The sequence below is a fragment of the Haliotis cracherodii genome, unplaced genomic scaffold (genome assembly GCF_022045235.1).
Source record: "Haliotis cracherodii isolate W230 unplaced genomic scaffold, xgHalCrac1.p SCAF_11, whole genome shotgun sequence".
Lineage (NCBI taxonomy): Eukaryota > Metazoa > Mollusca > Gastropoda > Lepetellida > Haliotidae > Haliotis > Haliotis cracherodii.
In genome coordinates, this window is record NW_027266266.1 from 19,444,560 (window position 1) to 19,516,648 (window position 72,089).

Sequence of the window (72,089 nt, forward strand, 5' to 3'; positions counted from 1 at the left end):
CTACAGGGATAATTGCTATCATTATCAAAAGAACAGTCTCATATACTGAAAATCAGTGTCTAACTGTGGCGTAGCTAAGGCATTTTATAAGTTTTGACTACTTTGGCGATATAAATTTCGAAACAATTTTGCGAGGGCACGAGGCCTCGCCAAGCTGGATCAGTAGCCATATCTGTTCTTGTAGACCTCTGCGGCTTGAAACCTTCTCCACAAATTAAAATAGTTGAATTTGGCCGAAATATGTTTGAATTATTACCTTGTTTCGTTTTGTCGCTGTGTGTACATCTGACTACACTTCTTAACGTTATGACAGAACAGACCGACTGTCAACAACATCTGACCGTGGCCGTGACGTCTCATAGACGAGGGTTAGAGTAGCTTCCCTTTGACAAAGGGCAGTTACCCTAGCGGACAGACCAATGGATTGCCGCGAAAGGCAATTAAAAACAATTGTTGTTTTGCGTATATGTTGCTTCGACACTGTATAAAAAACAGATTGCACTTGGAACTATATTGGCTACTGTCACTGTCCGACTGACACATCACTTACCCTGTGACGTAATAAATATTAATGCGCGCATTCCAGGAAAACTCGCAATGTTTCGGTAATGTTTGTGAGAGAGGGAAAGCGATTTTGAAGCACAGAATGAAAGAATGACATTATATGATAAAGAGGTTATCACGCTTGTGTGTTTGGCGATGGTATATCTTGTATTAGGAATAAATACGATGTATTTAGCTCGCCAAAGCTCGCTAAATACAATATGTTTATTCCAATGCAGGATATTTACCATCCCCCAACCAAACACACTCGCGTGATAACCTCTATAATTTAAATCATTCTTATTTCTGCATCGGGTTATGGATAATCACACTCTAAACGGATAATAAAATGTGACAAAGTTAACCATAAAGTACCCATTTTAGTGTGTGTGTGTGTTTAAAACTTACTTTGTCGCCTAACGTAAGGATACAGGCAATTAGGTGGAACAGCCCATAAGTAAGCCCTGTTCGAGAATTTCAATGAATTTGTTTTTAAATTTTAATAAATTACAGCTCAGGGCCCCGTTCCTCAAAGCGATCTTTGCGCTACGATGATCGTAAGCCTATGTTAAAGTATGGGAGTTACGATCACATTAGTACTAAGATCGCTTTGAGGAACCGCGCCCAGTATAGCTTTCCACTGAACTAGTGTAACGTCAACATGGTCAAAGCACTCGAACACAAGGTCCTCGTGCGTTACCTCCCATAGTTCAAGGCACAAGTATACTTTATTACACTATACATGGATGGTAGAAACAACTTTATTTCTTAATTCAAAGTGGGGCGTTATATGTTTATTTCTTGGGTAACAGATCAGGCCCCAAAATCAGGAACGTTGAAAAAAACCCTGTGTAAATGATTTTTGTCTCTTTTTTTTTAATATCATGAGCATCGATCCACGCGATTGGGATTCGATGACATGCATCAACCATGCAAGTCATGCTGATGGACTGAAAATATTCTGCAAGGTGCGATTTCTGTGTCTTTTTCTCCAATGCACCTCGTGCAGGTGTCAGAGAGTGGGATTTCCCCCTTAGCCTAAATTCCCGCCGGAAAAAGGGCTATATAGCCTAATTTCCCCCGGGGAAAAATGACTACATAGCCATATTTCCGCTTTAGAATCAGATTTCCCTCCTTAACACAAGGGGGAAGTATGGCTATATAGCAGAATTTCCCCTATATCCCTCAGATTTTTCAATGCAGTATTAAAAAACATAACCTACTGCACCATTTAACAAACATTGATCAAACAGCAATGGCAAAAGTGAACTTCTTGCATGCCATATTTGACAGAGAAATTGGAGTTAAACGTGTCTCAATTGAAAACAAGCTTTTACGAATCCTGTATAACAAGTTTAGTGTTGAAAAGATAGACGATTCCGACTTGCCACTTGTTATTCATGCCAGAGAACTTATTTATGAACTGTTGCTGGATACTAGTAAATACTTCACGTCAGTGATTTTCTACAATGCAGTGATTAAGGGTGTGTTGGAATCAACAAACAGCAAAACAGCGGAAGATAGTTATATTTTAGAATTTCTGGACAAAGTTTTGTCCTGTGTTTCTGTCGCAATAGACCAGCTTGGACTCCAACTCCATTAGTATTCAGTAAAATGAATAAAATTCTTTTTACATTGTTATTCTGTTCACCAATGTTATGTTTTAATGGTGCTGAAAATTTCACTGTCGCCTTTATTATGCTGAAGAGCAATAGGTCCCAGGTTCGAACCCCGTTAGTGTTATTTAGAATAAAGCTTTATTACACCGAGCGGAATTGGGGTTATATTTGAAGTGAAAAGAGTATACATACACTCATTACGAACAATACAATTTCAGACCAACACATATATCTGCACTCATACATAGCACTCCATGCAAACTTACATAACTCTCCATGCAAACTTACATAACACTCCATGCATACAAACATACACACAGAACATACATGCATAACATAAAGCAACAAAATATGCACTATTAAAGAAGATAAAATATGAATTAACACTAGCACATAAGAATTAAACAATGATTAAGAGACAGGTTGACTTGGTTCATCATTTAAAAATAAAATACTAACGGGAACAAATGAAGATTTGGCTCTATTTGATTTAAAACAAGGTACACGATATCTTCTTCCAGATGTTAAAACATCATAACAAGGGTATAAAAAGTGATTGGGTTGGTCTAAAATTCTATTTGCAAGCTGTAAAACACGTTGATTGTAAAGAGAGTCCAGACTGTTGAATTTGCATCCTGAGATTTTGCTAGCCACTGTAGTTATTTTAGTTATTTAACCTAAGGGCTGACATTAGTACAGGTCCTAAAAGTGTTGTCGCAAGCATAGCCTGCAGTTCACAACCCTGTGCACGAAACAGAATCCGCTCATCAGTTGGTAAATGAACAGATGACGGAAACAGTACTCACGTATATATATATCTTCCACTGAAACACGAGTTGAAAAACTTGCGGCGTCACCTTTGGCAAGTGATCTTGTTCATGCATGCCTCTGTCCACAAACAGTAAATGGGTACCAAGGAGTTAATGTGGTAATGGTAATGTGAATGGGTAATCTTATAGCGCCTGACAGGCAGCTTTGGTTGCATATTTCACATGTAGTTGGGAAGTACTGGAATGCAAAATATACGGACCTCTGATCGGGTCAAGAACGCAATGAGCACGCACAGATATATGCGCTATATACGTTGTAAATATACTTTATAATATACTTGGCAGTGAGCGACTGAGGATTCTCGATGACAGAGAGGTGATATGTCACTGCAACCATGATAAGGAGAACGACTGCCGTTCGTTTTACAGTGCAGACCTGATAGAAATCAACTAGCAAAGTGTGTTTCAACTAGCAATGTGACGTATTGTTACTGAAGACAGTTTTAAGATTTTAGATTCGTTGATTTACCTCAAATACACAACAACAAAAAACAACAACACATACCCTACTAAATAAATATATAATAAATAAACATATCATTTCGTCAGTGACAAAAGGCTGATCTGATCTGTCAAGTGACAGATCCGCCATATCTCACTGTCGAAATGAACTATCCTCTAATTATTAAAATTAAGAATGTATGGCACAAAAAAACACTAGATTTTATTCATGGTTTCTCTTGTAAATTACTCCATCAGCTAACTGTACATCTAGGTACTTTTGATAATAGACATATATTTTATCATGGGGGAAATCTGACTCCAAAGCGGAAAATTGGCTATATAGTGTATTTTCCGGGTGGGAAATATGGCCATATAGTGTGCTTTCCGTGGGAAGTATGGCTATATAGCCAGCTTTCCGGGGGGGAATTAGGCTAGGGGGGAAATTCCACTCTCTGACACAGGCTGCAGGTAACAACTGACTGCACAACAAATAAACAAACTGCACCACATACTTTACTGGGAAATTAATATAAGAAGGCATGATGACAGACAACGTTTGTTTACTCACCAGACAACTTATCTTTCTATATGACACTGAGCAATGACAGTATCCTGTGACAAGTGCATTTTACACTTCACCATTACTGTGAAACGCGATCATAATCATCTCATAATAATAATGATTATCATGTTAAATTATGACATATTTTTGGCATAACGTAAAGTTCACCTGATATGGTCTCTGAGTACACCAACAGAATTCCTCCTTTATAAGTTCCTTACAATCACGCCCCTCACTCCACCCGCATCGAAAAGTGTACTTTTTCTACGTATACTTAGGGGCGGTCGGGTAGCCTAGTGGTTAAGCGTTCGCTCGTCACGCCGAAGACCCGGGTTCGATTCCCGACAAGGGTACAATGTCTGAAGCCCATTTCTGGTGTCCCCGCCGTGATATTGCTGGAATATTGCTAAAAGCGGCGTAAAACCATACTCACTCATTCACTATGTAGACTTAAAATCCAAAGATGTCTCTAACAGTGAGCCACTTCACACCGGCTTTTCTGGGTTATATCAAGGTTGCACATCTAAATGGTCTGTTTGTATATATGATTTTGTCACGTTTTCACATTTGTCAACTTAAGTCACCATGGAAACTGTGTCGAATTCACGTCTTTGTCAATGGAAAAAGAAGAGAGTTTCGACTGTAAAATTTCCGACGTCTTTATAATGCTCCATAAAATTTGTGTAACCTCCTCTCTGTATTTAAGGTCAAAAGTGTCAAGAAATCGCCAAGAGCATACAAACTGTCACCACATGCAGACCGCCATACTGTTCTGTAGTCATTGGAAACCAGACCATCTTCGGCTTTCTTTCTTCAGCCTCGAGAGTACACCAAGTGATTTGATTGGTTGCAATTTTCCGTTTTTCTTATGGGAATTCATGTTTATGTAAATTAGTGATGAAGATGGAACTGACCATCTTTCCGAGGCAAGGTAGTTGGCTATAAAAGTCGAGTTTTATAGTCAGATAATTTCCTTGCCTCGGGATCGGCCGAGGCTATTTAAGCGAAAACTGACGAACTCTAGTTTACATAAACAGGATAGAAAGTAATTTTATTTCGATTTGTTTAGATCTTGTGTAAATTAAATAATTTTGAAGCAAGTGATATTTATTAGTCTGTTAGTCTAAAATATACACATGCACAAAAGTTCAGCGCCACCCACCATATTTGTGAGCTGTTACTTTTGGCACTTAATGATGACTATTATTTAAGAATTTACCTTCATTTTGTGTGAGTTCATTGGAGTATAAACCTGCATAGAGTGAGGGCCAAACTGTATGAACATCGGAGCTTGTACAAGTATGATTTTGACTCCTGGGAAGATTTACCTTTCCCATAAATTCTGTTGATTTTCTCCAGTTGTTTCATAAAACTAAACACCATAATGATGACAAGAATCCAGATGCCTTTATCTACTTATAGTATCATTACTGTACAATGTATCAGCTTTTCCTGGGGGAACGGGTGTCCCAATCAACTAAGGCACCGTGATTCGCTGTGCAGAGTTGCGTCCCTTGGGCACGCCAGAAACCTATGATTGTGGGTTTGAATCCCAGTTCGCCCCGATTATGTTTCTAGGTTTGTCAGCACCATACCCGTGCTCGTGGGTTTCACTGAAGTGGTAAACGTCCGAGACCTGCATCACTTCAGGCTTTCCTCCCACATTAAGCTGACACGCCGTGACATAACTGGAATACTGTTAAAAGCTGCGTTAAACACAACTCACTCACTCACTCAGCTTTTCCTTGTGGAAAGTGGGGGGAGGGTGGTTTGGTAGCCCAGTGGTTGAAGTGTTTGCTCGTCATGCCAATGACCCGAGTTTGATTCCCCACATAGGTACCAATGTGTGAAGCCCATTTCTGGTGTCCCCCCTGCCATGATATAGCTGGAATATTGCTAAAAGCAGTGTAAAACAATACTCTCACTCCTTGTGGAAGGAAAGCCCAAAGTTTGAGAAAGCAGGTCTGACAAATTTACCACAAACCAAGAATATTAAACAGGGCGGATCTGGAATTTGAATTCAGAATCATTGGATTCTGACTCAATTAAGGGACACAAGTCTGCACAGGAAATGCCAGTGCTTAATATGATGGAAGAAGCATGTCTGACAAATTTCAGCTCCACTGATCCATCACTTTTTAAGAATGTTTATAGGTCCCAGGATACATCATTAGGGAATGGTCAAAGCGGACAGGTAATTGGCCATGATTTAAAGTATCTAAAAAACAATACTCAATATATGAGTATGTATCACACTGTGGTTCCCATTGTGGTGAAATTAGATTTTAACTTACTGAACAGTTGTCAGTTGGAAGAAGGGTTGAACAACACTTGGCAACACCTTGTAATTGTGTATGTTACCATGCTAAAACTTGTTTACAATTTTGCTGGCTTATGTTTGTTGTTAATTAAAGGGTTTGATATTGGTTGAGTCTTAGAGCCTTAAAGTTACATCCTTGTTCTGGAGAACTGAAGTATAGGACAATTGCTACATCCCTAAGATGCTCTATATGAGCAAAGTGTTCTTTTTCCAAGTTTCTGTGGTTCCTATGTAGATGTTGAGGTGGTGAAGTGGGATTTAACGTCTTGCTAAATATTATTGGACTTGCATGCAGATGTAAGTGTGGCTATTTGTACTAGTCCGGACTGATACCCCATTTTATAGTACCAGCCCACTGAGTATACCATGCTGCAGTTTAATATGAATACCCCACTAGGACACAGTGGGGCAGAACAGTCCTTGTTTATCTCCTTGATGCCGAGCGCCAGGCAGGGTATCATTAAGTACCATTTTTTAATGTCTTTTGGTATGATGCGGCCAGGGAGCAAACCCCATACCTTCCGTTCTAGAACACGGAGGCTGTCTGTAGATGTTGAGTGCTGATGCAGATACTCACATGATCTTCAGTCAGGCTGGCTAAAATATTTAAGTTTATGACTGGCAGACTGAAAGTGGACAAGTTCCAGTTTGTATCAGGGTGAAGTATGAGCGATAACAAGTAAATTTCTATAATTAGTATGGTTTTACGCCGCTTTTAGCAATATTCCAGCAATATCACGGCGGGGGACACCAGAAATGGGCTTCACACATTGTACCCATGTCGGGAATCGAACCCAGGTCTCCCTTACATTTTCACCAGAATCAAGAAAGATACATTGGACGCACTGACATCAGCTTATAACTGTTATTTTGCATCCATTGATTTGAAAGACGTTTATCACTCAGAGAACAAGAAAGGAAACATCTTAGATTCTTTTGGAATTGGAAGCTGTTTCAGTTTACTGTAGGCCAAATGGTTTGTCACCTGCTCCTAAGACATTATCAAACTGCTTAAACCAGTATTTTCTTCCATTAGACAGTATGGTTTCTCAAAGTACAGTTTACATTGAAGACAAATCAATGGGGAAGACGAGCATCACTGTTTACAGAATGTTACTCAAACAGTACAGTTGCTTGCAAGCTTGGGTTTTTACAGTGCAGACAGACAAGTCAGTTTTGTGCCCAACAAGAGTGGTAACGTATTTGGGATTCTTGATTAACAGTGAAAACATGATGGTTACTATTACAAGGGAAAAAGCTATCCTCATGAGATGTCAGGCGTCCATTCATGAGTTGGCAGCATTGATTGGAAATCTTAATGCTAGTGGAAAGTTTGGGGTGAGGAAATGTGTGGATCAGCCAGGAATTCTACTCTTCTGGGCACACTGAAAAAATTGACAAAGGGTAACACTTTCTAAAAACCATACGTTGCAAGTTCAATTTCTTGCTGGAGATTGGGTGGTAGGAATCAAACTTGTTAGTTCAAACGCTGATGAAACATCAACACTTTTAATAATTGTTACCTGACAATTATGCACCCCTTCTACACTGCTGTTTTCTAAAACAAACCTGTAGAAGAGGCGCTTATTGGTGCAAGGTATTTATTACGGAGAATACAGTATATTTAGGAATAAATAATCAAACTGACATTTGTTATTAGAACTTAACATGCATAAAGAAGGGTTCAACCGAACCAGTCAACACATCACAACCTACTGCTTGAGTGAGTGAGTTGGGTTTAACACTTCTTTAAACAGTATTCAAGTTTCAAGTTATATCACGGCGTGTCAGCTTAATGTGGGAAGAAAGCCCAAAGTGATGCAGGTCTCAGACGTTTACCACTTCGGTGAAACCCACGAGCATGGTTATGGTGCTGACAAACCTAGAAACATAATCGGGGCGATTCCGGATTCGAACCCAGAGTCATAGGTTTCTGGTGGGCCCAAAGGACGCAACTCTGCACAGCGAATCGTGGCGCCTTAGACAACTTATGCTTGAACATAAAGATGCACTGAAACATGACCTTCACATTCGTCATACACAGCATTGTCGTGCACCTGATGCAAGCAGAGGAAGAGTTCCTTTGTCAAACAACAGATTCAGGCACTGTCGGACATGCTTCTTTCTTGGCTCTAATGTGGCACTTCATGTGTGTCCTCAGGCTGCTGTATTCTGTAAATGCTTTCTTACATTCAAGACACTGAAAAGGTTTCTCTCCCGTGTGACACCTCATGTGAGCCTTCAGATTGCCAGATGTTGTAAATGACTTCCCACACACCCCACACTGGTAAGGCTTGACTCCTGTGTGAGTCCTGATGTGTATCTGCAGCTGGCCTGATCTGACAAATGCTTTCCCGCACTCACCGCACACAAACGGCTTGACTCCACTGTGATACTTCATGTGAGTCTTCAGACATCTTGATGTTGTAAATGTTTTCAAACACTCCCCACATTCAAACGGCCTGATTCCATTGTGACGCCTCATGTGTGTCTGCAGCTGACTTGATTGTCTAAATGCTTTTTCACATTGGCTACACTGAAAGGGCTTGACGCCACTGTGATAGTTCAGATGTGACCGCAGGCTACCCGAGGTTCTGAAATCTCTCCCACACTCAATGCACTGGTAAGGTTTGACTCCATCGTGAATCCTCATGTGTATTTTTAGGTCATTGGATCGACCAAACCCTTTTTGACATTCACTACATTCATAAGGCTTGAGTCCACGGTGACTTCTCATGTGTCTGTGCAGGTCTCCGGATCGTCCAAATGTTTTCTCACACTCACTACAATTGTAAGGCTTCACACCACTATGGCTCATCAAGTGCCTGTGCAGGTCATTTGATTGGGTAAATGTTTTCCCGCACACACTACACTCATAAGGCTTGATGCCACTGTGACATCTCAGGTGGCGCTGCAGGTCACTTGATCGCGTAAATGCTTTCCCGCACTCACGACACTCATGCGAATTGTCCCCACTCGGAGACATCAGGTCTTTCTGCAGGTTATCTGGTTGTGTCAATGTTCTGTCACACTCTCTACGATCGTACGGCTTGTCATTACCCTGACACCTCGACAGATTATCAAGTGTCGGAGGTTCTTGCAAACATTCACAACAATGCCTTTCCATGTCACCTCCGTTATCTGACTTCAAGTGTATCGGTAGGTAACAAAACTGTGTAAATGCTTTCCCACACTCCTCACACTGAGAGGGCTCAGCATCACTGAGAGACATCATCGATGTATCAGCAGGTAACTTAATCATGAAAATACATTCTCAAACTCATTTGGTTGAAAGACTTTTTTTCTCTTTCACTCCTCGTGTCTCCGCAGGTTACTTGTAAATGCTTTTTCAGGGTCACTGATGAGGTGTGGGTCCACTGCGGTACATCAGGTGTTTCTTCCGGCCTCTGGTTCAGTCCATGCTTTCCGCCTCAACATTAAAATGAAGGCCCCTGGAGTGAAAAAAAATGCAATGAAATAAGTACAAGTCAGCATTTAACATATTAAAGTAAAGATTTTCAGAAACATTTAGAAGTTGAAAGAACATGAAACTTGATTTGGAAAACATCTTTACTGTTTATAATAATAAGATGTATACTGAGTATGAGAACTTAGAGTAGAATAGGTCTTCAGCAAACCATGCTTGCCGTAAAAGATAACTATGCTTGTCGTAAGAGGCGACTAATGGGATCGGGTGGTCAGCCTTGCTGACAAGGTTGATGCATGTCATCGTATCCCAATTGTGTGGATCGATGCTCATGATGTCAATCACTGGATTGACTGGTACAGGTTCAATTATTTGCAGACCGCTGTCATATAGCTGGAATATTGCTGAGCGCGGCTTTAAACCAACCAACCAACCAACCAACCAACTTGATTCAAATAAAACTGTCCCAAAGTCTGCAAATCACAGACTAAGACACAGTCCTGAAGATCCGGGGTAGAATAGGTCTTCAGCAACCCATGCTTGCCGTAAAAGGCGACTGACGGGATCGGGTGGTAAGGCTCGCTGACTTGGTTGATGCATGTCATCGTATCCCAATTGCATGGATCGATGCTCATGATGTCAATGACTGGATTGTCTGGTACAGATTCAATTATTTGTCATATAGCTGGAATATTGCTGAGTGTGGCGTTAAACAACAAACAAACAAACAAAAATTAGACCTTAAAAGTAGCCCCATCCATTTGATAAGGAGGTCATTTTTGACCAGATTGTAGATTTTTCAAGATAAATACAGTTTGATGAAGGGGCAAGAAGTAGCCCCCCAAATTTTATACAAGCAAGAAAGAAGTTGTTATCCGTAAACATTTCATGTCTTTGTAACCATGTTAACAGTTTGGATTTACTGGATAAAACATAGTGCAAAGAAGGTGAGGTGAAATTGGGTTTTAACGTCGCGTCCAAGATTATTGCACTTCTAAAGCAATGTGCATGTGCATGTGTGTGTGTGTGTGTGTGTGTGTCTGTGTGTGTGTGTGTGTGTGTGTGTCTGCTTGTACTAGTCCGGACTGATGCCACTTTATAGTGCTAGCACACTGAGATACCATGCCGCAGTTTAACATGAATACCCCACTCAGACACAGTATACTGACTCCGAGCCGACCAGTCCTTGTTTTAGCCCCTAAATGCCGAGCGCCAGACAGGGTAACAACAAGTACCATCTTTTAACATCTTTAGGTTTGATGTGTACGGGGATCGAACCCCGGACCTTCCGCTCTCCGGGCGGCACTCTACCTCTTGACCACGCAGGCGGTTAGTGCAAAGAAACAAGTACAAACATATTACACAGGATGATTTCAGAAACACAAGTGTCTATACATTGCACAATTAGAAATGGGACTTTGGTGTCATCACCAGTTAACCAGTTATTTCCAGTCATTTCCACAACTAAACTGGATTGTGAGGTGAGACGAGGAAACTTGATTGCATATGTTCCCACCATTATGAAATGGATCATTGTTCATGTTTTCAGGTCCAGACAGTGACTGGCCATTTTGCAGACACCCCAGTTTGCAGACAGCTCAAACAAACAAAAGATAAGTTGAATGAACTGCAATTTATTAACCTTCATCCAACATTTACTGAATATCATTCCGTCTGTAGACATGTCCAGATATTATCATGTCCTCCTTGCACTGATTTCACAAGATCACTTAATTTAACTTTAATTTAAGTTTGCCAGCGACTTCCAAGAAGTCAAGTCGGGTCTTCAGTCCCTGAGCCAACTGTTTCTTGAGTCGACCATAACAATTCTCATTGTGAAAAAATCTTATTTTAATAATCATTTGATATCAGTTAGGTGTTGTTGTATGTTTGAGGATGTTGAGGATGTTTACAAGCCATTCTTGGGCTGAGTTTAATCAGTAAACACATACACAGGATGATGCTTGAGGTAGGCAGGCCTTTCACATAGAACTTAGAATTCTTGGGCTGAATCTCACCCGAGTGTCTTTTGATATCAACTATATCAACACGAGGTGATAAAAGTGGCAAAATGCTGAGGCTTTATTTATCATCCAACATCATTCTTCCTACTTTTTCAGTTTGTAGACATTAATAAGCCACGTCCAAGTGTATAAAGGAATGCTAACAGCTTCAGTAGCAGAGCCATTAGTGATGTCATTTGATTGTGATGTCATGGTAACCAATGACGTCACAATAGTCTGCAAAGCATTGTGAGGCAATTTCATTGCAGCGATATCTACACTAGAGTTATCGCTCGATCTTACCCAAGCCATATCTCCTGTGGGAGCCAGTTTTAGATGATAAAACACATTAACAGTATTATGCTTGAGGAAGGCAGGCCTTTCACTAAGAACTTCGAATTCTGGAAGATGCCATTCCACTGTGAGGTAAACCTGTCAGTCATATCTATTGTACCTGTCTGCAAAGTAGGTGTCTGCCACATGGGGTAGAACTCTCCACTGTGATACAGCTAAAGTATTGCCAACTGTGGCTTCACACATTCATTCAATCATCCGCATGTGTGCACACCATTTCACTTGAATCCATTTCAGAACAACAGTGAGTGAGTGAGTTGGGTTTAACGCTGCTTTTAACATTATTCCAGTTACATCACGGCGTGTCAGCTTAATGTGGGAGGAAAGCCCCAAGTGATGCAGGTCTCAGACATTTACCACTTCCGTGAAACCCACAAGCACAGGTATGGTGCTGGCAAATCTAGAAACATAATTGGGGCGAACCGGGATTCAAACCCACAATCATAGGTTCCTGGCGTGCCCAAGGGACGCAACTCTGCACAGCGAATCGCGGCACCTTAGACAACTGGGCTACCTGTGCCCCCTTCAGAACAACAAAGAATATTAGGACAAGATATATGGTTGAACAACTTCTTAATTAAAACCAGGACCGATGTTTCAGTTTAGGTTCTAACACCGTTATGAAGCATGTGAGGAAAGGAGTATGGATGAGAATCATACAGCTACTTCTCTTGAAGACTACATCAATTTTGGCCTGTTTCTTTAGGAGTCTCTGGATTTTTAGGCTAACACTAACAGTTCCTAAGTCGTCGAGGATGATAACAAAGGTAGCAGATGGTTGATTGTTGATCAAAAGACTATTAAAGCCATAGAAAAAAGCCACCATCCAGGCAAGAGCAAGAACCATCAGGAGATGTGTACCACATTCCTTTTTGTTTGTTTGTTTGTTTGTTTGTTGTTTAACGCTGCTGCTAGCAATATTACAGGTATATGAGAGCGGTATGTAAATAATCGAGTCTGGACCAGACAATCCAGTGATTGACATCATGAGCATCGACCCACACAATTGGGATATGATGATGTGTATCAACCAACTCAGCGAGCCTGACCACCCGACCTGTTAGTCGCCTCTTACTACAAGCATAGTTGCCTTTTACGACAAGCATGGCTTGCTGAAGACCACATTCAGTGAAATTGTGGACACACATACATTGGTAAAACATCAAGGACCCTTAAAACACGAATTCAAAAATATCAGACCTCAGTGTCCTAAGTTGACTCTAAATCAGTTTTATCAGACCATATCTGGGACAATCCCTGCCACCAGCATCCAGTAGGCCAACATCTAAACCCTTACTGGTGGCCCAGTCGTCTAAGGCGCTGCAATTCGCTGTGCAGAGTTGCGTCCCTTGGGTGCGCCAGAAACCTATGATTGTTGGTTCGAAATCCCGGTTCGCCCCGATTATGTTTCTGGGTTTGTCAGCACCATACCCGTGTTCGTGGGTTTCACCGAAGTGGTTAACGTTTGACACCTGCATCACTTTGGGCTTTCCTCCCACATTAAGCTGACACGCCGCGATTATAACTGGAATACTGTTAAAAGCGGTGTTAAACCCAACTCACTCAAGATAAGACTGCCACTTGTCATTCGGCGATCAAGTCAGAATTAACCATTGGGGATCTGGATAAACTACAGGGATAATTGCTATCATTATCAAAAGAACTGTCTAATATACTGAAAATCAGTGTCTAACTGTGGCGTGGGTAAGGCATTTTATAAGTTTTGGCTACTTTGGAGATATAAATTTCGAAACAATTTTGCGAGGGCATGAGGCCTAGCCAAGCAGGATCAGTAACCATATCTGTGCTTGTAGACCTCTGCGGCTTGAAACCTTTTCCACAAATTAAAATAGTTGGATTGAGCCAAAATATGTTTGAATTGTTACCTTGTTTCGTTTTGGCGCTGTGTGTACATCTGACTGCACAGGCCGACTGTCAACAACATCTGAACGTGGCCACGATGTCTCATAGACAAGGGTTAGAGTAGCTTCCCTTTGACAAAGGACAGTTACTCTAACGGACAGACCGTTTTGCGTATATGTTGCTTCGCAACTGTTTAAGAAACAGATTTCAGTTGGAACTATATTGGCTACTGTCACTGTCGGACTGACACATCACTTACCCTGTGACATAATGAATATTAATGCGCGCATTCCAGGAAAACTTTGTGAGAGATGGGAAGCGATTTTCAAGCACAGAATTAAAGAATGACATTATATGATAAAGAGATTACCACGCTTGTGTGTTTGGGGATGGTTAATATCCTGTATTTGGAATAAACACTATGTATTTAGCTCACCAAGGCTCGCTAAAGACAATGTTTATTCCTAATGCAGGATATTTACCATCCCCAAACACACTCACGTGATTACCTCTATATACCTGCATCTAGCTGTATGTAGACTGGTACGCTATATCATCTCGGCAGTTAATTCTTTTTCTTTATGGGTGAGGGGGGCTAGATCTTTATTCAACAGTTTCCAAACTGCCTTTGTAAGGTTTCTTTTAATAGCTTTAGAGTAGTATTGACATGATTGTTCCTTAATACTTAAAATGTTCAATTTTAAACGATACATTAATCCCAAGGCCGTAGTTAACTTTTTTTTTTACAGTGGGGGGAGGGGCAAATATTTGTACAAGTATCACTTGTCCCCCAACTTGAATCAAATAAAACTGTTTTCTATATAAAAAAAAACCGGGGGGGGGGGGGGGGGGGGAGGGGCGCTACTGCACAGAATTTCGGAAATCGCAAGCGGGCCTGTCTTGTCTAAAGAACAAACATGGATATTACTGTCAATTATTTTGTTCCAAATGGGTTACTAGACCAAAAAAATGGGCAAAACTAGATCGATTTCACTTTTCAAAAATGGTCTGCGGTCCTACTTCACCCTATTTTGTAGGTGAGTCACCATATTTAGAAGGTCCCAAGCCCAACGTGTTTTGGAAAGTATACACACACAATATACGTGAACGCCTGCTCCGTATACTTACATGCCATACCAAAGAAAGAGCCCCCGCGGCCATAGAAATCTCTCATCAATGCCAATGTTTCTCTATTCACTTGTCTTCCTCGCGCCGTGAGCAGGTGATAACGGCTCCATCCAAAACTGCGTTATCTGTGTGTGGCAGAAACGGCCAATGTTATCGCGTTTTCATCAGACGTTGTTCAATTTATAACATGTTCTTAGATATATGCGGTCTGGACTGTTTGGATCTCACTGGCAAATACTCTTTTTGTTTAATACTTAAAGTGGCCCGTGAAGATCCGGGGTAGAATAGGTCTTCAGCAACACATGCTTGCCGTGAAAGGCGTCTGTGCTTGTAAGAGGCGACTAACGGGATCGGGTGGTCAGGCACGCTGACTTGGTTGATGCATGTCCTCGATCCCAATTGCGTGGATCGATGTTCATGATATTAATCACTTGATTGTCTGGTCCAGACACGATTATTTACAGACCGCCGTCATATAGCTGGAATATTGCTCAGTGCGGCGTTAAACAACAAACCAACCAACCAACCAAAGAATGATCTAACTGAGCAACCGTTACCAGCTGGTTCTGGTCCGGTCGTAGGCGTCGTTCTTAAAAAAAGATCTAATGTATACTGTTTTAACGTCGTATGTAATAAGAATACGCAGTCGCAATTTGATCGATATACCATGTATTATATATACTGACAGCGCTTCATATAAAGTTAAATGGAAATAAATCTGTTCTGAAATTAAATAATGCATCTTTACATACATGTTCATGAAAACTTGATTTTATGTCGTGATTCACAATATGCACGTGCATGTTCATGCACATCGCACATTTTGGATGTTTGCGGGGTTTTTTGGGAGCATGATACTCACACAGGTGCCTTTTAAATGTTAACAATACGCTATGATTGTTTATCTATCAGCTCCTATAAAACACTTTTTTTTTCACCGTAAATAGCGCTTTCGCAAAGCCACAGACTGCTGAAAATTCATCGTCGTGGGTATGCCACAAACAGGACTAGCGCAAAACGAAGATGCCAGACATTTTAATGTTTATCGAAACACAACATCATCTCTTGGCTCTAAGCTGGTTCCGCGTCAACTTGGAGTGAGTGAGTGAGTATGGTTTTACGCTGCTTTTAGCAATATTCCAGCAATATCACGACGTCCCCATGTTGCTAGAGCTACCATGGCCTTTCTGCAACAACACAACTTCCGTGTTCTACCGTGGCCAGCCCTCAGCCCCCACATTGTACCTATGTCGGGAATCGAACCCGGGTCTTCGGCGTGACGAACGAACGCTTTAACTACGAGGCTACCCGACCGCCCCTCGTCAACTTGGAATATGAGAGACGAGGCCCAGCTTTAAATAGGCAACACTCACGACTTGCCAAACACCGGTCGTCACGTCAACAAGCAACCATATTCGGATGGTGCGCCTACGGAATCGATACCGAACTGCCACATTAACAGCTCGGTCAATTCCTGGGTTCTGCACAATTACCGGTAGTGTCAGCTAGAACCGTATGCAGCACATACATACGACCCCGTCGTCCAGCGATATACCCAATTTTCCTTCCACGTCACCGTCAGGCGCGCCTAAGCTGGTTCCCGGCTCCTTGTGCGTGTCGTAAACTTGCGCCTTATATTATGATATGAGAGACGGGGCCCAGCTTACGGTGCGCCTGGCTTGGTGAGGACAGCATCTTAGGTTCAGAAGACGAGACTTGGACAGTATACTGTTCACAGATGAGTCCAGGTCGGAAAGCTCTGATGGTCTCTAAGTGCCTACAGGCGTCCAGGAGAACGTTTTTGCGACGCTTGTGTTACTCAACGCCGTCAGTTTGGGTTAGATGTGTAATGGCATGGGGTGTCATCACAACTCATGAAAGAACACAACTCAGCATGTTTTAATGGCAACGTCAATGGCGTCCATTACCGGGACGACAACGTTCGATATCATGTTCTACACTTAGCGACGTAACGTCACGTTGCAGTAGGATCATACACGCCGACATGTTGCATGTGTTGTAACGGGCTTTCTTAGGCAGCATTACTTGCTGTGCTGCCATGGCCAGCTGTTTTTCAAAGAACGACGCCTACGACCGGACCAGAACCAGCCGGTAACGGTAGCTAAGTTAGATCATTCTTTGGTTGACTTGTGGAACAACCATCATCTGGTGTCTTCAGTGCGCTGCCGCTCCCTCGCATGTATCAACGCAAATGGTCGCCACACCCTACAGTGAGTGAGCTAGTGAGTGAGTGAGTTGGGTTTAACGCCGCTTTTAACAGTATTCCAGTTATATCACGGTGTGTCAGCTTAATGTGGGAGGAAAGCCCAAGGTGATGCAGGTCTCAGACGCTACTACTTCGGTGAGACCGTTAGTCGCCTCTTACGACAAGCATAGTCGCCTTTTACGGCAAGCATGCGTTGCTGAAGACCTATTCTACCCCGGATCTTCAGGGGGATGTGCAATGTGTCTCAGTCTGTGATTTGCAGACATTGGAACAGGTATGGGCCTTAGGTTATCAACACAAGTCCAGGATCGATTAATCAGAAGTATAAAACGTCAATTCTAGAGAATAACCAGTCTCGATTTCTAACAAAACAGATTCCATAGGACGAAAAAGGCAAAATGGGGGTGAACATTACTGACTATGATGAAGGTAAAACAGACGATAAAAAAACGATTGGCAGAATCGTTCCCCAAACGAGAAAATTCTCCTCGCTGAGATTAAAACTGGTTCTCGGTGTTTGACGTGCTGTGCAATTTCAACGATCAGGTTCAGGTTCATTGAGGGTTTCTACTTGTCCAGCACCTATTGTAGTAGGTACAAATTCACACGAGCGGGGTGATGTGTAAGACAATTTGGGATTAAGGGAGGCATATCACATATACCACAACTAATTAGGGAATATCTTATCCTTAATAAATCTCAATGAGTGAGTGAACATATTGATCATTTTGTATGATTTGAGCTATGGAATCAAAGAAAAGAAATAGTATTCCACTGTGGCAAATGCGCAGGTTGATTTACAGTTTATTTCCAATTATAAGAAGGGTCGGCACTTAGTTTTGGCCGGATACCAGTCCATGATTAAGACGTCAAAATTCCATTCATTAGAAATGGTCCGAGTGACCAATATTCCAGTTATATCACGGCGTATAAGCTTGTTGTGGGAGGAAAGCCCGAAGCGATGCAGGTCTTAGACGTTTACCACTTCGGTGACACCCACGAGCACAGGTATGGTGCTGACAAACCTAGAAACATAATCGGAACCGGGATTCGAACCCTCAATCATAGGTTTCTGGCGTGCCCAAGGGACGCAACTCTACACAACGAATTGTAGCGCCTTAGGCGACTTGGCCACCATTGCCCCGGAATTGGCCCGAAAGGGGATGCCCAACTACCATTAACACCAAAGATGAATAACCCGCCGTCCATCTGCATGTATTTGTATTTCTTGGAAAAAGCATCAAGTTTCACAATGGTTTGGAAATCACCGTTGTATATATAGATGACAGTGTACGTTCTTAAAGCTCTTTGCTAATTCTATTTCTGTGTTGTGAGATAGGATTCGTCTCCACTCCAGTTTATATTTTAAGCGGAGAGTTGTGTTGATGATTGGGTGACGTTGTACCACAAAAGGCTTGACTCCAACCAACACAGCCTGTTCAAACTTCCCTTCATCAACCTGAATGCGCCTAGTTCACTTGCAATTAGCAAATTTGGTGACACTAACAGTGATTTCCACCTAGTCGTACGTATATATTGCCATATTATACTTCACATAAATATATACGAGGTGAGGTGAAATGGGGTTTACCGTCGCGTCCAAGATTACATAGCGACGTGCATGTACGTGACTGTTTGTGTGGCTGCTTGTACTAGTCCGGACTGATGCCGATTTATAGTGCTAGCTCACTGAGATACCATGCCGCAGATTAACATGAATACCTCACTCAGACACAGTATACTGACTCCGAGCCGACCAGTCCTTGTTTAAGCCCCTTAATGCCGAGCGCCAGACAGGGTAACAATAAGTACAATATTTTAACGCCTTTTGGTATGACGCGGCCGGGGATCGAACCACGGACCTTCCGCTCTCCGGCGGACGCGCTACCACTAGACCACGAAGGCGGTCTAAATATATACGAAACCGATTGGGTAGCCAAACCTTTCTAGGCAGTTAACACTATTAAAAATGAACTCCAATGTGTGTCTAATTTCAGGAAGATTCAAGACATTTTTATTCATATATTTTTGGCCGAAACCTCAGTTTAATCAGTGCTTATTATATTAAACAGTTCTGGAATTTGCGTGACATCTGTGAGAGGTATTTTGTACTTAAGTTCAACTGTGAAAATCGAAAACATTTGATAAATAAGTAATATTGAAGGAATTTATAGTACGAATGCATTTGTTTTACGTTTTATGACTTGAAATAGATCAATGATATTTTAATTTATATATGACTTTATGGTGATGTTTTTTATCTACATGTGCTTTCCTCTTTAGATCTTTTTCTACAATGTGTTTAATTTTGGTTTTCGGTTTCTGCTTGCTGTCAATAATCGACCAGACATATGCTGAAATTGTCGTAGATTTGGTATAGATGGTCAATGTTATGAATAGGTGTTCTGCAATAAGGAAGTTTTTTTTCCTTTTTTCGCCCGCCGGCCCCACCCTGGGAAAACCTTGGAGATGAGCCCTTACTGCTACCAACTGCATGGCTTTAGCTCGGTAAATATTAGAATATACGCCATGTCGTTTTCCCATTACTTGCCAGACCCGTGAAGATTCCGGGGTAGAATAGATCTTCAGCAACCCATGCTTGCCGTAAAAGGTGACTATGCTTGTAAAAAAGGCGACTAACGGGATCGGGTGGTCAGACTCGCTGACTTGGTTGATGCATGTCATCGATCCCAATTGCGTGGATCGATGCTCAAGATATTAATCACTAGATTGTCTGGTCCAGACTTGATTATTTACAGACCACTGTCATATAGCTGGAATATTGCTGAGTGCGGCGTTAAAGAACAAACCAACCAGCCAACCATTACAAAAAATAAATTGTGATGACAAAGTTTTGATCTAATGTGACATGGATTTATGACAAAATGACTTCTGTTAAATCGGTAACTATGATATAGTCACTGTGTATAATAGTAAGAGGCGATTAACAGATCGGGTGGTCAGACTGGCTGACTTGGTTGATGCATGTAATCGATCCCAATTGCATCGATTGATGTTCATGACATCAATCACTGGATTGTCTGGTCCAGATTTTATTATTTACAGACCGCCTTCATAAAGCTGGAATATTGCTGAGTGCAACATTAAACAAAGAAACAAACAAACTTTATTGACCATGTGTTGACATTCATGACCTGAGACTTAGAGTTGTCCAATTCATGTTGCGGCTGTCATGTTCCATAGCTGCATGGTAAAAATAGTACTATTTATGTTAATAACCTTGTACATACATTGAAATATTTTTAGACACAAACATCCTCTTGTATTCCATATTTGCCTTATTATCACATAGTAATGAGATATCAAGTTCGATATCCCTACCTTCTCAAAACTCATTTCATTATGATTTAAACAATAGTTTACACAGGAATAATTAGTTACATGAAATTCAAAACACCAATGCCAGAATATAGAGTTCAGTTCATGTACTTAAAACCAAAAATTATAATCACAAAAAGCAAAGTCTGAAAGTCTAGTTCATTTTAGTAAATTGTTTATACAACTTACATGTTCGTACTGTTAGTGTAAGGTTATGGCTCTATTTTTAATATACTGATAAGGCTTGATTCCTCTGTGATTGTTCACTTGTGGCAGTAGGTTACTTGATTGTGTACTAAAAATTCAGTCAGTGTTTATGACTGTGTCAGTAACAGAGTGGTTCTTGAGAGCACCTGTTTCCAGCAATGCCCTGTCACAGTCAGTGTTTATGACTGTCAGTAACAGAGTGGTTCTTGAGAACACCTGTTTCCAGCAATGCCCTGTCACAGTCAGTGTTTATGACTGTGTCAGTAACAGACTGTTTCTTGAGAGCACCTGTTTCCAGCAATGCCCTGTCACAGTCAGTGTTTATGACTGTGTCAGTAACAGAGTGGTTCTTGAGAGCACCTGTTTCCAGCAATGCCCTGTCACAGTCAGTGTTTATGACTGTGTCAGTAACAGACTGTTTCTTGAGAGCACTTGTATCCAGCAATGCCCTGTCACAGTCAGTGTTTATGACTGTGTCAGTAACAGACTGTTACTTGAGAGCACCTGTATCCATCAATGCCCTGTCACAGTCAGTGTTTATGACTGTGTCAGTAACAGACTGTTTCTTGAGAGCACCTGTTTCCAGCAATGCCCTATCAGTCAGTGTTTATGACTGTGTCGGTAACAGACTGTTTCTTGAGAGCACCTGTTTCCAGCAATGCTCTGGTGACATCTCTGTGACTCTTCATATGTCTCTGCATGCTACTTGAGTGTGCAAATTGTTTCTCACACTCACCACACTGAAAGACTTTACTGTGAATCCTCAGGTGGGCCCGTAGGCTACACGATTGTGTAAAAATATTCCCACATTCATTACACTGATAAGGCTTGATTCCACTGTGAATCCTCGTATGTCTCTGCAAGCTACCTGATCGTGTAAATGTTTTCCTGCACCCAATGCACTGATAAGGCTTGATTCCAGTGTGAATACCCATGTGTGACTGAAGGTTATCTAATTTTTTAAATTCTTTTTCACAAACAATGCACTCATAAAGCTTGATTCCACTGTGACAAAGCATGTGCCTTTTCATGTCACCAGATTCAATAAATGTCTTTCCGCACTCCACACACTGAAGAGACTGCTTTGATGGACCCCCACAATCTTTGTGCTTTGTGACATCACCTGTATCCAGCAATGGTCTCTCACGGTCAGTGTTTATGTCTTTGTAAGTAACAGAGTTGTTATTGAGAGCACCTGTTTCCATCAATTCTCGGGTCACATCTCTGTGACTCCTCATGTGTCTCTGCAAGCTACTTGAGTGAGTAAATATTTTCTCACACTCACCACACTGAAAAGGCTTGACTCCAGTGTGAACCCTCAGGTGGGCTTGCAGAAAACGTAAGTCTGTAAATGCTTTCTCACAGTCTGTACACTGATAAGGCCGGAGTCCACTGTGAATCCTCATGTGTGACTGCAGGTTACATGATTGCGTGAAACTTTTTTCACATTCCGTACACTTGTAAGGCTTGATTCCACTGTGAACCCTCATATGGGAATTCAGGCTATTTAATTGTGTAAAACAGTTTCCACATACAACACACTTGTAAGGCTTGATTCCACTGTGAATCCTTAAATGAGTTTGCAGATTACCTGGTAGTGTAAACGTTTTCCCACACTCGCCACACTTATGAGACCTCTTTGCTGGAACCTCACAATCTTTGTGTTTCTTGGGATCACCTTTTTCCTGCAATTCTCTCTGGGAGTCAATGTTTTCACCTGTGTCAGAAACAGGTTCTTCCTTGAGATTCCCTGTTTCCAGCATTGCTCTCTCACAGTCAATGTTTCCACCTGAGTCAGTAACAGCTTCTTCCTTGAGATCCCCTGTTTCCAGCAATGCTTTCTGAGAGTCAATGTTTCCACCTGAGTCAGAAACAGCTTCTTCCTTGAGATTTCCTGTTTCCAGCAATGGTCTCTCACAGTCCATGATTACATTTGTTTCAGTAGCAGTCAGGATTCTGTGGTTGGCTTTGTATTTCCATTATCAACTTGTGGTTGTTTTCACTGAAAACATAAGAGATTTTTTACTTTCCTTGATCATGTTAATGCATTTTGTTACTTGTTCAGAGAGGCCTAAGCTGAACACCATGGTGAAAAGTGATCATAGCACGAAGCTGGTCTTGATGTAATGGCAGATGAAATGTGAGATGAGACGAGACAGACACGCTCCCACTCCATCACCTGTGTCAGTTATGAGACGTTACATTTGTTTCAGTATCAGAGCCAGGATTCTTTGGATGGTCTTGTACTTCCATTGTCAACAAGCGGATGTCATGGTGTTCACTGGAAATATAAGAGAGTTGTCACTTTCCTTCATCATGTTAATGCAAATTCTGAAGATGCTTCCACGAGAACACCACCGGAAACAACTTGCGTTGTGACTATCAAATTTGATGATGTGATATGTTTCAGGATAAAATACTTATCATGTTGCAAATAGATTGAAACTAGCTGATGATGGAAGATGAAGAACTAGAAATAACAGGGACCTGTGAAACCAACTCATTTGTTTCCTATTTAGATCTATGAATTGATCTATTCATAAAGATTTAGAGTGACTAGAAACTCTCCACAAGACTCTATGACAAGTGGGATGACTTCAACTTCCCAATAGTCAACTTCCTTTTGTATCGAGCATTACCCAGCCTTGGTATCTAAGTTGTACAAGTTTTGAGGTTCAATCGAGCATGGTCCTTCTTCAAAGATTTCAAAGAGCATCATAAAGTTGTTCAAAAGTTGTTTGATCAACTTTCAACATTGAAGGCCTTAGTAAAGCTTTCAAAACATTTTATGACAGACATGCGGAGGATATTTTCAAATTTCACACATCAAGGACAAAAAGAATGTCTGATGCAATTCCCTATTTTGGCTTGTTAATGTACCATATGTTCCCGTGTTTATTCAGGTGAACACTTGACTTGCTCATGCATGTAATTGTGTCGGGTGTCAGCAGTGGGGCAGGATATGCTCACTTCTTATCTCTATTCAATAGTGATTCATAAACATAAAATGTCAATGCCAGAGGTTTTATGTGGAAACATTTCTTTAGGCATAAAGGGCAAAATAGCAGTGAAAATTATATGACTGGATCACTGACAATCAGTGATGACCCCAGGTGTTCCTGAAAAAGGGTAAGCATGTCCTGCCCAACATGTAGAACCCGCCACTCACACAGTTTCCACAAAAAGTTAGTGTGTTACATGGACACATATTATATATGATATAGTTGGAATCATATAATTACTCTCCATTAAGTAGAGATTTCTTATGAATATGGAAATGAGTTTGTAGCTTTTATCATTATTCTTATTATTACTATATACAGAGTCAAATAAAATATGCAGCAAATAGGGTTTGGGTGATCCTGGCACAGTCAGGCTGCATGGTTTGGTTCTTCATCAGCTCAGGGCCCTTGCCCCCTCTACACACAGCCCAGACAGAGAATGGGAGATAGCGCTGCCTTGTTGAACCCACCCAGAATGTTTCAGAGAATGTGAAGACTCTCCGACACACCAGCCTTCTGCATTATCCAGATTGTAAAATAGCTGTATTTCTGACAGCAAACCCTGGTATTCTCCCAATGTCAGTCAACAAGTTGGAAGATTAGAACTGAGAACAATGGGGAGTTGGACAACTTGGCATTTGGGATGTAAGTGTGCAAATTTTGAATATATTATTATTATTATAATTATTATTATTATTATTATTATTATTATATACATGTTTTTTAATTACTATTATTATTACCGTATTCAACGTAATAATTAAGCAGAGCACTCTCAAAATTAGAAATAGGGGGCTCTTATTAGAATATAATTTTGGTGAAAGAGTTGAAAGAATTTTGTGGTTTATGCTGACAGCCTGGAATGATACAAAAGAAAAGTCTGTGCATATTATACACGACAGATATATTTTTCAAGAATTTAATTGCCTGTAATTAAGGGTACATATAACACACGAGTGCATATTATACACAAATAAATAAGTCTTGAGTACATTGATCAATCGGAAAGGTGCTAATTGGAATTGTTCACTTGCCAATGTATTAGCAAATATCGCCGGAGCGTTTATTAGAGTGAATACAGTATTATTATTATATTATAAATGTTTTTGTCGCTATATTTGTTTCAATACGCCAATCTACAATATGACCGTCCCATAGAAACTTAATGTATCGTGATGTAGCAGCGATTGTTCCCACCCTAATCATACAAATCCAGCCAAAATATCAGTTGCCTACTTTACCATCACCGCGTCATGGTTTCGGACGCCTAAGAAACATTCTAAGTTTTCTCTCTGATCACTTTAACAACAGTAAAACATCTCATTCACTTACAGAAGACAACATTCTCGTGAAAAAATAAGTATTTCAAATGTTGGTGTGATGCTTCAGCCCCGTTAAACCATAGACCCAAAACATAGATCGTATTAGCCTAAGTGTTTATGGTTGAACATGGCTATCCGAAAACCTCTGATCCGATGATATAACCTTCGTGTCAACTGGTCACCAGTCAGGAGAGAAAAATAGGAGATTGAGTCATTCGGAGTCATTCGCGTTGTAATCTTGTAACATGTTGCAGTTACTTACATTTGTGTGCAATCTCCTAAGTTCGTAAGCCACACCCCCACATCCTCTTTGAAACGCGGTGTGAGGAGCGAATTGCTTCAGAGCTGACAACACAACAAAACTGCATTTGTAGCAAACGGTTTGTGCGCAATAGTCAAAACGGACAATATTTTCACAGAATGGTCACGAGTGCGCACGAACTGTTTGAGAACAATCCCCATTTGGTACCCTGGATGCCGAGCCAGAGGCGGTATTCCGGTAATATGATTAGTATTTGACAATAAGACATAAATATTTTCCTGAAACGAGTGTCAGGTCGACGGAAGGTACATCTACCCAATCCTGTAAAAAATAATAATTTATCCAAAAAATATAACACACAAATAACGTCTACGCGATCATGGGGCGGCGTGCCAAGTGGTTATTTTAAAGCGTTCGTTCGTCACGCCGAAGATCCGGGTTCGATTCCCGACATGGGTACAATGTGTGAAGCCCATTTCTGGTGTCCCCCGCAGTGACATTGCTGGACGCGGTCATATAGCTGGAATATTGCTGAGTGCGGCGTTAAACAACAACAGCAACAAAAAAGAGACATTGCTGGGCCCCGATCCACAAAGCCTTCGTAGCGCTACGAATATCGTAAAACCTGTCGTAACTTTATGACAAAAATCTTAAGCGATCCACAAAGCTATCTTAGTGAAAATATCTCGTAAAGTTAAGAGAAAAATTATGAGTGGTCAGTACCTATCGTAAATCAAGCATTTCTGTCGTAACTTTAGTATCAAGATGGCGGCATATTTTTTGCTTGGCATATTAGAAGAAAAGGCAACACGATCACGACCAAGGGTGTTTCGAGACCGAAGTCGAGTACTTGACACGCTCGATGATGACAGCATAATCCGGCGCTACCGGCTACCACGTCATGCCATATTTAAACTTATAGACTTACTGAAACCATATCTTGCTTCACAAACAGAGCGTTCCCATGCATTGTCCCCGGAAACACAGGTTTTGATTGCCCTTAGGTTTTATAGTAAGGGGTCGTTCTTCACTGAACTAGCAGACTTGCATGGCGTATCCCAGTCCACTGTGTCACGGGTGTTTACCCGTACAAATGAAGCAATTGTCAAACAACTAAAACTGATTTCGTTCCCAAAGGCAACATCCGACCAACGTGTCACGAAGGAAGCATTTTATAACATTAGCAGATTTCCAAAAGTGCTTGGTTGTATAGGTGGCACCCTCATACCTATCATGCGACCCACCGGGAATGAAGAAGAGGTTTACGTTTGCAGGAAGGGCTTCCATGCCGTAAACGTTCAAGCTATCTGTGACGCAGAACTAAGGTACATCACACTTCACAGACGTTAACAACAACACCCAGCAACATCCTTATTTAACAAATGATAGGGTCAGTATGAATCAATCATTCGTATACAGACGTAATAACAACATTATTCAGGGAAACATCGAAGGATACACATCTTGTTTACTCTCTTTAATGACCTTGACAATGACTAGTAGTGCCACCTACTCATTTTGTTGACCAATCATTACGTAAGGCCCAACAAGGGTTTTGTCATGAGGTCCAATACAGGTTTCTATTACCGTGCGGAATTACCATTGTGATAAAGGACGATTGTTTTAGTACTTAAAGCAATGCTCACTGCTGAATAAATAAAGAATAAAGAAAACTTTAAACAGCCAGTTGGACTATCACACACACACACACACACACACACACACACAGGGACTTGAGAAAATAACTTTAATATCGATTTATGAATGCATGGCTGATGGAAGAATTATAAATATGTATATTTAATCAAAAGGTTTACAAGTGTGGTTTCCAAGTGGCCTGGTTCAACTCATGATTCGTTCATGCTACAAAACAGCAAGATTGGGCAGTATATGGAGACTGCTGGGAATGACGGATGGCTGCTAGGCGATTCAGGGTAACAGCAAATCATTTGTGTAAACATAAGTTGTATTGTAACCACTACAGAGATATGAAAACACATACACAAGAAGTTGATATTTTGTAACTTGGCACACAGAAGACCATACTGTAATCATAATGTGATTTTCAGATTCCAATGTTTATTTCATATTAGTCACTTTAAAATATATTGATCATAAATTGAAAGCAGCGCCCATAAAATCTAGCTTTGAGTGAAAGTGATTTCCCCTTGTACTTAAACCCAAATTTCACAATGTAAACTGACACCAATAAAATTGTCACGAAATGAAATAACATTTGAAGTGAAATATATAAGCTGGTAATCGCGGCTCCTTAGGCGACTGGGCCACCCGTGCCCCCTCACCTTCAATGAAACAGTGACAGATTGTGGCTTGTGACACAAAATTGGTCATGTGATCCTGTAAGAGCCTGTTTTGTCTATGAATTAAACAGGTTTATATTTACCGAATGAAATCTTTACTTTATATAAGTCCTCGAAATTGGTGGCTACTTTCTTTTGCCTTTCAGTGGATTTTAGTAGGAGTTGATATTGCCTACTTGTCTGATATACCCAGCGTTAGAAATTGGCACTAGTCCTGTGGATTATTTGCCTACGGCCGTCATATAGCTGGAATATTGCTGAGTGCGGCGTTAAACAACAAACAAACAAACAAGCTTTCAAGAGGCAACTAACAAGGATCGGGTGGTCAGGATTGCTGACTTGGTTGATGCATGTCTTTATATGCCAAAAGCGTTGATCGTTGCTCATGATGTCAACACTGGATTGTCTTGTCCAGACTCGATTATTTACATACGTCATATAGCTGGAATATTGGTGAGTGCGGTGTTAAAGAACAAACAAAACAAAAAAATCAACAAAAAATAAGTATGGCCAATGGATATTGACTTTTTTCAATAAAATGTTAGATAGAACAATTGTCACTTGTGATAGCTATGACAGAAGCTTCAGGTTTTTCAAAGCAGAAACTATTGAAGATGAACAGTGTTGCAAATGTCTCATATTATTTACTCTCGTAAACTGAAAATATACATTGATATCTATGACCACACGGAAGTAAGCTGTATCACGCCGGCTTGTACATGATATGAAGTCATGATCACACAAACCAGTGACTGAAAGCATGAGCAAGAATCTTGTTCTTTGGCTCTTATGGCCAGCAATGGATACCAAGGACCTTTTCTACTCTGTGGAAATCCTAGTTTCCTACAGGGTTCATTTGGAATGGTGACGAACCTTCTTTAATGTAGATATTCCATTAGAAGTGTCATTATGGTATGGTCGCATTCTATTAATAAAGAATTGTGATTCAATAGTTACAGTCAGGCTAGGTTTGTCAAGTAGGGCTGGGATGGGTAACTCGGGTACCCGGGTCAGGTGGGTACTGAGTAGGATCTGGGTACCCACAGGACTACCCGGACCCGTGGTTAGTCATGTGATATTTTGTTTAATGAAAAAAATATCTGTGGTTACACTACAAGTCACTAATGTTCGCATTTCTTTCTGAATATGAACCCATTCCTTCTGATTTTTCATATGGTTGAATAAAGTTAAAACTTTAGTGTATGAATGACCAGATTGTTCAATACATGCATCTTAATACGTTTTGCCAGGGCTATGCTAAAAATGTTCCCATTCGGACATTTTGTGACATCTCCAGAGACTTACAGTGGGTACCCGGGTAGGGTTGGGTTATAGGGGGGTGGGTACCCGGGTAGTAAATTTGGACTCGTCCCAGCCCTATAGTCAAGCACTTTAGTCATTTCAAAATCATCCCGGTCCTCAGAGGCGGAATTCATTCTTGATGTTATTTCATAAAAAAACGTCAATGATTGTGCATACAATACTAATATAAAAAGATGCTCTAATCTATACCTCATGATGTATAAACCTATTTGGTTATTAGATCTAACCTAGACTTTCTGCCAGATAAGAACCAGAGTTCTGTAGCATCGTTCTAGGATGTTATTCACGCTTTTGATAATTTAGGAAGCACTAACATTGATAAAATATAACAGCAAACAACAGTTTAAACAACAAAAACATTTATTTATACAGCTGAAACCATATGGAAATAATTAACAAGACGAAAAGTTAATGAATCCAACAAAATATCCTGGAACTTGTTCCAAGGAAAGCTTTAAACATTGTTGCTGGAGGTGAAGACTCTTTTGACCACTCGGATGACACGGGACATGATGGCTCTCAGGAAGGATGGCTGGGAGGATTTGTGTTTCTTCCTCACTGCCAAAATCTCAAATAAGTCAGTTAGTGTCAACCATATTATTGTCATGACCATGACAAAGATTGTATACATTTATTTATGAGTTATGAAAGCTAGGAAATAATAAGCAAAGAAGAAATATTTCTTATATATTTCCGAATAGTATTTGAATGGTACAGTACACAAATTATTATCATAATTATCCTGTAAACTGTAATTAGTTATGCAGATATATAGTATACCAGTATGTTATTGACATGTTTCACCTAATTCAATTCAATGTTTTGGTAAGAAATCGTTTGGGAACTTCATAGCATGCTGTTACCGAGCAACCATAATAACATGGTCTGTGATGTTCCACAAAATCAACATCAAGAGCACATTATATACATTTTTGTTTCAAGACCAGGGAGACGGGTGCTGAAAATCATGTCCAGGTCTTATGGCCCATAGTCTACTGAGTTAGGACTTCTCTTCAAAAACTTTCCTGATACATCCCTATTCATGTTCTTACCATCCCTATTTTAAACACAATGTTCGAAGTTTTTTCGGGGAAATAATTGTCCTCAAATAAATTACTGAGCTCACATTATATATTTTATTATTCCATATATATGTGTGTGTGTGTGTGTGTGTGTGTGTGTGTGTGTGAGTGTGTGTGTGTGTATTGAGGGGTTATTATTGACTGTTCTATGAAATTTGATCATTTCAACTGGCAAATCTGAAAACAGATTGGCTGAAGAGTGGCACAGCAGTTAGTGTTCGCTTGTCACACCCTGATCAAGGTTCGATTTCTAACATGAGTAATTTGTGAAACCTTTTATTGGACTACGATATTGAACTATTGCATACGATATTCGCCAAGTTGTCACAGACCTAAGGAGATCTACAAACGTAGAATCAGAATGCAGAATTGTGTAATGTGACTCGAAGCTTTAGGTTATGTTTGAGTTTGTTCCATACGTAAGGAGCCTCCTACACTAATAATAGAATAAAGCAACCAACAACAATTTTAACAACAACAAAATTTACTAATCATGCTAATGAAAGAACAACCAAATGGGAATGATAACTAATTTGCCAAAGTGTCCATACAAAAAAAGGGAAAGGTGACTTCTCAGATTGTTACAAAAATGTCACTTTAAGCGTCGTTTATGTTAGGAGGTGAAGACTCTCTTGACCAGACGGATGAAGCGGGACAGCAAGGCTCTCAGGAAGGACTGGGGTGGGAGGGGTTGTGTGTCTTCCTCACGGCCGAGATCGATCTCCACAAAGTCAGTGTCAACCATAATGACGTGGCCGGTGATGTTGACAGAAACAGAGACAGGGGCTGGGTCGGGGACAGAGGTGTAGGAGGTGGGGAGGGTGGACAGGGGTTCAGGGTGGTACACACAAGGACGCTGGTGGGGAGGGAAGTGGAAAGAGAAAAATGATGAGACAAACGTGATACTGACACTAGTGATAGGTAGGGTGCGGTGTATATTTAGTTGGGACATACAGTAGGTTATGGAACATCAACACTTTGACACACTGAGATTTAGACAAGGATCTGTTGTAAAAGTTAGTTATAGGCCCCTGTTCAAACGTAGCACACCTACTCGACGTGGGACAGGAGTGGCAGCAGGGGTGAAAGCCGGGTGAAACATCCTATCTGTGTGGGGGAGAAGTGAAAATAAATAAAACATGTACACGCTTATTTACACTGTAAAGTTATTAAAAACGTAATCTTGTAAGTATATACCATATACCGGTAGGCCTATATATATCTATACACGTTCGTGTCAGTTGTATTTATTAATTCGTTCTATTTGTTTGTGGGCTGTTCACCTGGGGCAGGACAAAATCACTATTTATGTAAGCATTGGCCATTGAAGAAATTGAAGTACATAGAAGAAATATAAAATGCGAGGAAACGTGTTTAGCATATCTTGAGAAACGTGGAAGTACGTTGAGATTTCTATAGTCCTTGTTAGAGACCGTAGACTGATGAGACCTTGGCATCAACCTGACGGTAACCGATTATATAACCACACGGTGAAACGTAATCAACATAAAACTGTGACACATTGGTACCTTGAACACAGCCACTTGACTGCATGTTTAAAAACTCAAGTGATGCTCAAAATCCAAGGCAGGTTATAGATTCAGAACAAACAGACAGCAGATGCGGCAACATAAAATGGCGTCGTTTTGCTGATATCGGTAGCTTGGCAACGATCGGCACCAACGGAAGGGAGATAACTCTCAGTTTCAAAGTATAAGTCAATACCGCTAATTTGATGTCGTGTTACGTTTATTTGATATTCTGACTAATTAATTCATAGTCGACTTAATTTATGAGTGTCCACTTTAGGATTTGTGAACAGGAAAAGGCTACAATTATTGAATCTTTTTTTCGTGTATTCTTTTTGGAAATGTGGGGTTGCTAGATGAATGCAAACGGTTATAAGGCGGGATGTTTTCCCTATATGGAATTGTCCAGTTAGAGCCAATTTTATAAACTACACCTTTAGGTTCTTGGCGTTTAGTTGTGTTTCTGCCGTTGTCCCTTCTTGGAGAATTGAGGGAGGTGGATCTGGCGAAGTCGGGGTCAATATTGGGTTGCTGTTTGAGGAGGCGGCTGATGATATGGGCAATCCCTTGTAGGTGAAACATCCCGCCCCATCAACACCAGAATCAAAGAGCACAAAACTTCAACCATCAAATCCGACAGTAAATCAGCCATTCGGACCATATCAGCAACTGCCCTAATCACAACATGGACCGCCCAAATCCTCTCCAACAACCTCCAGGACTTCACAAAAAGCAAACTAAGAGAAGCAATCCATATTCGCCATGGATCTATACCTAAACGTTGATGTTACAGTAAAATAAAGGAGTTGTTATCCATAAATTGTGTTTATAATTGTCATCCGTCAACATCTAAGTGAGTGAGTGAGTGAGTGGGTGAGTGATTGTGAGTTGAGTTTGACGAAGCTTTTAACAGTATTCCAGTTTTATCGCAGCATGTCAGCTTAATGTGGGAGGAAAACCCGAAGTGATGCAGGTCTCAGGCGTTTACCACTTCGGTGAAACCCACGAGCACGGGTATGGAGAGAGAGAGAGAGAGAGAGAGAGAGAGAGAGACAGAGAGAGAGACAGAGAGAGAGAGAGCACGATGGATACGCGGTCGAGGTCACAGAGGCCAGCAGTAGGGGGACAGAGCTAAGGGTGTGGCCAGGGCCTATACGCTGATTTTACTGCTTATCAAGAGAACCCATCAAGTAAGAGAGGCGACAGTAATATTAGCTTCATTAACTTTCTCTTCTGGAATGTCTCAGGCATAATATATGAGTTAACAGATAATGACTTTGTCAAATATGTGAACAAATTTGATATAATTGGTGTAACCGAAACTTGGTTGGATAATGTAGAGGATATGAAGGTCACTTTCACAGACTTTACCCTTTATCGTTTATATTAAAGATGCTGATAGACTGTCTAAGACAGGCAGAGTGAGTGAGTGGGGTTTAACGCCGCTTTTAACAGTATTCCAGTTATATCTACTTTAACTGGCCATCCCTGCCCCCCTCACCTTCAATGAAACAGTGACAGATTGTGGCTTATGGGACAAAATTGGTCATGTGATCCTGTAAGAACCTGTTTTGTCTATGAATTAAACAGGTTTATATTTACCGAATGAAATCTTTACTTTATTAGTCCTCGAAATTGGTGGCTACTTTCTTTTGCCTTTCAGTGCATTTTAGTAGGAGTTGATATTGCCTACTTGTCTGATATACCCAACGTTAGAAATTGGCACTAGTCCTGTGGACTCGATTATTTGCAGACGGCCGTCATATAGCTTGAATATTACTGAGTGCGGCGTTAAACAACAAACAAGCTTTCAAGAGGCAACTAACGAGGATCGGGTGGTCAGGATTGCTGACTTGGTTGATGCATGTCTTTCTATGCCAAAAGCGTTGATCGTTGCTCATGATGTCAACACTGGATTGTCTTGTCCAGACTCGATTATTTACATACGTCATATACCTTACTCATATAGCTGGAATATTGGTGAGTGCGGCGTTAAAGAACAAACGAAACAAAAAATCATCAATACTAAGTATGGCCAAAGAATAGTTGGACTTTTTTCAATAAAATGTTAGATGGGACAATTGTCACTTGTGATAGCTATGACAGAAGCTTCAAGTTTTTCGAAGCATGAACTATTGAGGTTGAACAGTGTTGCAAATGTCTCATTTTATTTGCTTTCGTAAACTGAAAATATACATTGATATCTATGACCACACGGAAGTAAGCTGTATCACGCCGGCTTATATATGATATCAAGTCATGATCACACAAACCAGTGACTGAAAGCATGAGCAAGAATCTCTTGTGGCCAGCAATGGATACCAAGGACCTTTTCTACTCTGTGGAATTCCTAGTTTCCTACAGGGTTCATTTGGAATGGCGACGAACCTTCTTTAATGTAGACATCCATTAGAAGTATCATTATGGTCTGGTCGCATTTTAATAGAGAACTGTGATTCAATAGCTACAGTCAGGCTAGGTTTTGTTAACTGTCAAGCAGTTTAGTCATTTCAAAATCGTCCCTTTCCACAGTGGTGGAATTCATTTTTGATGTTATTTCATTAAAACACGTCAATGATTGTGCATACAATATAAAAAAGATGCGCTAATCTATACCTCATAATGTGTAAACCTATTTGGTTATTAGATCTAACCTAGACTTACTGCCAGATAAGAACCAGAATTCTGTAGCATCGTTTTAGGATGTTATTCACGCTTTTGATAATTATAGGAGGCACTTACATTGATAAAATATAACAGCAAACAACAGTTTGAACAACAAAAACATTTATTTATATCACCTGAAACCATATGGAAATAATTAACAAGATGAAAAGTAAATGAATCCAACAAAATATCCTGGAACTTGTTCCAAGGAAAGCTTTAAACGTTGGTGCTGGAGGTGAAGACTCTTTTGACCACTGGGATGACACGGGACATCATGGCTCACAGGAAGGATGGCTGGTTTAGTTTATGTTTCTTCCTCACTGCCAAAATCTTAAATAAGTCAGTTTCAAGTTAGTGTCAACCATATTATTGTCATGACCATCACAAAGATTGTATCATTTTATTTTTGAGTTATGAAAGCTACGAAATAATTAGCAAGGAAGAAATATTTCTTATATATTTCCGAATTGTATTTGAATGGTACAGTACACAAATTATTATCATAATTATCCTGTAAACTGTAATTAGTTCTGCAGATATATAGTATACCAGTATATTATTGACATGTTTCACCTAATTCAATTCAATGTTTAGGCAAGAAATCGTTTGAGAACTTCATAGCATGCTGTTACCAAGCAACCATAATAACATGGCCTGTAATGTTCCACAAAATCAGCATCAAGAGCAGGTTAAATACATTTTTATTTCAAGACCAGGGAGACAGGTGCTGAAAATCATGTCCAGGTCTTATGGCCCATGGTCTACTGAGTTAGAACTTATCTCCAAAAACTTTCCTGATACATCCCTATTCATGTCCTTACCATCCCTATTTTAAACACAATGTTCGAAGTCTTTTGGGAGAAATAATTGTCCCCAAATAAATTGCTGAGCTCGCATTACCGGTATATATTTTTGTATTACATATATATATACTACTAATACTAGTATATATAAACACTCGGCTTATAAATCTTTGAGGGGTTATTATTGACTGTTCTATGAAATTTAAACATTTAAACTGGCACATCTGAAAACAGATTGGCTGAAGGGTGGCACAGCAGTTAGTGTTCGCTTGTCACATCCTGGTAAAGGTTCGATTTCTAACATGAGTAATTTGAGAAACCTTTTATTGGACTACGATATTTAACTATTGCATACGATATTCGCCAAGTTGTCACAGACCTAAGGAGATCTACAAACGTAGAATCAGAATGCAGAATTGTGTAATGTGACACGTAGCTTTAGGTCATGTTTGAGTTTGTTCCATACGTAAGGAGCCTCCTACACTAATAATAGAATAAAGCAACCAACAACAATTTAAACAACAACAAAATTTACTAATCATGCTAATGAAAGAACAGCCAAATGGGAATGATAACTAATTTGCCAAAGTGTCCATACAAAAAAAAGGTGACTTCTCAGATTGTTACAAATTGTCACTTTAAGCGTCGTTTTTGTTGGAGGTGAAGACTCTCTTGACCAGACGGATGAAACGGGACAGCAAGGCTCTGAGGAAGGACTGGGGTGGGAGGGGTTGTGTGTCTTCCTCACGGCCGAGATCGATCTCCACAAAGTCGGTGTCAACCATAATGACGTGGCCGGTGATGTTGACAGAAACAGAGACAGGGGCTGGGTCGGGGACAGAGGTGGAGGAGGTGGGGAGGGTGGACAGGGGTTCAGGGTGGTACACACAAGGGCGCTGGTGGGGAGGGAAGTGGAAAGAGAGAAATGATGAGACAAACGTGATACTGATACTAGTGATAGGTAGGTGTGGTGTATCTTTAGTTAGGAACGTGGTCATACAGTAGGTTATGGAACATCAACACTTTGACACACTTAGATTTAGACAAGGATCTGTTGTAAAAGTTGGTTATATTCTACAACCCTAGCACACCTACTCGACGTGGGACAGGAGTGGCAGCCGGGGTGAAAGCCGGGTGAAACATCCTCTCTGTGTGGGGAGAAGTGAAAATAAATATAACATGCACACTCTTATTTACACTGTAAAGTTATTGTGATTAGAAAACGTAAGCTTGTAAGTATATACCGTATAGGCCTATCTTATACACGTTCGTAACAGTTGTATTGTCTGCGCTTCACCTGGGGCAGGACAAAATCACTATTTATGTAAAGTCATAGGCTAATTGTGATAAAAAAAGAAGGTAAGCTTGTAAGTATATGTTACGTTCGTTTCAGTTGTATGAATTTATTTATTTCTTCAGAATTATCTGTGCACTTCACTTTGGTCAGGATTGGCCATTGTAGGGTTTTAAGTACCAAGAATAAATATAAAAAGCAAAGAAACGCGTTTAGAATATCCTCAAAAAAACGTTGATCAATGATTTAGAGACCTTAGAGATGGACATCAACCTGGCGGTCACCGAATACATCGATGCTGTATTACAGTATATAACAGTAAGGTGAAACAAAATCATCATAAAACTGTGATGCATTGGTACCTTGAACATAACCACTTGACTGCATCTTGAAAAACTCAAGCGAGGCTCAAAATCTAAGGCAGATTATAGATCGACAACGGAGAGACACAGCAGATGAAGCAAGACAAAATGGCGTCGCTTTGCTGAGATCGGTAGCTAGGCAACAGGCGGCACTAACAGAAGGGAGATAACTCTCAGCTTCGAAATATTAGTTAATACGGCTAATTTGAATTGACGCAATGCGTGTATTTGAGATGCTATAAATAGTTAATTCTTAATCGAATTAATATCTGCATGTCCACATTATAAGTTGTTGCAGGGTCACGAGGGGTACATGGGGTTTTAGGCGTCCCGCGTTAGGTTTTATACCACGAGTCGCAAATGATTTACTTTAAAGACAGCTAAAAAAAAAGCTACCTCCGTGTCGCTTCTTGAACGAGAGACGGGCGGGGTCCCCTCGCTGAGGTCCGGGTTTGATGCCACACACTGTACAATGTTTGCAGCCCATTTCTGATGATAGTTCTCGAATATTGTCAAAAGCGGAGCAAAACCATACTCACTCACTTCTTCAGCCCTAAGACTTCACCTTTAACAAACAACTAATTCCTGTTCAAAGAATTAAATAAATATTGTGTGTCCAGTATCGCAAAGATCGAAGCAGTGAATAGAACATGTATTTTTAGCTCTGCTAAATTACATGTAAGCTCTGAGTATCAACCACTGTTCATATGGATACAGCTGTCAACACCGTATGTATTGCCATTCGGATCACCAGAATCAAGCCTCTAGGACCAAGTTGTTTTTTCGTTTGTCTGTTTAAAATTGTGACGTTGGCGGAATTGGGCTGAAAAATATGCACCCAGTGTTACATGTAAGCATCTTCGCGGGGCGTAATGTTGACGATGTTCTCAAGTGCAATTTGCTAGGTATTTCTTCTCGTGATGTCCATCACTGGATTGTCTTGTCCAGACTCAATTATTTACAAACCGCCGTCATATAGCTGGAATATTGCTGCGTGCGGTGTTAAAACAACAAACAAACAAACAAATGCTTATGATATCGTGTGTCACATTTGAAACAATGATTTAGTGTTGTCTTGTCTGGCGCAGAAGAAATTCCCAAAGATAATGTAAAGGAACCAGAATGATTCTGTTCAATGCTACAGCAAATGGATGAAAACAAAATGCCAATAACTAGAACCGATAAATCTAGTGATAACACACACACACACACAAAGTGAAAGGTGGATATAGGAATGGGTGTAATACGTGTAGAATTGTTTCCGGTGCATAACTCGGAAACCGTTTGACATTTTATTGTGAAACCTTGCATATATATCAAACACATGCTGAACTTGCGCCATTTGCTGTTTCCATGGCAACAAGTTTGACTTAATCCAAAAACGGGTTGCCTTCATTACCAGAGCTTTACTTAAAAACCAGACGGGTTGTAATTTTCATTTCTGGATCAGAGAATATATTTTCTTTGAAACTTAATGCCAATATTAACACAGTACTGAAATTGTCATGCGTTTTTTTTTTATTTTCGTGTTAATCAACAAGGTAATGAAAGTTGAAAGTAGAGTTTTTACATGAAGGCTTTCAATGGGTATCTCGATGCATTCTTTGTGGATTTTGTTTGGTGAAATTCATGCGGCCTCCGGTTGACAAGGGTTTGTGAATGAACCGGTTTGTGGTTTACCTTAAACTGAGCCTGTTCTGATAGCTTTGTGATTACACAATTCCAGTTATGAAAGTGCACTGTTAAATCCATAACACAGGTTATGAAATCATTTATTATTATAGCAACGGAATTTGTCCGTCCTTCCATCTGCTTCTCAGTGGGGAAAAACTTTCTAAAAAAATATTGACGTTTTGAGAAATGAAATTTTACACACTGGTGTTATCTCAACTATGTTCGAACAATTGTGTATTATATTCGGTTTTACAGAGTTAAGGCGCTTGCTCCAATTTCAATTTAGTGCAAACTGTGTGAAATGGAGACAAGTTTTCTTAGAAATACGGAAGTAACATGAATGAAAGTTGGCATGCTTATGAAAGTGCACTGTTAAATCCATAACACAGGTTATGAAATCATTTATCATTATAGCAACGGAATTTGTCCGTCCTTCCATCTGCTACTCAGTGGGGAAAAACTTTCTAAAAAAATATTGACGTTTTGAGAAATGAAATTTTACACACTGGTGTTATCTCAACTATGTTCGAACAATTGTGTATTAAATTCAGTTTTTTTCAGAGTTAAGGCCCTTGCTCCAATTTCAATTTAGTGCAAACTGTGTGAAATGGGGACAAGTTTTCTTAGAAATACGGAAGTAACATGAATGAAAGATGGCATGCTTATCTAAGAGATACGTGTCAAGGCTAAGTACGAAAACTGGTGCCCTACATTGTTTGTATCAAGTAACGTCCCTTGCTAAATGTATTTTAAAGAGTTGAGGCCCTTGCTCCATGTTTTTCAACACTCCACTACATATTATTCACTACTATATGAACAAGCAAAATTCTACCAACTAACTCACGCATTCATCAACGGGTCAACTATACCAGTGAATGCACAGTTGGAGCGACCAATCGAGGCCTTCGCTCGAACAATGCGATCTTAGCGCCACGACTATCCTATCTCCAATACGTTAGATTTTAGATAGCCGTTACGCGTCGACTGATTTCTTCACACGTTGGCGTCCACGAATATAAAAACAACATTGGCTTAAGTGAAAACAATGCTGAAGTACTCGAAGTTTGTGTGTGAAATTTAAATGCTGTCGTCCAAAATAACATCAAAAGAGAGGTCAGTAATAATTTGTATCGCCCAAAACAAACTTCCGAGATGCAGCCGTCTCCAATTTAGTTGACTTTCGAATTCATGGACGCTACGCGAGTACACCTAATTACACATTATGTACATTATATTCGAACCCACGATCATGTTTTCGACAGGTCTGATGGACCCAGCTTCCCGCAGCCAAAAGCACTGGTTAGTTCGTGACCCCTCTTTCATGTAGAAACGAGTATTCTTCAAAATCGTTTGGAATTGTGATATTCCTAGTGGGTGTGTACATTGTGGAGGTTTCCATCTTCGTTAGGATCAATGATAGCTTAACCAAGATCTGTTCGAAAAGTCTTCCCAAGTGAACAGTGTGACGGTATTATCGTATTTCCTCGATTAAACGCCGGAATTTCATTAAATGACGGGCATTTTTTATTAACTGAATTCATCCCATTATATTTGCGATTGCCGAGGGTAAAGAGTGTCTGGAAGAAATATACGCCCTGGCGTTTAATCGAGGGAATAGGATAAATTATCTTCTTGTATCTGTTACGCGATGATGATGGAACTGGTTGTTGATTTTTTTAGTATTTTGCTTTTTGTTGAAACTAATGGTTTGTTGTTTGTGTTATGGCACCTACACTGATAAAATAAAAGCAACAAACAACAGTTTGAACAACAAAAACATTTAATAACACAAGAATGTTTGTTATTTTGTAAAGTATCACGGAAGGGAAGGTTTAATGAATTTACCAAAAGGTATTAACAAATTTGGTCCATGTGGCTGCTGGTTCTAGAATTTGATAAAATGCCCCTTCAAATATGTTTTCATTGGGGGTGACTCTTTCGACCAGACTTATGAAACTGTATGGGTGAACCCGTCCATATGGCTTTTGAATGATATTCCAATTTCATATCGATACACAGCTCCTAAATGAGTAAAATACAACATTCTAAACATTAACAACATTTAATAACATAATTACTATATCGATATAATGAAAGATGAAATTGTAATGAATCCACAAAATGTCCATAAATGCGTTCCAAGGAAAGCTGTCTGCTTCCTTTAAAGTTTTAAACGTCGTTTTTGTTGGAGGTGAAGACTCTCTTGATCAGACGGATGAAGCGGGACAGCAAGGCTCTCAGGAAGGACTGGGGTGGGAGGGGTTGTGTGTCTTCCTCACGGCCGAGATCGATCTCCACAAAGTCGGTGTCAACCATAATGACGTGGCCGGTGATGTTGACAGAAACAGAGACAGGGGCTGGGTCGGGCACAGAGGTGTAGGAGGTGGGGAGGGTGGACAGGGGTTCAGGGTGGTACACACAAGGACGCTGGTGGGGAGGGAAGTGGAAAGAGAGAAATGATGAGACAAACGTGATACTGATACTAGTGATAGGTAGGGTGTGGTGTATCTTTAGTTAGGAACATGGTCATACAGTAGGTTATGGAACATCAACACTTAGACACACTGAGATTTAGACAAGGATCTGTTGTCAAAGTTAGTCATAGGTCCCTGTTCAACCCTAGCACACCTACTCGACGTGGGACAGGAGTGGCAGCAGGGGTGAAAGCCGGGTGAAACATCCTCTCTGTGTGGGGGAGAAGAGAAAATAAATAAAACATGTACACGCTTATTTACACTGCAGAGTCATTGTAATTAAAAACGTAAGCTTGTAAGTATATCTTATATACGTTCGTTTCAGTTGTATGAATTTATTTATTTATTCAGAATTATCTGTGCACTTCACTTTGGCCAGGAAACAATTCTTTATTTATGTAAGGATTGGCCATTGTAGGATTTTAAGTACCAAGAATAAATATAAAAAGCAAAGAAACGCGTTTAGAATATCTTTAAAAACGTTGATCAATGATGTAGAGACCTAAGAGAAGGACATCAACCTGGCGGTCACCGAATACATCGATGCTGTATTACAGTATATAACAGTAAGGTGAAACAAAATCATCATAAAACTGTGATGCATTGGTACCTTGAACATAACCACTTGACTGCATCTTGAAAAACTCAAGCGATGCTCAATATCCAAGGTAGATTATAGATTGACAAAGGAGAGACACAGCAGATTAAGCAAGACAAAATGGCGTCGCTTTACTGAGATCGGTAGCTAGGCAACGGGCGGCACTAACGGAAGGGATATGACTCTCAGTTTCGAAATATTAGATAATACCGCTAATTTGAAGTGACACAATGCGTGTATTTCATATTCTATACATAGTTAATTCTTAATCTAATTTATATCAGCATGTCCACATTATAAGTGTAGCAGGATCACGAGGGGTACATGGGGTTTTATGCGTCCCGCGTTAGGTTTTATACCACGAGTCGCAAATGATTTACTTTAAAGACAACTAAAAATAAAACTACCTCGTGTTGCTTCTTTAACGAGAGACTGGCCGGTAATCTAGTGGTTAAGCGCTCGCTCGTCACGCCGAGGTTCCTGGTTTGATGTCACACACTGTACAATGTTTGCAGCCCATTTCTGATGATAGTTCTCGAATATTGTCAAAAGCGCAGCAAAACCATACTCGCTCACTTCTTCAGCCCTAAGACTTCACCTTTAACAAACAGCTAATTCCTGTTCAAAGAATTAAATAAATATTGTGTGTCCAGTATCACGAAGATCGAAGCAGTGAATAGAACATTTATATTTAGCTCTGCTCAGCAAACAAACCACACTCGCATCTCAGTCAGCAGATAAGAACATCTTGTCTAAAGTATTCAATTAAAAGTATCCCTGGCTGACACGGGCAAATAAAAGTGTGAAAAGCATACTTTATTTGAGGGTCTGAAAATGTATTTTTGTGTGATTGATGTTAAAGCGTCCTCTTCAGTGTCATGTTTACTCACTCGATGTACTCCGAGTTTCCTTACTTCATTCATGTTAATTATTGAGGAAAATATGAGTATCAACCACTGTTCATGTGGATACAGCTGTCAACACCGTATGTATTGCCATTCGGATCACCAGAATCAAGCCTCCAGGACCAAGTGGTTTGTTTGTTTGTTTGTTTCTTTTAAATTGTGACCATGTTGACGTCGGCCGAATTGGGCTACAAATTGACAGGTTTTTCGTGTTTAGCGCACCCAGTGTTACAACTTAATTAGCGCAATGTAAGCATCTTCGCGAGGCGAAATGTTGACGAAGTTTTGATTAGCAATTTGCTAGGTATTTCTGCCCATGATGTCCATCACTGGATTGTCTTGTCCCGACTCGATTATTTACAGGCCGCCGACATGTGCGGTGTTAAACAACAAACAAACAAAAGCTTAGGATATCGTGTGTCACATTTGAAATAATGATTTATGTGTTGTCTTGTTTGGCATAGAAGAAATAATGTAAAGGTGCCAGAATAATTCTGTTCAATGCTACAGCAAATGGATGAAAACAAAATGCCAAAACTAACAACCGATAAATCTAGTTATATTCATGAATAAGACGAGGCACTTCATTTTTAGGTCTTTATTCACCAAGAACCACATAAATTAACAATAGCCCAAAAAGTCTGCACCCATACAAAGAGAATTGTTCGATGTCACATTCGATGTCTTTGTAACATTCTCAGATTAACATCTATGAAGCGTTTCGGATATTATGACACATGTTTGTTTCTCAACTGATCGCGTAAGTAGTTTGTCTCAGATCAGTGCCCAGTCTGATCGGTTAACTGAGATATCACATGTGACAACGTTTTTAATGATGCCCACGTTTGTAAAAACAACAACATCCATTTAGTTGGATAAGTTAACAATGGCCAATCCCTCAACGTATTATCGACCATGAACACTGTTTTTACAACATGCACAGGCACTTCAGAATGGTGTATCCCGTCTGTTCTAGTAAAACTGTGTATAAACACTCACTTCTGACAAATCCAGTGTGTAAAGTAACAGCGATTAATCCATCAACGTGTTATCGATTAATCCTTTGTTCGCTGATCATACCTCTCAATGGATTATACCTCGCTTGCCACGTGCTTATCACATAACATGTAATACATTCACCGCATCAGACCTGGGTTCATAATTAACCAAATCTTACATTAAAAAATTACCCCAGGCACGAGAAATGTCAAATGGGAACCACTGATTGCTATATATCCTAGACGGTACACACCATCATCTGCATAAACATACATGGACACATCAGAGCCGGGGATACACGTTGGTCCTGGCACGACAGCCGACATCTGCTTATTGTAATAAAGTAGTTGTTCATCCATAGAACTTGTGTTTCTTCACCACACCAACTCCTAAGTGCCAGCGATTAATCCATCAACGTGTTATCGATTAATCCTTTGTTCGCTGATCATACCTCTCAATGGATTATACCTCGCTTGCCACGTGCTTATCACATAACATGTAATACATTCACCGCATCAGACCTGGGTTCATAATTTCTTTTTTTTACAGAGCATAGTTAGATTGAAGACAAAATTTAACAACACCTGGCCAAACTTCTTTAGTACGTTTTACAAATACAATTACTAATATACTGAACAACAAAAGTTCCTGTGACATTGAATAAAATTTAATGCAAAGTTTTATAGTGCTAGCTCACTGAGATACGCAGTTTAACATGAATACCCCTCTCAGACACAGTATACTGACTCCCGAGCCGACCAGTCCTTGTTTTAGCCCCTTAATGCTGAGCGCCAGACAGGGAAACAATAAGTACCATCTTTTAAACGTCTTTACAAATCAATAGCGTGTGTGTCCACCTCTGGTTGCGATGCAATCAACACGCCTTCGTCTCATGGATTGGGCCAGGCGTCGCACAAAGTCCTGTGGGATATCTGTCCATATCTGCTGGAGCATGTTTCGAAGATCCTGGAGTGTCTGTGGAACACGTGGTGCCGAAGGCGCTGATCCATCTCATCCCACATGTGCTCGATTGGTGAGATATCAGGGAGCGAGCCGGCCAGGGGATGACATTCACGTTGTTTTGTTGAAGAAAATCCTAAACAAGTCGAGCAATATGAGGCCGGGCATTGTCATGTTGAAAGGTAATGCCTGAGCCATGGCGACGCAAAAACGGTAGAACAACAGGGCCGATGATCTCGTCACGGTAGAGCTGTCCATTGAGATTTCCCTCTATCACTATCAAACGGGTCCTCTGTCTTGCTGTAATATCCCACCCCATACCATACATTCATTGTTTGTCAGTCTGGTATACCGACTGCACGTAACGCACAGCTGCGAGTAGGATACACCTGTTGTTTTACTTGACTTGTAGTAGGAGAGTTTGAATCACCGCTCGATTTATTTCTTTACTCAACAACAAAAGTTCCTGTGACACCAATATTTTAGTGTATTTTTCAAACAAGTAAAGTTTGGCTTTCAATATTGTAGTGCATGTATGGAATCAAGTCACAAAAACGCAAATGCTACAGAAAAGCATGCATTCCATGCAAAAGTTGGCTATCATGTAAGCCCCATGCATTTCACTACCAAAGAATGGGTATAAAAACGTGCATTAACGGGATTCCATATGCATTGTTTTGCATCGTGCTGACAACAACCACTCAGAAAAACAACAAAATTACGCAATTATTCAAAATAACGAAATGCCACGCCTGTCCGAAAATGAGCGTCTGCGATCCATTGGTATACTTGAAGCAGGATCGAGTCAACGTGCTGTTGCAAGACAATGTAACGTCCTCAGAAACACCATTTGGTGTTTATGGCAACGTTGGCAACAGACAAATGCAGTCAGAGACCATCCTCGAAGTGGTAGGCTACACATAACCAATAATCGACAAGACAACTGGATTCGAACAACACACCTACGAAATCGATTCCAGCCAGCAACGGTGACTACAAGAAGCATCCCTGGCCTTCGACGAATATCTTCACAGACCGTATGTTGTCGCCTCAGATGTGCAGGGATTGTCGCCAGAAGACCTGCCAGACGGCCCATTTTGACAGGAAACCACCAACAAGCACGTCTACAGTGGTGCAGACGGCCTTGCAGTGGGGACAAGTTCTATTTACTGACGAGTCTCGTTTTCACCTCAGCCACAGAGATGGACGGATTCGAGTGTACCGACGTCGAGGTGAACGTTACGTCAATCATTGTGTCATGGAAGAAGATCGGTTCGGGGGTGGCAGCGTTATGGTATTGCCTGGGATTACAGCAAGACAGAGGACCCGTTTGATAGTAGAAGAGGGAAATCTCAATGGACAGCACTACCGCGACGAGATCATCGGACCTGTTCTACCATTTTTGTGTCGTCATGGCCGAGGCATTACCTTTCAACATAACAAAGTCCGGCCTCATATTGCTCGACTTGTTCAGGATGCTCTTCAACAAAACAACGTGAATGTCATCCCCTGGCCGGCTCGCTCCCCTGATCTCTCACCAATCGAGTACATGTGGGATGAGATGGATTGGCCCCTTCGGCGTCAACCACATGTTCCACAGACACTCCAGGAACTTCGAAACATGCTCAATTGCGTGGATCGATGCTCTAATGTAACTCACTGGACTTGATTATTTACAGGCTGCCATCATATAGGTGGAAAATTGCTGAGTGCGGCGTTAAACTACAAACAAAATTGCATTGAAGTCAGAAAGCCGAGTAGCTATTGGCATTGACAGACGTTGAGTGCAAATGGCATGAGAGGTTGGATTTTTGACCACCTGTTATGAGGAACGAACATCATGCCAAATCTTGTGTCAAATAGAGTCATTGAGTGGGCGTCATCTCGGACCTGCCAACATTCATGAGCCACCCTAGTTGTTGAAGAAGCAGTTGTGTAAACTCGAGATGGTGCACGAGGACGTCTGGATCTGCTTGGGCCTAAATACAATCATCGACAACTCAAAGAGGATTTTCTTGATGGGCTAAGTAAAACGGGAAAAAGACATGGGGATGAAGAAATTCCAACCAGGAGCACCTTCTGTCTGTAGTGTTTGCCAGTTGGTGGTTTCCAAGTGCACGATATCGTGATCATCCACAGGACAGGCAGTCGAAGGTCGCTTGGGGCAGATCGCCATCTACTTTGGGAACCAATCCTGTAGAAGACAATCCATGCCAGGAGTATGTTGTCAATCATGTCATCTGCGGAAGGCAGCAAAGGCCTTGTCAAGGTTAGTAGCTATGTCATGGTGACTGATTTACGACACCCATTGTCTGAAGAACATTTGATTGCAAAGGCTCATTACCCTGGAGCCATGACATCTATATGCCTTGAAACATTTAATTGCTGTTATTTATAAGATTCTAATCCTATTTGTTAATCCCTATTTTTGTGTACATCGACCGTCTGCCATCCTGAACAGGATGTGCAAGTATGTCACTGATGATTTATATTACTGTTTACATTTATATTTATTACTTACTAAATGTCAGGTGACCTTGGATATATAAGCCTTGGTCCAGAGAGAATAGAGGAAGAAGAAAGGTCTTACCCTTAGCCTAGCTAGGGTTAGGCTCGGTGCTCCGGGACACCTAGACAACAACCACTACCACTATGTGCTGACTTGGCACATAGTGTCATTTGTATGTATATATCTACATGTATAAAGTAGAACTGTATATACTGCAAGCCATTGTCTCCAAATTGTCACTTCCTACAGGAACCATACGTCGGCCCCTTGCATACACGAGTATGCAAATTGTTCATTAATCAACGTCAGACCGCCATGCGTTGATAATTACATGAGGCAGCATGATGGTGGAGAAACCTGTGATGGTAACGACAAAACAGGACAGACGATCATCCCCTGCAGAGATGCACTTGAGAGGAAGCCTGTCTGCTCTCTGTAGACGAATTGAGCGAAGGCTGATGACCCACGTCGATAACAGGTGATGCAGAACTGTAGTAGCGACTATAAGTGCAGCGCTGGGACACTGATCTGGTCATGATGGTCCAGGACGTAAGCAGCAGCTGAGTGGATGGAGGGATCAGCGTAGAAGCAGTTGGTACAGTTGAAGTAGATTGCATGCAAATCAGAGAAGATGGCGAACTTTGATCTCTGGCACATGGATGGAGGACGAACGCATGCGATCATCCTGTGGCAAAGTTGAATCTGTCACTGTTGATTTTGGAGTGACAGTATCCTTATACAAAGAGGAGTGCTCAATAAGTGAGGGAGTGAGTGAGTACGGTTTTACGCCGCTTTTAGCAATGTTCCATCTTCACACATTGTACCCATGTCGGGAATCGAATCAGGGTCTTCAGGCTTTAACCACTAGGCTACCCCACCACCCCAGTGCTCAATGACAACAGGATCATTACGTGAGGTGAGGTGAGGTGAAATGGGGTCGCGTCCAAGATTATTGCACTTATATAGCGACATGCATGCACGTGTAAGTGTGTGTGTGGCTACTTGTACCAGTCCGGACTGATGCCGATTTATAGTGCCAGCACACTGAGATACCATGCCGCAGTTTAACATGAATACCCCACTCAGACACAGTATACTGACTCCGAGCCGACCAGTCCTTATTTTAGCCCCTTAATGCCGAGCGCCAGACAGGGTAACAACAAGAACCATCTTTTAACTTCTTTTGGTATGACACGGCCGTGGATCGAACCCCGGACCTTCCGCTCTCCGGGCGGACGCTCTACCATTAGACCACTGAGACGTTCGAACATTGCGTGAAGGAGTGTGGGACGATAATAGACTGGTAGGCTAGGAGGCAGTGTCAAAGCTGGCTTAGCTGAGTTGTCTGAAGAGAGAACCATGTGGACATCTCAGCTGGCTGGTGGCACCAACATATGCATGGACAAGGACACACTGAGGACAGAGTGTTAGTTTGGGACGTCACCCGTAAGTTGGCTGTTGGAGACGCCATCCTAAGCCACCAACAGTGCAGGTAAGGTAGATGCTGGTGGTTTGACGACACAAACAATCGAAAGAAGGAGTGAGTGAGTATGTATTTATGCCGCTTTTAGGAATATTCCAGCAATATCACGGCGGGGAACACCAGAAATGGGCTTCACACATTGTACCTATGTCGGGAATCGAACCCGGGTCTTCAGCGTGAAGAGCGAACGCTTTAACCACTAGGCTACCCGACGGCCCCTAAAGAAGAAGGAAGAAATGCACAGTGTGAAATAGGATAAGTTTTAAAAATTGCAACCACTAGCATCTTGCAGATTCCTGCCCTGCATGTATGTAAATGGGTAGGTTGTGTAACGCTGTCATCCTTCCAGTTCATACATTCGATTGATTTGTATTTTTCAATTTGTCGTTTCTATTTTATTCTCGGCTCGTTCCTCTTTACATGTCATACACACGAATATGCAAAACACAATTGAATAGCAGTGATGAAAGGTTGAATAGAGATAATATCGAGTTCCAGATTATTGCACTAATGCCTTTTTCATAGTGTTAATTCACTGAGATATCATGCCACAGTCTCACATGATTACCCCACTCAGACTCCGAGCCCACCAGTCCTCGTTTTATCCCCTTAATGTGGAGCAACAGAGAGGATAACAACAAGTGCCATCTTTTAATGTCTTTTGGTATCAAACCTGATCTTCTGCTCTCCGGACAGACGCTCTATCCACTTGGATCACGGAGGCTGTCCAATTGAATAGATCAACATGAAATACAAAAGGGTTATGTTTTTATTCACCAGAAGGCGCCACAGGCCCATTATACATATATACTAGAAAGCATTATCACATGCCGGAGCGGAATATGGACAGACACAAAATTGATATTGTATTCATACATGGCACAGAAGAGAAAATGTAACTATTTTGTGCAAAGGTCAAAATCTATAATAACCGGAACATGACATCCTGCACATTAAAGTTTAAACAATTGATTGACCAGAAATTACTACGACTCAACTAGCTAAAATATTTGTACACTATAACATAAAATAAATGTAAATTGTGGGCTGTAAAAGTTAACCCAGAGACTCTAAATACCTACAGACTAAAACAATGAGTGAGTGAGTAACGCCGCTTTTAACAATATTCCAGTCATATCACGGCGGGTCAGGTTAATGTGGGAGGAAAGCCCGAAGTGATGCAGGCTCAGACATTTACCACTTCGGTGAAACCCACGGGCACGGGTATGGTGCAGACAAACCTCGAAACATAATCGGGTCGAACCGGGATTCAAACACACAATCATAGGTTTCTGGCGTGTCCAAGGGACGCAACTCTGCACAGCGAATTGCGGCGCCTTAGAAGACTGGGCCACCCGTGCCCCTGCCCTGGGATGAATTCAGTGCGTGATTTTTATCAGCCAGTCAAGTAATTCGACAGGAGGCCAAGTTCAAAAGCCCTGCAGCCATCCAGTGATAAAATTGTGCCCTTCAAAGACTTAAGCACATATCCGACTCCCTTATCAGAAGCCCCCGCTCCAACCCAACAAAAAACAAAACAATTGGCACTCAAGAGCTAGGTAATGCTAACAGCTCTTCAATAACCTAATGTTTTTATATTGCTTTTACTTCTTTTTGAACGGGTTTACAATGTGTCCGTTGTTCTTTGAGTGAGAATGGTTTTACGCCGCTTTTAGCAATATTCCAGCAATATCACGGCTGGGGACACCTTAAAGTGGGCTTCACACATTGTACCCATGTCGGGAATCGAACCCGGATCTTCGGCGTGACGAGCGAACGCTTTAAATACTAGGCTACCCGACCGACCCCTTTGTTCTTTGAAGAAATGTTTGAAGTTTGTATGTCTTGTAACTTACACACCGTTATTGCTCAACAAAACACATGCACACTGCTGTACCAGACAGGGTGGCCTCTTGGCAATGTGGATTTTCAATTCCTCCGACAGAACCAAGCTTGTTGCTAGCTTTGCAAAGTCACTGAAGTGCTCGTAAAAGTTCTTTAAATATCCTTTATACTGGTGTTGCCTCTCGGTAAGCGCTTGATTGATTCTGGCCTTCATTACTGCGAGGAGACAAGTTAAGGCAGCTTCAGCAATTAGCGGCTGAGAGCGGGTACAAGAGAAGAAGACGTGTCTAATTGAACAGGTGTGATGTGACACTGATGTGTAGCAATATCAGGATTGTTTTATGTTTTGTGTTCATTTACAAATTATTATGTGAACTTCACGAGTTTAGAGGTTTATCTATTCTGCATTGCACACAATGAATGGTCTACGATTCCACACGACAGTCAGATGTTGAGTGTACAGATGTTTTGCATGGGAATTTCCTGTTTCAATTATCAGCTTTAGAAAATATGCTGAATTTTTAATGCATGTCGTGTTGATGTTTAATTTCAGGATGCAAGTACAGTCCTTCCTCACAATCACGTACTTTCTGATACCACGGACTCGGTTAAACCGCAGGGTAATAACCGGCTCCCATAACTTTCATGCTGCTTCCCATGTGATTACGTGTGTTTGGTGAGAGTACAGCGATGACCTAATAAAATAAATGTCCAAACAACCATGAACACCTGGTATGTTTTATTTGTTAAAAAAACATGGTGTATGTTCCCATATCTAATTAGGATCTGACTTCCAACTTCATCAATTGAACTTTAATTGTTAAACAAACATTTACTTTTTTAGTAAGTTTTTACCAGCGGTAGAAACTAACATTTTTGGTTCACAAGTTCTCATGAGAATATATAGCATAACCCTTAAAAATGGCAAATATCTACTTGTCCCTATGATGCCTTAATTATCGGACTAGCGCCAAATTCTAACCCTGGTTACCCTTTCATATGTTGCAACAGTGCGTAATTAATGTGATCAGTGCTGTGAACTTAAGTGAATAGTTCTGAACATCAAGCGTGCCGCGTGTTGTTATTGGAATAACCACATGGTGGATGTGTGTGTGTGTTGAGGCTTAATCCAGAGCAACATCCGAACAAAAACCAGAAAAAATAAATCGGAATCACATCAATAAGTTAAGATTACATAGTCATCACATACGGCCTGAAACAAAGCACTTTGTAAGAGTTAAAATTAGGCAGTAACCGCATTAAAAGTGAGAAAAAGTGAGTGTCTGAACAATTAGATAAATGTAACCATATATATTTGTATCTGTTGTCATATACTCATCATAATTTATCTAATAAATCTTGTGTGTAGTATCACTTCCGTCGTGTTTCTCTACATTCTTGTGGTAAAGTTGACATTCTCGGGATTTTAATGCAATCAACCAATCATTGCCTTTCTTTTCATCAACAAATAACTAACAAGTCATTTGATTGGTTAAGCCAACAACTGGCTCCAAACGGCAACACTGACTACCTCTGCTACCAGATCGTAGACACAATCAAGAAAGCCCCCAAACCACGCCATAACCTCACCATTGTCACCTGAGAACCAGAGTGTTCTATCTCCTGTTTTGGTGAAAATTGAGTTGATGGTGTTCGAGCTATTTTCAATGTTTATTTTATCTCCATATTAAGTTTCAAAGTGAAATATTGCCAGGAAATGTGTTTTTTCATAGATGGGCTTACCATATATATTTGCAGAAAAGCCGAATTTTGAAGACCAGAAAAAAGATTCTGTAGAAAAGGGTCGGCTTATCCACAGGATACACTTTCATGACAGTATTTTTCAGATCATAATCTGTGAGAAACATCGCCTGAGTGACGGTTCGATAGATTACAACTTACCCAAAGTTTGGAAGTTGCCATGACTACAGCCATTATTGCTGTAAATGATCAATAAAGTTATTATCATACACCAATGTTGTCATTATTAAAAACAAATTATGCATGTTTTTATTTCCGATCATAAGTTTTCAATGATTATCGTTCTTCATAAACTCCACGATCTTTACATATAACAATATAATCCACAGATGAAATTGCCAATAGCTATTACGTACATTTTGCAAAGTTCATAAATTGATAGTGAACAAGTATCTACCTTTAATGAAAGAGGAACATAAACAAATGAAACGGTGAAGTATTCCGTTTGCCATTTGCAAAAAAGTGATCAGTTGTTTCCTGTGACATCACAAACAGTGAAAAATGTGATTGCTTCCTGTTGTTTAAAAAGCAACACAGTACACAAGGAAATGAGCACTGATAATAGCGGGGCCGATTGGTATTGTTATGTTGTTTACACAAACACTATCAGGTTGTGAGTGCTTAGCGGTCGTATTGGGAGTAGGGGCTTTATTCCTTTGTTTTAATAAACTGGAGAAGCCTGTGAGTAAGTGATAGTCATTCAATTTGTTCATAGATTATTTAATTCAATTGAATTAATAGTGGCGGCAATGTTTGATGTTGAATTGAAGCAAATCAGCGAGTTACTGCATAAGGGTATAAAAATTGGAATATTTTACTGACTGATCGGTCGTCATCGTCGTTGTCGTGGTCTCACGTCTTTTTTCATTCACGGATTACCTTAACGGATTACCGTCGTCTCAGATTCCTATACAGATCTTGTCTACTCACTCACGGATTACCTTAACGGATTCCCCTGCTAATTAGGTTTGTCAACACCATGTCCAAAATGGAGAGATCGATTAATAAATCACTCCCCAAGGACATTGTAGGTGTGGTTCTACCACTCCTAGCCTACAGGGTTTCCTACTTTGCCCTACATGCTGACCTGGCGGCAGCCACCAAAACTATCAACATCACCTTCAACCTCAATCAACCAAAAAGACTCCGGACACAGCCTACCGTCAACAGACCTCACCCTGACCCAGATACAGCTCCAGCTCAACAGCCACTCTACCCCCAGGCCCAAGCGCCAGTCATGGGACATGTAACTATGGAAACTGCTCCAACCACTCTACCCTCTCCCACAATCAGTCCATCTGCTAGTCCAACCTTACGTATGTCAGCAACCACTCCACCCCACACCCGTTCTTGCCCCCCCTCCCACCCCTAAACCCACTGCCGCTCACACACAAGAAAAAAAAAGAAAAAGGGTTAGTACCCCCACCGACCCGTCCCTCACTCACCACGCTATCCAAACTACACAAAGTCCTCCTATCTCAACCCCCAGTTTAGACCAGACCACTCAAACCCTAGACACCAAAACTCCCCCCCTCCCCCTGGCAAAACCACCACTAAAGATGCACACACTACCCCTAGGAAGCCCCCCGCTCAAACCCAGACAGAACCTCTTCATCAAAACCCTTATACTGAACATCAGCTCACTTCGGATCTCACTCAAAATTCTGACAAAATTCTAACCGAACACTACCTCCTACCTACTACACTAATTCTACAAGCCACTGGCATACGTATATGAAAAAGTACACACGAACGCCCCAACTTCACTATGATACAATATTTAGACCAGCAGCGTTTTCAACACGAAATTCGCAACATTCAGGACCTAAACTCTTTTTTTAACAGACATCCAAGACCAGGGCATCCAACTCACCACACAATTCATCAAAAACAGCACAGCCCACTTCATTAAAAAAACATACCACCCTCTCTCAACACAGGACTACTGCTGGGCTAAACATCTACTATCAGGTTCACTTGTCCCCGACACTTGACACATTTCCCGTCCATCCCATTCCCATACCACATCCTCTGTTCCATCTTAACCATCACCACTAGTGGTTGTAATCTTCAACTACTGCCCCATAGGGAATGTTTTCATTATCCCAAATAAAATCTAAACACCTAGTCGCCACTGTAAACAAACTTTTCCATTTAGGATCGGGATCCAAATTTCCTGCACGGACCGTCTTCACTGACGTCCGCGCCGCCAAACTCTCTCATCCAGCCTCAATATAAACACTATCGTTAAACCTTACCCCAAGCTATTCAATCACTACGAGATGCACGGCACTCACTGACCAAGTTCTCTTCACCCCCCACACCCACCCCAGCTAATTTAGACTTACAGTAGGCTTTAATCCCTTTTTCTTTTTTTATTCAAACCCTATATACTAAAATGTAGCTTAACTGCACTTTTCTCGCCCACCTTGCCTTACACAAACTATACTAGATTAGCCAATAGGTTTTATATGGTTTAAACATATTTTTATTCATTGAAATGAGTTGTGATTGGTGAACAAGCTTTACAGCTTATGTTAACACCGCTCCCATACAACATATATAACAGGTTTTATATTTCTACTCCCCTCCAGAAAAGGCTTATATCCCCTCCCCTTACATTTTTTTTGGTATGGTGATTATCTTTATTATAACCTTATTGCTTATTCTCTTCGCCACCTACCCCGTCCACGAAATACAATAAATGTGAAGCGGACGTAAAACCACTAAACACGAACGAACGAACTGACTGATCACAGTTGTGTCACAGGTCCCGTACTGTACACAACCCTTCGCGCCTACCAAGCTCGGTTCCCTCACCAGCTTAAACTGCACGGGTGTCAATCACCCAGGCCCCTGGGACTGACAAATATGAACTTGGAAATGGAGATGGCGGAATTATGAAATTACAATTGTTGAGAGTTCGCCCAACTCTCAAGAGAACCAGCCCAGTTCTCGAAAGGGTCAGCCCAACCCAATTGAAGGGAATTCCTTTACTCTGGTCACCAGAAAACCTGCCAAAAAACCAGCAAACTTGACTTATAGTCAAGCCGCGCTAAATGTCCCTGACCGTTTTCAGGACAGATCCATGTTCTGAGGAACTAAATACAAAGAAAATATCGATTATAGTGCCCTGTGGGCTCAAGGCATGCTGAAACGCAAACAGCCTCTATCTAGCCCACCTAAGGCTAAAATTATACAGACAAGACAAAGAATGGTCTCATCAGAATCAAAGACTAACAAAATAGAAGACCACAAACCAAATGGGAAAAAGTAGTCTTTAGCGCAGACTTCTCCCAAGATCTTAATAAGATCCTAACAGCTCAAGATATTGCCAAAGAGCTGAAGCACAAAAATATTATTCGAATAAATAAGTGTGGAAGAGGGTATGTTGTTGTCGGGGACAACCTCACAGAGTCAATTGATATGCCCAAAAGCATAAACGGGATCAAACTTAAATGGGATACCCCAAAGTGGCTTAGCAATGTCAGATGTGCCGTACATCTAGACAAAAAAATTAATGACGACGAGCTTTATCAAATTGTCTGTCAAGCCCAAAAGAAAGTCACTCAACCTACAATCCTGTCGGCATTCAGGATCAAATCAATGGGCACAAACAACACACGAGTAGTAATACTCACATTACTTGGTCAGTCAGTCCCCAGCCACCTAAATCTAGGTGGTAAGGACATAGAAACTATGCCATACAGGAAAAGGCCAACCCAATGCACAAACTGTATGCTCTTTGGACTTACAAAAACATCACGTAACCAGCCACCCAAGTGCAAAAACTGCTCCCGAGTTTCTTGCAAAGAAAACTGCAACACATGGTGTACAAACTGCAGGAAAGAGGGTCATTCATCCTTGGTGCCAAAATGTCCAAAACGCTTGCTCATCAGCAAACGTATAAATAAAATACCTACTCAGTAATCTGAATCCAAATCTATTCAACCAACTGAGGTCGAAAAATACCCAAGCGACTACAAATCACTCTACTGAGCAAACAATGGAATCTGAGCATTGAGCAAACAATCGAATCAGTGAGCAATGATCCGCCTGCTCACAGGCACAAAGTCACTGCAAAACGCAAGGGGGAAAAAGACCCAATCTCCCCAATCAAACCCCATGCCTTCTAATCCTCAAACTGAGGAACACAGCAAACAAATCAGTCAGGCAAAGAAAACACCAGCTCATGGTAGACAAAAGGATCAGAACACAAACAAAGTTGTAGAGTTAATTGCCACGGCATTGATCCAAATTACAAGCAGAAAAATAAGTGTCAAAGCCAAAGCCACCTGCATCCTAAAAACTGGCTTCCAAAATAATGAAATACAAAGGAACAAAGAAACAGTTCCTTAAAAAGGTATGCCCTAAAACTCAATAAGCGCTCATCTATAAACAATCATGGACTTGCTTTTACTACAGTGGAATGCAAATGGCCTTAAGAGCCACGGCAATGAACTGACTGCTCCCCAAAACACTGCTCCCCAAAACACCACTCCCACTCCACCACCACTCACCACAACACATGCTCTCCAACTCTCCAACACAACACCCAAACAACATGACTGACACCCGCAACGCCACACTCGCCGACATTCCAGCTCCTTACTCACCAACGCCTGCGGAAGCGCACAACACTCCCGGGAGGTCACTCGAAAACATCGCCACGACCGAGTATGGCGAAAACACGACAGACACCACCCCCACCAAACCAGCTAACTTGCCACCTCAAAACACCAAAAAACGCAAACTCGACACATCCACTCCACCTCCATCGCCCACACCCTCCCCGGCCGCCTTCCTCACCACCTTCGCCCTCTACTTCTTCTCAGCAGGCTCAGGCACCACTCTCTCACTAGAACTTTCGGCAGATAAAATAGGACTTTGGTTTGAAAGAGAAAAAATAAATTACAACAATATTAAAAAAGCCAACAAAGGATACCAGATAATCTTCCCTAACCGAGAATCTTACAACGCAGCAAATAAAATAACTCAAATATTCCACGTCACGGTAATCAAACAAACACCTAATTGGCATAACACGAGGCGTAATTAGGGTTAACCCAAGGGAAACAACTGAGGACTTACAATTATACTCTCTAGAAGCTAACATAAACCAAGACCAAAACCCTCAACCCCTAATCACCAGCACGCATAGAATAACCTCAACTAGAAATGGAAAAACGGTCCCAACCTCCATTGTCATAATCAACTTCAAAAAGATCGCTAAATTCCCTGAAGCCCCCAAACACATATCCTTCGGAGCCCACACCAACTTAGAAGTCAAACCCTATATAAAGCAGGTTAAGCAATGCTCAAAGTGCCTCAAATACAACCACACTGCCTCCAAATGCACAAACCGTAAAACTAAATGTAAAAAAATGCGCACAAACAGACTGCCCAGTCACATGCACACCCTGGTGCATCCACTGCAAATCCACCCAACACACTTCACTTTCAAACCAATGCCCATACAGACACACACTCACCCAGCAGGCCAACAAACACATAAACATAGACACGGCTAAAATCCAAACACGAAAATTTGCTACACCTGCATCTAAACCACACCCAAACACCATCCCACAAACAAACACCACACCCATAACCGACAGCTCTGTCTGGGCCCCTACCGAGAAACCGCACCCACCTCACACACACAAGCAGCCACTCAACCAACCACGAACCCTCCCACATTTCACATAGCCAAAACATCAACCCCCACATGCAAAACAAACCTCAAAATGACCACCACAACACGACCCTCATCCAAGCACCCTACAGCCCATATGGCAACAACACTCTCCCACAAGCAAGCACAACAACAAAGCACAAACACTAAGAAATCATCAGCTACACCCATCCCGCAAACACCTTCACAATCCTCCACATCACATGCCTCCCCCATTGAAACTCAATCAGCTAAACCTAATCTAACCGATGACGAAGATTTCTCCACTATTGAGGAAACAATAGACACTACTCCAACTAAAACAAACCAAACTCCCCAACCAGCCAACACCCAAAACCTAAATAACCTCACCTTACTCCTAGCATACATGCATAGTCAAAACTCACCAAAAGCTAGCATGGAATCCTTCCACTAAGTAGCTTTCAATCTAAAATTAACCGATCTTCCCTTCTCGTCTTTAACCTCCATCTAAAAGAACTCACTGAATAAAAAAACCCAACTAAATCACCAATCACCCGAACCCAATAATGGAAGGACTAAATATTTTTCAGTGGAACGCCAACGGACTCACCTCCCACAGCCATGAACTAAAAACTAAATTTAAACTAAATAAAGGCCCTCACATTGCTTGTATACAGGAAACCAAATTCTCAAAAAATCCAAATTCACACTACCTAACTACAACTCAGTTAGAACTGACAGAGCTAAACCGAAAACAAGAAGAGCCGCAGGAGGACTAATCATATTTATCAGGGAAGATATAAATTACGAAGAAATAAAAATAGACATGCCAAACCTAGAAGCCAATGGCATTAAAATCACATTAAATAACCGAAACATAAACATCATAAATATTTACCACTGGGCGGAACAAAAATTCCAACCTGAGGATCTAAACAAACTACTCCAAATAAGCGATAAATCTACTATATTCCTAGGAGACTTTAACGCTCACCATCCTACATGGAGCATAGAGGATAAAATAGATAATCATGGCAAATTAATCTCTGAATGGATAGAAACAAACGACCTAGTACTCCTTAATAGCAAACAACCCACGAGGTACGATAAGATAAACCAAAAAATGTTGGCTATCGACCCAACCATATGCACCGCAGATCTAGCCCAAAGTACTCAATGGGAAGTGCACGACGTCCCGCTAGGTAGTGACCACTTCCCCATAAACATAACCATAGGAAATACAAACGTACCAATCCAAACAGAAAACCAAGAACCAAAATTCCATTACACTAAAGCTAACTGGGACCAATTCCAAGATATCTGCAACGAAGCTAACTTAAACGAAATAGAAAATAATGATCCAGAAACCTATTGTAAAAACCTAACAGACTATATAATAAACGCAGCCAAAACCTCCATCCCCTTCAAAACATCTAACACAGGCAAACCGACGGTACCATGGTGGAATGAGGAAATAGAACAGACTAGACGAAAACGTAAATCAGCCTTCAATAAAGCAAAACGCGACTACAAATATTTAAACATAGTCCACGAACTAAACCACCAGTTTCAAAAACTAGTCCAAATAGCCAAAAGTAGAGACTGGAAAAAATTCTGCGAAGGTATAAATAACCGTACAGATGCCAGAATGGTCTGGCGCAAAATCCACGCCATCAGAGGCTTAAAACGACATTAAAAAAAACCTAACATTGACAACTCAACCAACCCTGCCCAAAAAGCAAATAATCTCGCCAACCACTTCTCGGCCTTTGGCAGTAACACCAAGTTCAGTCAAAAATTCAAAGATAAACTTAAAACAGAAAACAAACCCACAAAAGAACCTAACAATAACAATCTAGAAATAAATCAACCCTACACAATGGAGGAGCTCCTCTACGTAATCCAAAACAGGAAAAAGGGCACAGCCCCAGGATTAGACCTAACTTCTTACCTAATAATTAAAAAACTCCCCCTAAAACTACTCCAGGCACTACTCAAACTATACAATCTCATCTACCTAAACAGACAGGTTCCTTCTCCCTGGAAACAGGCCCTAGTCATACCAATCCCTAAACCTAATAAACCAGCTAATCAAGCTAACTCATATAGACCAATATCCCTAACTTCAAACTTATGTAAAGTAATGGAATCAATGGCTAAAAATAGATTACAACATTACTTAACCCAAAATAACATCATAAACCCAGATCAAAGCGGTTTCACTCCTGGCCGCTCAACCCTAGATAACCTCGCCCGACTAGAACAAGATATTAAGACAGGACAACTAAATAAACAATATACCACAGGCATCTTCTTAGACTTCGAAATGGTATGGCACGATGGGCTAATACAAAAACTTAAAAAAATAGGACTCAAAGGTCAGATAATAAACTACATCCAGGACTTCCTAAACAATCGTAAAATAACCGTGGGTATAGACCAAACTCTATTGGACCAATGTCCCGTAGAAAATGGCACTCTACAGGGCAGTATCCTCAGCCCCACCCTCTTCAATATAATGATAAACGATCTATTCGAGGGCCTATCCCCTAAAGTAAACACATCAAAATTCGCGGATGATGGAGCCATCTGGATCTGCACTAAAAGCATGAAAATGGTCCAAAATTTACTCCAAAAATCTCTTAATAAAATACAACAAAGGGCTGACAAATGGGGCTTCTCCCTTAACTCAGAAAAAACAACAGGAATAGTATTCAAACATAAAAACATGAAACCCGCCTCCCCAATCCTCCAGCTAAACAATCAAACAATCAAATTTCAAAAACAAACCGAATTCTTAGGACTTATTTTCGATGAACATCTCACCTGGGATGCTCACATCCAAAACCTAACAACTAAATGCAGTAAAGACCTAAACACCCTAAGATGCCTAACTGGTTCTAACTGGGGAGCCTCCAAAAATACCCTCCTCTCTCTCTACATATCACTAATTAGATCAAAACTAGACTAGGGCTGCGCCATATACAACACCCTAAACAACTCTCTATCTAAAAAACTTCACTCAATACAATATCAGGCTCTCAAACTAATTACACGCACCCAACATGGCACCTCCTACACCTCACTTCAGGCCTTTACAGGAGAAATGCCACTAAGTCTACGCAGGGAACAGCTAAGCTTAAATTTCTGGGCCGTGTCCCAATCAAACCCTCTCATCCAAAACTTAATAAACCAAAACATCAGCCCCAAAAACCAAGCTCTAGCTCGTAAACACCCCTTACTTACCCCAATATCCCAAAGAATAACAAACTACCTAAATGAACACCAAATTAAAAATCTTAAACAAAACTGCAAACAATCAAACATCTTCACCCCTAAACTTAAAATACCCAAAATAGACAACACTAGCTAGCCAAATAAATAAACAAACCGACCCAAACATAGCTAAAACTACCACACTAGCATACATACACGAAAATTGGCCAAATTGGTGTCACATTTACACGGACGGATCCTCAGATCCGACCTCCTAACACACAGGTTTCGGAGTCCATACCACATAACCAACTAAAACCACACAATCCTTCCGACTCCCAAACAACCAATCAATATTAACGGCAGAACTAATGGGCATGGCCTCAGCCCTAAATAATCAAGAATCCAAAAACCACAATAAAATCCTAATACTTACCAACTCCCTAAGTGGACTGCAAGCCCTCCAAAACAAAAATACCAAAAACCGACCTAAATTAATAAATCAAATACTTAAAAGCTCTAACGACCTAACTAAGGCAGGCAAACAAATAACCTTCTTGTGGATACCCGCCCACGTAGGAATATACGGTAATGAAAACGCCGATAAAGCAGCTAAACTATCCCTCAAAATCCCAGAAATAAGCTTAAACTGACCAATCTCAAAATCAGAAATTAAAAGTGTAAACAAGCAAAAAATAACCAAAAAATGGCATAACCTATATCTAAACTCAAATAGCCAAATCAAAAAAGTGCTCAGCAAACCACTAACTAAACCAAAAATTCTCCATCCATCAAAAAAAATCGACAGAGTAATCACTAAACTCCAAACAGGACACACCAACCTAAATAACCACCTAAAATTTTAAAAAAAACACACTACAGGTAACTGCCCACACTGCAAACAACCAGAAACCCCATAACACGCACTCATCCACTGCACACACTACCTAACACATCGAACCGCATTACAAATCACCCTCAATCTAAACAAGGCTCTCACTCTAGAAGCAATACTAAACCCACAAAATAAACAAGAAAACTTCAAGGCCTTAGGCGTATTCTTAATAAAAACGGAACTAATAAAACACATCTAAAAACACAATAACCTACCAAATCAAAATCAAATAAACAAACAATCATCCACCATACCCAGCTCCCTTAGTTCTCCTCCCCAACCCCATCGGCATCTATTCCAAATCTCAAAATTCCCAAATTCTATATAAGCAACCCCTAAACCCCCCTCTTGGGTTGCACAGAACACTTTCGCCCCTTTCGGAAACACATTAAATGGCCTGGCCGGGCCCGTGTGCGAAATACGCATCAGTCGGAAAGCGCACGTTAAATCTCCAAAGTAAGTAAGTAAGTAAGTCTTGACATAACCAGCCACGAGATATTAAAAAACCTACCTGATCAAACCAAAGGCTTACTCACTGAGTTGTATAACACGATATGGTCCAAAGGAGAAGTCCCAAAAGCATGGAAACATGCTGCAGTTATCCCGCTGCTAAAGCAAGGGAAAGACGAAGTCCTACCAAACTCTTATAGACCAATCTCACTCACCTCAAACATGTGCAAAGCCATGGAAGCCATGGTTATGAAAAGGCTCATGCATCATCTTGAAACTGGCAACCACATAAAACCTGACGGGAGTGGCTTCAGGAAGGGACACTCGTGTCTAGATCATATTCTAAGACTGGAAAATGAAATAAAAAAAGCTCAATTAAACAGACATTACCTAGCCGCAGTATTTCTGGACTTTAGCAAAGCCTTCGACATGGTATGGCATGACGGACTCCTCTCAAAACTAGCACAAAATGGAGTAGAAGGGAACATGGCAAACTTCATAGACAGCTTCCTGCAAGACAGGTCGCTATCAGTTAAAATAGGGAATAATCAATCTGATCCTATGGCACTGGACAATGGCACGCCACAAGGCAGCATTATAAGCCCAACCCTGATTAATATCATGATCAATGATCTTTTTGACCATGTCAACTCTCCTACCCAAACTTCTAAATTCGCTGATGACGGAGCAATATGGGTAAAGCACAGAGATATTTCACAAATCAGAAAAAAACTCCAGTCAGCCCTGGACGGAGTAGATCAATGGTGTAATAAATGGGGATTCACCCTTTCAAGTGAAAAAACTGTTGGAGTTCTATTCAAACGCCGTGGGAAAGATGCTATGATACCCCGTGTCTCCATAAAAGGCAAACCTATCAAATTCGAAAAATCTGCAATATTTCTTGGGGTGATCCTTGATCAACACCTCACTTGGTGCAAACATAAAGAATATGTGGAAAACAGATGTCAAAAAGACCTGAACGTTTTACGGGCAATTTCAGGCACATCTTGGGGCACATCGAGGGACACTCAGCTGGACCTCTACAAATCTCTTATCAGATCAAAAATTGACTATGGTTGTGAGGCTTTTCATTCAGCATCAAATACTGTCTTGAGGCGCCTAGACAGAATACAATACAAAGCCCTAATGCTGGCCACAGGCACCTCACTAGAAGCACTACAAGTAGAAACGGGAGAACACCCATTGAAACTAAGAAGAGAGCAGGCAATATTATCGTTCTGGGGAAGCGAACATCAAACCCTTTGGTTAAAAAGATATGGCAAGACAAAAAGACTCGAGATGAAGCCATAGCTCGAAAAAATCCCTCACTAAAGCCATCTGGGATATTAGTACGTGAACTCATTCGAAGTCACAATTGTGATGACATTCAGCCTCCAGAAAGTCACTACAAAGGGTTACACCCTCCCTGGACTTTACAAACTCCCAAAGTTGACACTGCTTTAAAATCAGAAGTCACTAAAAGAGAAAACCCACCCCTACTACGATCAGTAGTGTAACGGGTTGGGGGTGGGGAAAACGTGGTTGTCAGGATGTTTTCAGTCCCATCCCAACCGTCAGTTTCCAAAGAGATATTGTTAAAACGGATGTAAAAGAAAACTATAACAAATAATAAAAGTCAATTGAAATCTTTACTTCTTGTTGTTGTTATTAATAATGATAGTTACAATTTCAATTTGTACATAAACTAACTGCAAGGCGTACTCTAGTTTTAACGCTTGTCAGTTTTGACAGTTAGATCCTAGATAATTAATTTCTACAAATTCTATTTAATCAACTCGAAAAAGAATAATTACTATGCGCAAAGGCAGAGCCAATAATGCTGCACGGTAATTGTTATTAAAAAAACTGTAAACTAGTCTATGGAATCATTATAAAATTTATAAAAACTCGCTGGCCAAAAACTACAACTTACGTTGAGTCTGTTATTTCTGCAACTGATTTGGAACGAGATTATATTAGTTGTGACGTAACTTCCGGAAATACATGTAGCAGAAGACGCCAAAAGTTAGAGGGAGAAGAATGCGATTAAACACCAAATATACGACGTGACATTAACTAGGATGGATGTAATCTACTCAATAACATGTCCAGGAAGGTGTTTACGTAAGTATTTTGGAATAAATATATTTACTTTAGTGTATTTAGAGCATGAAACAATTTCGGAATGAACTACCCAACTTTTGATGACGTAAGCACCAGTAGATCGCGGGACTATTTGAGCCGATCACTGGAGCTAACTATAACTGTTAAATATTACTATGAAACATTTAATTGATCTTAAACGTACAATAGACATAGTTTTTACACACAAGACGTGTATGTAATAATAAATAATCATATATTTAATAACTATTAAAACTTCAAACGATCGCGGGAACGTGGACGAAAACCGAAGGTCTTGATCGTTTTCGACCGAGCCTGACAATTACAAGTAGCTATCACTAAAATTCAAACTACCTGGGACAGCTGGGCCCATATATACACTGATGGATCCAAGAGTCCTAACAACAACAGTGCTGGTTACGGGATCCATATCCACAGCTCCAAACCCCAAGCACATTCAGTTCGCTTGCCTGATGGTCAGTCAGTATTCACGGCTGAATTGGAGGCAATTCATCATGCACTCAAACTCATACCGGAACTCCCGGAAGCAAAGGCAGTCGTCCTATCAGACTCGCTAAGTGCACTTCAGGCCATCAGTGGCAGAAACTCAAACTCCAGGCCAAACACAGTCAACAATATTCTATACGAATATACAAAACTATTGGACCAAGGGCAACAGGTGGAGCTGTGTTGGATCCCCTCTCACATAGATATTCATGGAAATGAAAAAGCAGACTCACTTGCGAAGCTAGCTCTAGACAAAGCAGATATACAGCCTATTCCCTTTAGTAAACTAGAGATCAAAATCAAAATCAAAGCCTCCATAACAGAAAGATGGCAAGCCCAATGGGACGCAAGTAAGATCGTCAGATGGCTATACAATATTCAACCCAAGGTCCAACAAAAGCCAAACTCATACTCAAATGAAAGGAAAATTGAAATTGCTATCTCACGCCTCAGACTCGGTCACAAAAAGCACTATGACAAGGTTTGTTCATCTTGCAAATCAGGCTGAAACCATTGATCACGTATTACTTGAATGTCGAAGGCCAAACTAACTCTATTTCTGAGAGATGGACAGCTACTCGAACGTATATAAACAGAGCAGACAAGGATAGAAATGAAATCATATCAATATAAGAAAACAGAAATCATATCAATACAAAAACAGAAATTATGTGAACACCAAACTCACAATAGATATATGTACCCTACTCACACACAGGAGTCCCAAAGAGGGACAGGTCAGCCGAAATTGCCTGGGCAGAAGGCGACCTCTTATACTCTTAATGCAACAACAACAACTGACTGATATTCTCATCATGAGTTCAAAACGAAAACGCCATGCTAACGATGCTGCATTCAAACTGAGAGTCATCGCTGTTGCTGAGACGACAAACAACAGCGTGTCTGCACGAGAGTTTGATATTAACGAGAGACAAGTTTGAAATTTGAGAAAAGAAAGGATATCACAAACAGAATACCGAAAAAAAAGCAAGCAAGACAGTTTGCCGTATCACCATACAGTAAACTAGAGGATGTTTTGTATGAGTAGAACAGAGAGCAAAGGCAGTGTGGTTACATGGTAACCAGAAACATGATCTGCACTGACGATATACAAGGCTAAGAAAAGGGAATTTGAACTCCCAACTACTTTCAAGGCATCATCACACTGGTGTTCAAGATTTACGAACAGGAGACATCTCACACTTAGGCAGAAGATGCACATCGCTCAGAAGCTGCCTGACCAGGTGAACTCCAAAGTTGACTTATTTCATGTTTTTGTTATCAAGGAACGTAAGGCTATGATGTATGAACATTATCAAATAGGCAAAATGGATAAAACACCAGTGAATTTTGGTATGCCAGGTTCAAGAACAGTTGATCACAAGGGTGCCAAGACCATATCGTTGAAGACGACGGGCAGCAAAAAACAACATTTCACTGTTGTTCTCACATGTTTGGATTTTGGGACTAAACTAAAACCTATGGTTGTGTTCAAATCCTTTTTCAATCGTTCCCCAAAGTGCTTATCGAACCTTCAGATGTGTCAGAACCTACTGGACGAACCTCAAGTTAGACCATCGGAGGTGCATCGAGATGGCTGCCAATGACAAGAGCCAAAGACAATTGTGGAAAGGCTTTGCCTGCCCTTATTGCCATGCTTGAGGACAATAGTGACACAGACATGATGGCAGACTCTTTGCTGCAACAATTGACTACTTACAAATTTAGATTTTTGACAGCTTTCCTACAGGACGTTTTTGGTACGATAGGGACTGTAAGTAGGGCTTTACAGACATGTGACTTGACTTACAGTGACATGAGAAGGACTATCGACCCTTTTCTAGTGCGACTCAAGGGACCGTATATGACCGAAACACCGACATATGGACCGAAGTTTCAAGAATTTCTGGCGAAGACTGACAATCTGACTGGTTTGAAAATGTGACAATGACGAGATCACATCATGACAGAACAATGACTCATAGGGACTGTGTACAAGTTTTAGTTGACAATGTAACAGACAGATTCCCCAAAACGAACTGTACAGTGTACTTGGTGAACTTGACCCAACTGGCTTCCCTGACAACACACGTAACTTGGCAAGTTATGGGGACGAGAGTATAGCGACTCTAGGACGCCATTACGGTAGCAGACAAGGACATACACCTGTTGACAAAGATGCTCTGGAGAGAGAATGGGGGATATTTCGGCCTTTAGTATACAACAATTACAGACAGTTGACATATGGACAGATGTTAGTTACTGCCCATGCTTCTAAATTGACGGAACAATTCCCCAATGTAGTAAAACTCATGGAAATCGGTCACATATTGCCCGTATCCAGCATAGAGTGTGAACAAGGTTTTTTTTAACAAAACCTCATCAAGACGCTCTTTGACGACGGAAACAATGGACAGACTGATGCGAATTTCAATTTGCGGACCAAGACTGAACGACTTCAGAGACTCCATTCAAGCCACTCGAAGACATTCTTTTTCAGTGGATCGGTGACCTGTGACAGTCGGCATGTATCGTCACACACATGATGATACGGCAGCGAGCTCTCCATATTTATCGGACGAAGAAGGACATGGATCTCCCGAAGTCGTTCAAGGCATCCGGAAACTGGTGTTCTTGATTCTTGAGGCGACACAACCTAGCACTGAAGCAGAAAACCCACCCAGAAACTTCCTGCTGAAGTTGAAACAAATGTGGAGTTTTTTCAACAGTTTGTCATCCGTGAGCGGGAGAAAGTTGATTACGATTTAAGCCAGATTGGCAATATGGACGAAACGCCTGGATCAAGGACCATCGACACCAAGGGAACTTCAACGGTGTCAGTACGTACACGTGGAGCAGAGAAGCAACACACCGTGGTGTTAACCTGTATGGCCGATGGGACCAAGCTGACCCCAATATTCAAGCGGAAAATGAAGCCTGAAGACAAGTTCCCCAGTCAAAGTACAAGTACGTCACAGTACAAGAAGAAGAGTGGATGGACGAGTCTCTTGTAAACCATTGGTAACAATTATGGGATACATCACCAGTCATAAAAAGCACCATGTGTTTTAGGCAGGTGTTTTCAACAGGTTCAGACACGCGAGTGATGTCTACAACATGTAACAAAAGCGATCGTTATTTCCTATAATTTACACTGCAGCAATTGTAAGAATAATATCAAATGGGGAAGAAAACATGACAGAGATAGTTTTCGTTCGTGTCCCATATTAAGACAAATGCCAGTGCAGACAAAAAGACTTAAATATAATTGACACAAAAAGGCAATTGTTTATATTATGAGCAATGCCTTAAACCATCAAACGTCACAGAGCCTGATTATCCTGCCCTTTTTTGGCACCTTTTAAAGCATACTGTACCTGCGAGTGGGGGCCAATTACATAACTCTGGTAAGCACTTGGTCATTTCGTGAATAATCAACCAAATGCTTGAATATGAATGTCGCGATACGGTTGGTACCAATGGTAGAGCCAGAGGTGTAAGGTGACCTTGGGTCATATATGCAGCAAGTATGATTGACACACATTTACCAACAAACAAAAACAAAAGAAAAAATATAGCTGCAAGCAGCGATGGCGGGCTCCCACTCGTAATTTGAAGCAGCGGATCCTGTTCTCTTTTCATAGAAGTACTTTTGCAAAATTGCACTTTGGTTATACAGAGTACTAAAATCCATTGAAACTGAGTTCTTAATTAAACTAATTTATTACCATTAAGGCATTTTCTCCTGTTGTATTATAAGTGCATTCCGATATGCGAAAGGAGACTTGGTGAGGAAAAGATCAATAGTCTGCGAGCAAAGCTGCAAAGTATCCATATACTAATCATCGATGAAATATCAATGGTTGATCACAAGCTGTTATCATACATTCATGGTAGACTGAGACAGATCAAACAAACTGCTAACTATTCACCATTTGGAAATGTATCTGTAATTGCTGTTGGAGACTTTTATCAGTTATCACCCGTTAAAGGAACACCATTACATGTTGGCATAAATGGATATGACCTGTGGAATGATAATTTTTCTATCGCAGAATTGACAGAGATCATGAGACAAAAGGACCCTGTATTTGCACAACTTCTGAATCGGTTACGAACACGAAAAAAGTCAGACCCTCTTGACACAAGAGATATACATATGCTCAAACAACAAGAAACTGGTGAAGATGATCCAGAACGCATTCACATTTTTGCAACAAATACTCAGGTTGATGAATACAATATTGCTTCTCTTCATTCTAGATGTTCAGATCCAATTTGTATTGACGCTCAAGATTTCTCACGAAATGCAAAAACAGGGAATCTTGAAAAGAGAGAAAACCCTCATGAAAGAGTTCATAACTCAGTCTTACAAAAAAGTCTGAATGTTGCAATTGGTGCGCGTGTGATGATCACAAAGATTATTGATACATCAGATGGTCTTGTGAATGGAGTCTTTGGAACTATAAGCCACATATCTTTGACTGATGGTGAAACATTTCCTTCAAAAATACATATCGTGTTTGACAAAATTGATGTTGGTCAGAAATTACGAAGAATGGACGGCACAGCATCTGATTTAGATCCTAACAGTACTCCTATTAAGCCACAAGAAGAAACTGTTTCACACAATGGAGGCATCAGACGACAATTTCCATTGAAACTAGCCTGGGCTTGCACCATACACAAAGTACAAGGCATAACTGTTAACAAAGCTGTTGTTTCATTACACAAGGTATTTGCAGCAGGACAAGCTTATGTAGCACTAAGTCGAGTATCTTCTCTTGATGGTCTTATCATTCAGAATTTCAAAGAATCAGTGATATACAGCAGTGTAAAGGTTGAAGCAGCAGTGTCTAGTATGCCAAAGTTCATGACAAGAAATCAGAGAATCTATGATGGTCATCCAACATGCAAGCTGATTATGCAAAACATTGAGGGATTTCAATCACACTTGAAAGATCTACAGAATGACAAGAGGTTTTTAAGAGTCTGATTTCATTTGCTTGACAGAAACATGGTTATCTGATTCACATCCAGCTGATGAACCAAAACTTGATGGATTTACATTTCATCATTAACCCAGATCACAGTGTTATGAATCATCTGAACCAATACTGATGGAATTGAAGAATCAGAGACATGGTGGTGTTGGAGTTTATTCTAGTGAAGTCAAAACATGTGAATTTACTCAGTTACCAGTATCTAATTTAGAGTATTCGTGCATATATGTCATGGAACTACAAGCTCATGTTGTTATCTACAGGCCAAGCTCATACACAGTGGATATTTTCAAAAAGCATATGCTACAACTTGTTCAGGAACTTGATAACCATTTTGGTCGATCCATTATCATGGGTGATTTTAATGAAAATATCTTGTCATCTTCAATACAGACTATGATGGAATCAAATGGTTTCACACAGCTGGTTTCAGAACCTACTACTGAAGGTGGAACGCTTCTTGACCATGTATATGTGAGAGGACTTGATAATGTATCTGTTCAGAATCTTCCTACATACTTTGGGTACCATGAAGCTATAGAAATCAAATTATGAATATATCTGTGAAAATAACAGTGTTGAAAACAATTTTTAACATGTCATCATTTGAAAAGTGCCTATTTCATCAAATATTTATATTTTGTTTAAACCAAAGACACTGGCCTGCTATTGCACCTATCTGACTTTTGTTGTGAAAGCAGCAACTTTCACAATTTAAGCATGAATTGTACTAACCCCTGAAGAAGTGACAACCGGGATCGGTTGGTCAGGCTCGCCGATGGTTGATGCATGTCATCATATCACAATTGGGTGGATCAAGGCTCATGATGTCAATCACTGGATTGTCTGGTCGAGACTTGGTTATTCATAGACTGCCGTCATATAGCTGAAACATTGCTGAATGCTGCATTAAACAATAAACAAATGAATTGTACCTTTATTATCATAATTAGACCTGTATTTATCTTCGTGACTCTTATTGCGAAAGCATCTTCTACAAATATGAATGGGTTCTACTTGTATTATCAGGAAATTGCCCCGAGGCCAACTTCTTATTTTACAAGGAATATAAATGTTGAAAATTACATTGATTGTACTTGATGAAATTGTCTGTTATTGCACCTATCTGACTTTTGTTGTGAAAGCAGCAACTTTTACAAAATATGCCTGAATTGTACTGACCCCTGAATGGCCAGGGTAATATTGGTCTTAAGCAACCCATACTTGCCGCAAAAGGCGATTATGCTTGTCCTAAGAAGTGACTATCGGGATCGGGTGGTCAGGCTCGCCAATGGTTGATGCATGTCATCGTTTCACAATTGGGTGGATGAAAGCTCATGATGTCAATCACTGGATTGTCTGGTCCAGACTTGGTTATTTATAACTGCCATCATAATGCTGAAACATTGCTGAATGCTGTGTTAAACAATAAACAAACAAATGAATTAGACCTGTATTTATCTTCGTGACTCTCATTGCGAAAGCATCTTCTACAAAATATGAATCGGCTCTACTTGTATTATCATGAATATGGATTGAAGCCAACTTCTTATTTTAGGAGGAATATAATTATAAATGTTGAAAATTTCATTGATTGTACTTGATGAAATGGTCTGTTATTGCACCTATCTGACTTTTATTGATTGAAAAGTGACGGATATTTTTAATTTAGTTCATGTCAAGCTATTGCACATTCTCAATTATCTTGTGTATAATTTCATATGTACATGAGGTGCTCTGTACATATTATGTATATATATTGAAGAAATATAAACATGTATCTGAAAAGTGCTAATTTAAATCAATTTGTAGATCTTGTTAAATGGAAGACCCTGACATTTTATTATCATCTGTATTTATAAATTATGACTTTTGTTGCAAAAGCAGTTTCTACAAAATATGAAAGACTTGTACTTTATTATCATGATTATAGACCTAAGTCCAACATACAAAATACCAAATTGTTATTTTGTTGAAAATGTAATACTATTCATTCTACTAGATGTGTGTGAGTGTGTATTTTGTATACTGTTAATATATATTTCTTATTCTGTGTATATGTTATTTCTATGTATAGATTTTAGCATGTATATACTTTAGCTGACCTAAAAGAAATGAAATTCATGTCAGCATTTAGTTCATGTCAAGCTATTTCATATGCTCAATTATTTTGTGTATAATTTCATTTGTACATGAG

At 40.6% G+C, this 72,089-nt stretch overlaps 4 protein-coding genes across 6 annotated transcripts; all 4 read right to left on the reverse strand.

Annotated features, from left to right (window-relative positions):
* Positions 1-7,903: 7,903 nt before the first annotated feature.
* LOC139455524 (zinc finger protein 420-like) lies at positions 7,904-15,173 on the reverse strand. Of its 3 annotated transcripts, none has more exons than XM_071237071.1 (2): positions 15,094-15,173; positions 7,904-9,770 (listed from the first exon to the last, which is right to left on the reverse strand). In XM_071237071.1, exon 2 carries the CDS (start codon positions 9,578-9,580, stop codon positions 8,405-8,407), a length of 1,176 nt encoding a protein of 391 aa, XP_071093172.1. In that variant the 5' UTR covers positions 9,581-9,770; positions 15,094-15,173; the 3' UTR covers positions 7,904-8,404. The 3 variants fall into 3 exon arrangements, with proteins under 3 accessions (XP_071093172.1, XP_071093174.1, XP_071093173.1); XM_071237073.1 differs by having other exon boundaries at positions 15,103-15,172; XM_071237072.1 differs by lacking the exon at positions 15,094-15,173 and adding an exon at positions 13,989-14,068.
* A 6,289-nt stretch (positions 15,174-21,462) lies between these two features.
* Positions 21,463-23,141, reverse strand: LOC139454918 (zinc finger protein 883-like). Its single transcript, XM_071236518.1, has one exon. The coding sequence runs from the start codon at positions 22,789-22,791 to the stop codon at positions 21,463-21,465; it is 1,329 nt and encodes a 442-aa protein (XP_071092619.1). The 5' UTR covers positions 22,792-23,141.
* Positions 23,142-35,815: 12,674 nt separating this feature from the next.
* LOC139456308 (uncharacterized) lies at positions 35,816-36,858 on the reverse strand. The gene is made up of 3 exons (XM_071237932.1): positions 36,834-36,858; positions 36,273-36,325; positions 35,816-36,073 (listed from the first exon to the last, which is right to left on the reverse strand). The coding sequence occupies exons 1-3, from the start codon at positions 36,856-36,858 to the stop codon at positions 35,816-35,818; spliced, it is 336 nt and encodes a 111-aa protein (XP_071094033.1).
* Positions 36,859-40,676: 3,818 nt separating this feature from the next.
* LOC139456307 (uncharacterized) lies at positions 40,677-41,616 on the reverse strand. The gene is made up of 3 exons (XM_071237931.1): positions 41,592-41,616; positions 41,140-41,192; positions 40,677-40,934 (listed from the first exon to the last, which is right to left on the reverse strand). Exons 1-3 carry the CDS (start codon positions 41,614-41,616, stop codon positions 40,677-40,679), a joined length of 336 nt encoding a protein of 111 aa, XP_071094032.1.
* Positions 41,617-72,089: the final 30,473 nt, after the last annotated feature.

Bases quoted from the DNA above. Each gene is read 5' to 3' on its own strand.
- LOC139455524 (XM_071237071.1), bottom strand. From the start codon at position 9,580: ATGATTAAGTTACCTGCTGATACATCGATGATGTCTCTCAGTGATGCT.
- LOC139454918 (XM_071236518.1), bottom strand. From the start codon at position 22,791: ATGGACTGTGAGAGACCATTGCTGGAAACAGGAAATCTCAAGGAAGAA.
- LOC139456308 (XM_071237932.1), bottom strand. From the start codon at position 36,858: ATGCAGTCAAGTGGTTATGTTCAAG. The intron at 36,326-36,833 runs GTACCAATGCAT...CTCCCCACACAG, and splicing joins GTCAAGTGGTTATGTTCAAG to AGAGGATGTTTCACCCGGCT. The intron at 36,074-36,272 runs GTAGGTGTGCTA...CCTCCCCACCAG, and splicing joins CCACTCCTGTCCCACGTCGA to CGCCCTTGTGTGTACCACCC.
- LOC139456307 (XM_071237931.1), bottom strand. From the start codon at position 41,616: ATGCAGTCAAGTGGTTATGTTCAAG. The intron at 41,193-41,591 runs GTACCAATGCAT...TCCCCCACACAG, and splicing joins GTCAAGTGGTTATGTTCAAG to AGAGGATGTTTCACCCGGCT. The intron at 40,935-41,139 runs GTAGGTGTGCTA...CCTCCCCACCAG, and splicing joins CCACTCCTGTCCCACGTCGA to CGTCCTTGTGTGTACCACCC.